The sequence below is a fragment of the Arachis stenosperma genome, chromosome 6, assembly GCF_014773155.1.
Source record: "Arachis stenosperma cultivar V10309 chromosome 6, arast.V10309.gnm1.PFL2, whole genome shotgun sequence".
Classification (NCBI taxonomy): domain Eukaryota; kingdom Viridiplantae; phylum Streptophyta; class Magnoliopsida; order Fabales; family Fabaceae; genus Arachis; species Arachis stenosperma.
In genome coordinates this window covers 8,631,780-8,699,964 of record NC_080382.1, presented here as the reverse complement: position 1 = coordinate 8,699,964, position 68,185 = coordinate 8,631,780, and the positions used below count along the sequence as shown (strand labels likewise).

The window sequence follows — 68,185 nt, the reverse complement described above, 5'->3', positions numbered from 1 at the left end:
CATAAAATAAACAAATTTTCAACAAGGAGAGAGAAGAGGCAAAGACGAAGCTTGGTGAAAGAGAGAGAGAGAGACTATTATGCTGTGCAAGCTAATATTATAATAGAAGAAAATAATTATTATGACAAAAATTAAAAGGTAAATTCTACTGTACCCTAATTATAATAACATATAAATTACCTTCTGTGACATGTCGTTCTTTAATTGGTTGTTATGTTAACTATGGTTAAACTATTTTAAAATAAAATTATAGTCCAAAATGAGTAACTATATCATTTACTACAATATTAAAAACATAATCTTTGCTTCTTTCCCAAATCATGCTTCTAGAGAACTCTAATTTAGGGAAGGCGTTAGTTGATGCAGTAGAAGCAGCAGGATCAATTCTAGGACCTGCTCTACTTTCAATAAGTGAATATTTGATATCTAGCTTCAATGAATCCTACCAATCTAGGTTTGTAAATTTCAACTTCCTAGTCCACTCTTGGCTAGTCATATTTCAGAACTGTAAGCATTTTTGAGAAATTATATCAGACTTGGAAAGAAATCTATCATTAATATGGGGGAGAATGGCACAAAATAGGAGGATAACAGGCCTGTCTTACAAAAAGAAAAAAACAAAGAGAAAAGAAAAAGCAACTAGTGAATCATAGCCTTTCGGTCTCACAATATATCTAAGCAAGAAAGTCCTCTAAAAAGATGCGAGTCTTTGCACCGTATAGAGGCCAAATATCTAGTTTTGTCCCATAAAACTTGTTTAACCGAAAATCTACCATTGAATGTGCATAAATTGCATTCCAGTCAAATACATGTATAAATTTTCTAAAATAACTAAAATGAAAAAATTAAAAAGGCAAAGGCGAAGCTTAGCAGGAACGAATTTGAGTAGAAAGGAACAGTGGAAGGGAGGAAATGTTCTTCACTCACTAAGGGAGGTGTTCTTCAATGGTAAGGTGGAACGAATCAAATTAATATTGATTTGGTAAAAAACATATAAATTTTATTTTTTAATATTTACAAAAATTATATAATCATCTATCTTAAAAAATATTTAATTAGAAAATGACTCTACTTTAGTTAAGATGTTATTAGGTTAAATTAACTCAAATTAAAACTAAACATCTAATTAAAATGTGCCACGTCATAAAAGGTAATTTACATGTTGATTTAGAGGAGGTTTAGTAAAACTTACCAAATTAAAATTGTCAATCAAATGATCAGATTATTTCAGTTTAACCATGTAAAAGAGAATAAAAAAATCAAAGTGTAAAATTATTCAGATATTATATATTTACAATAAAATGTTACTATTACAGCATAAACTAAAAAGAAAATGTATCTAACACTTTTTAGGGAGATCAATCTTTACGCACGTTTATTCACAGTGTACATAAAATACAGAAAAATAGACAAAACCTAGTGTGAGAGTTGTGCAAGGGAGGCCTAACGCTGGAGGGAGGAGGCTGTATGTCATGCATTTGGTACTTCTGATCGAGCAGTTGAGTAGAGACAGTTGTTGAGGAGAGGAGAAGAGCGGCGACAGAAATAACAAATGTACAATGGATGAGATTTGGAATGTATCACAACCTTGAAGAGAAAATAATATTTTGTTGGAGGTTATGGGCGTAATATTATTGAAGAGAAAATAGGATTATTAACATGGTGAGCTTTCATATATAGAGATAAGAAGGGAAGGGGTTCAATAATGGCTATAGACGTGATTTTCGTATAATTTCAGGGAGTAAAATGAAAAAAAAAAATTAGACACCAAATTTCTATATTTCTTTAATTTATTAAGTATTAAATGAAATAAAATATTAGTATTTGCAGCATAAATTTAATTTTAAAAAAATCCAACACCCGATAATATTGTAAAAAAAAAATAGTTATTATGATAAAAATTAAAGTGACGAATTATATAATAAAAGCATATCAATTCAATCATAATAAAAAAAATAAAAATAAAAATTTAAATTTATTAGTTACTAAATAAAATAAAAATATTACTATTTACAGCATAAACTAAATAAAAAAATATCCAATATTTTTAGAATAAAATAAAATTAATCATAAAAATAAAAATGAATAAATAAATATAAGTGATAGCAAAATAAAAATATTAGTAAGATAGGAGTTTAACGACTACTACAGAACTAACGAAATTTTTTTATAAAATAAAATATATATTAAAAGTATATAAAATAATATACATATTAGTTAATTTTTTTTTACACACATTATTTTAGTATTCAATTATATATTTTTTAAACATATAAATCTAGTTAATGCATAACATTTACCTAGTAAGTGCATTAACAATAAGTTATTATTATCTTAGTAATCCAAATATTTAATTTAATATAAATATCTTACTTTTTTTTTGGTTGAATATTATTATTTATTAAACTAAAGTATTATATAGAAAGAAAAAGCCCAATCCAATATAATCACATTTTTCAGATTTGGAAAAGGGTAGGTGAAGGAGGAGGGGCTCGGAAGGTGGGCAGAAATTTAAATATAATTAGGAGTAAATTATTATTTCTACTCATAAAAATTTTAAATCTTGATAAATTTATTTATAAAAAAATTGTCATTTTATCTAAAAAGGATGTTTTCGTATAATAAAATTATCTAAACACTAAAAATTACTTAAAAATTTAAGGGCGGTGGAGGAGCTAGAAAGATAGAGAGTTGATGCTTGATATGGAGATTCACACTTGAGGGAGAGATTGTTAATGTTGCAAGTGTGAGAAGTGTATGAAATTAGTCTCACATAAAAGAAAACAAGGAAGAGTGAGGAGTTTATAAAATGAAAGACTTATCAATTTACTACCTTAAGATTTTAAGTTGGATGTGATGTTTTCTCATTTTATGTTATCTCACTTAATTCTTCATGAATTTTCTTTGGTTTAAAATACACGTTAGATTATAAATACACCTTTTTTTCGGCTTTTTAGGTGATTTTAATGGTAGTTTACTCTATAATTAGGAAAATAAAATGGTTAGAGAATACCAACACTATATACACCAAAGTAACTTACTATCTTAAGGTTTTGAGTTGGATGTGATATTTTTTCATCTTATGTTATCTCACTTGATTCTTCCCCGAATTCTCTTTGGTAGGTATGTACATGGCCCGACCCGGCCTGAAGATCCGGCCCGGTCCTGAACACTTTAGGGGCTAATTTAGTGTGATTTCATCGGGTCTAGGGTCAAGTAAAGGTCTCAAAGATAGACCCGGTCATTATTTCGGGTCGGGTCCGGGCCATAGCTCGGGTCACCCGAACTCGGCCCGATGGCCCGGTCATCATACACAATTAATATTTTATGTTGGATGATGGCTATTCTTACGTAGAATTTAAATATTGTAAACCTTAATATCTTGTGTTATTAGTCATTTATAAGATTATAAGTTAATGTTTTATGTTTAAAATGCATAAGACTTTACACTAATGCATAATATTATGTTATTTGTATTGATTTAAATATTTAGTGTTAGACAATATTAGTATTGATTATGGTTATGCTTTAATTTTAGAGAATGGTTGGTTCTTGTTATATTTTTTTAAGTGAATTTTACTATGTGAATTGTGAAATAAAGGTTGGAGATTAGGTGATTTTTACATGCTAAAGACTCGGTTTTCATCCGATTTTTACCCGGTTTTCACCCGGCCCGAATGTGCGTAGGTTTCATCGGGTCTAGGATCGGGTTAGGGTCCAAACATTAGGTCCGGTCTATATTTCGGACCTGGTATGGGTTAAGCCAAATTCGGTGTGGCCCGACCCATGTACACCCCTACTCTCTGGTTTAAAATACATGTTAGAATATAAATACACATTGAAAATAAATTAAATTGATTTTAGTGCATAAAAAATATTTTTGTTCGCCTTTTTAGGTAATTTTTTAATGTTTGAATAATTTTATCATATGGAATCATCTTTTATGGATAGAAAATGATAATTTTTTTTTGTATGAATAAATTTGTCAACGTTTAAAACTTTCATGATAGAAATTATAGTTTACTCTATAATTAGGAAAAGAAAATGATTAGAGAATACCAACTCTATATACAACAAAGTAGCTAACTTTTTTTAAATAAAAATTAATTTTAAAACTTCAAAAACTAGTTTTACGTTAAAAAATACGTGCTCTCCCATTCCCCTTCACTTCTATTCTCCTTTCTCTCCGCGTCTATTTATCTTTTTCTCATTCTTTCTCTTTGCACCAGTCGCTCATCATCTCTTCTTCTTTTCCTTCTTTAAATTTTGAATGATTTTAAATAGTTTTAGATATTTTTTTTAGTTTTTGAATATTTTTTTTTATATTTTAAAAAATACCATTTAAAATTTAACAGAAAATATCTAAAATCATAAAAAAAATATTTGAGACTTCTAAAATTTAAAGATTTAAAATCCAAAAATATTGCTTGTTTTTATTTACTTTTAAATTTATATTCTTAAAAGAAACATATGAAACCTCTAAAATTTAAATATTTAAAACCTAAGTATAAAAAATATCTGAAATGATGTATTTATTTTTAATAGTTTGATTTATTTTATTTTAATTATATATTCTTAAAAAAATCTAAAATTTCTAAAATTTAAACATATGAAATTTAATAATAAAAACATCTAAAATTATATTTTTTAATAATGTGCTTTCTTTTACTTTTACTTATTTCATAATTATCCCATAAGAACATCTTAAACCTTTAAAAATTAAACATCTGAAATTCAAGTATAAAAAATATTAAAAAATAATGTGTTTTTTTTACCATAATTAAAATAGTTTGTGTGTTTAAATTTTGGGCTTCTTTTTGTTATATTTTATAAATTTTTAAAAAATAATTTTAGATATTTTTTTATTATATTTTGGATGTTTATTTTTGTTATATTTTAGATTTTTTTACAGTGATTTTAGAAATTCTTTTCATTTAGCTTTAGAAAAACGTTAGAGATCCATCTAAATCTATTGTTTTTACCATCAATCAAATTTCTTTAGTTTAATAATTCAATAGCATATTTTATCCCATATTTTTAAATATTGATGGCTAATTAATAATAAAAACTTGTAAATTCTAATTATTTTTAATATTTTATTATTTTTAAATATTTTAGATTTTTTAAAACTAATTTTAAATAATTTTGTTGGTATATTTACCACTAATCTAATAGTTCGCTATTAGCTTATACATAGTGGTTATTTAGCCAAAAAATGCTATTTTACACCAAAATCATTCATTAAAATTAATTATAAATATATTTGTGTATAAATATATTCGTAATTTAATTTATTTTTAATGTGAATTTGTATTTTAACATGTATTTTATATTGGTGGCTGATTTTGGTGGTTGATTTTAGTGTACACATAGCATAGCTAATTTAACAATTAGGGGTATTTGTAGTGTGATTTGGATTGATTTTAAGTAAAAAACTTATCCGATTCGAATACTAATTTGATTTGTAGTGTAATTTGGATTGGATGATTAAAAAAAAAATATGATCCAATTTCAAGCAATTTGAATTAAAATTTTTGCGATTTTATAAATTAAAAAAATTAAATATATATATAATAAATCTTAATATTAAATTTTAAATAACCAACAATAACATAATAAATCTTAATAATATACTAAAAAATTAATAATAATATAACAATATAAATAAAAAATTATAAAATACTTAAAGTAAATAAATAAATTTTGAATACAAATATTTATTAAATAATAATAATAATAATAATATATAAATAATATAAAAATATATAATAAATCGAACAAATTATAAATGTTTTACTTACTATTGTTGTATTGATATTGAGGGTGGAATTTTTAATGGAATTTCTAACGAAATCATAAATATGAGAATAGCTTTCAAGCCGACATCAACTGATAGCAAGATAGGATTATTAACACGATATCAGTCATTAAATTTTATTATTATTTGTTATTATTTTTAATCATCAATTTAATTCTTTTAATTTATCAATTTAATAATATATTTTAGTTATATATTTAAATATTAATAAAAAATTTTAAATAATTTTTCTTATATTTTATATATTTTTAAAATTAATTTTAAATAGTTTTTGAGATTTATATATAGTCCAACTAATAGTTTATTGTTATTGGTTTATACTAATTGGTTATTTAGCAACACCACCACCAACCCGTTCTGTTGTATTTCAAGTCTCAAATAATTTTATATAATTAATTTTGGATAAAAATAAATTTGTATTAATATAATTTATATTTGATAATTTTATATTAAAATTAATTTTAATAAAATAAATATTATTTAAATAATATTAATTAAAATATTTTTAAATAGATAATTATTAAAAAAGACATAACATTAAATTATAATGTTATTTTTTTATATGTTTAATTTTTTTATATTTTTTACTTATATGTTTTTATATGTGGTATATTTTTAGTATTTTTAATATTTTTTTTTATTATGTTATAATTTATTATTATTATTATTATTATTATTATTATTATTATTATTATTATTTATGGTTAATTTTTTGTTTAATTTATTTTATCTAATAGAATTAATAAGTTATATTATAAAAGATAATAATAAATATAATGTACAAAAATTTACTATTATAAAAATATATAATATCAAATAAAAAATTAATAAAAAATATAAATAATAAATAATAAAAAAACTTATATAAAGAGAAATAATAAAAATTTTATAAATAATACAGTATATATAAAGAATAAAGTTGGTAAAAAAAAATAAATGCTAAATATGCCAGTTAGCACAACACAGAAGCTATAAATTTTTGCTTCTTATAAATGTAGTTTTGTGATCAAAATTACTTCTGCGTTTATAGAGTGTTTACAGAGAGAAAAATTAGCCAAACAAAATATTAAAGCTTTTAAGAAATGGTAAGGTTGCGTTTGTTTTTTAGAATAGGACAGGACAAGACACTGATATTAAAAAATACAAAATTTTGTATTCTTGTATTCTTTTTAGTGATAAACTAGAACAAATTATAAAAATCTAATTTATTCTCATTTTTTTTCATTCAAAAAAAATTGAAATGAAAAATATAATAATAAAAAATATAATTATGAAAAATTAATAAGAATAATGAAAGAAAAAATGAAAAACAAGTTGTGTCTTTTGTTAGTGTCTTTGTATCCTTTCTGTCAGGATGGACACAAAATACACTCTCAATACATTGTCTCTGTCAAACATGATTTTGTATTTAAGACCTTAATAAAAAAATAATTTTTTTATTAAATTTTTTATTTTTTAATTTTGATAAATTTTTAATAATAAAAATAAAAGTCAAAATATTAAAAATATAACGTTTTATTTTTTAAAATTTTTAAAAAACATTTTTACATAATAAATAAATAAAATAATATTTTTATATAATTATATTTAAATATAACTGATAAATTAAAACAAAATATTATAAAATATTCAAACATAAAATTATTTTTATTTAAAAAAAATAAAAAAATCTTATCCTATCCTATCCTGTTTTTCGATCCTTTTTTCATCTTCCCTTCTTCTTGTTCCTAATCTAACTTGAAGGGGGAGATGATAGAGTTTCAAGGCAGTTGATGTCACTGTACCTGATGGCTCCAACCTTCAGGGGAGTCGTCGCGGTGGAAGGGACAACAGCGGTGGTGGTAGGGGTTATGAAGGTGGATGAGTGGCGACGGCGGCTATGGTGGTGGAGGAGTCTAAGGCAACATGGGTCCCAGTGGTCGCGGTAGAGTTCGTCGTGGTGGTGGATAAGGTGGAGAATTTGATGACGGTCGTGCATGCTACAGCCGTGGTGGAATGGGTCAAGGATTGCAACCAGGGAGGAGGCAGATGCAGAGGCAGGTTCGGCGGCGTTTGTGCCAGCGGAAGCTGCTACAACTATAGGGGTATTTCTTTTTTCTTTTTCCAATGACAGATTCGTAATGGTTTGCGATGATGAGTTGTGTGTGTTCCTTACTATTTGATCTGATTTAAATGTCTGTACAATTGTTGTTGTTGTTGTTGTGCAGAGGCGTCTTTCTCCATTGATGCAGAAAATCCAGAACAGGATTCTAATTGTCCTTTGCCAAAAGGTCTTAACCTGTTTCCTTCTTATCTTCAATTTTGCATCCAATAAGAGCAAGTGAGATTTCCAAGTAATGCAGCATGAATTGTTTGTTTTTCCTTTGGTTTTTGATGTCCTGGCTTCTGTAATTTCAGAATAATTTAGGAACTAAGGTAAGAGAAGATCTTTCTGCAGCTACTGTGGAGGTTTGTATCCACTCTATTGTGTTTCTATTAATTTTTTTGTTCAATTCCTCAAACTATATCTACTATATTCATCACTCTTCAAGGTAGTGAGTTTCAATTCTTGATTTTTGGGTCTTTCCTCTTCTAAAATTGGGTCATTTTTTTTTTCCACAACCCATTTCAGCTTTGTTGCTTTCAAATGAAACTTTGTAAATTTCATGTTTAACTCTGCTACATGATTCTGTTCTTCTTTCTGTGCTTAATATTGTGTGCATCTTGGTTAAATCTTATCCCGGAAGTGATGCTCAGGTAAGATGATTGAATATATCTTCAATGATGAGTGGTAATTACATTGACTATATTGTCTCTCTTTTATTCTTATAGTCTTTATGGTAATGTAAGAGTTATGATGGATGATATTTTATTTTGGGTTTCATTAGGTTATGATGGGAAATTTTAAACTTTTTATTTTCCAGGCCAAGTCTGTGGAATATGTGGATGTCATCTGTTTTATGGATAAATATTTTTGTCAATATTTATTTTGTTTATAATTTTGACTACCACCAAGACAAATCCTTAGTTATCAAAATATTTTCATTAGTGAGCATCATGCTTATGATTTCTCTTTAATATCCTGTTTCTACCCCTTGATTATCTGTAATTTTCATTGCCTTGCGATTTGCTTGAATAGCAATAGAGAATTGTACTCGGAAAATGGAAAAATAGGATTAATTACTAGTAATTCACCTTTATCTTTTAATAATGATATAAGTATTTTTTGTTCTTATTTGATTAATTGCATTTTCTCTACTTTCTTTGGGAAAATTATTGCACTATGAGTAGATCTCAACTCTTTGAGGCAGTGAAAAACTATGATTTTCGGTGTTGATGTTACAAATCGTGGTGATAATGTATTGTAGAAGTTGTGTTTTTGGAGTTGTTTATGATCTTTGTGAAAAAAACTAATTTTCTCATGCTTCTTAGTTTTATAAAATGGTTGAAGATAATATATATTTTATTTATAATTGTCCCTCTAAAATTAATTATAAATTTATAATACACTTTCAAATTATATAAGATTTTGAATGTTATATACAATGACAAAATAAAATACTTTAGGAAACAACAACAAAAAATATGGTAAATTATAATATTAGTTAAAATTTTTAAACAGTTTTATTATTTTAAGTGTTTTACATTTTTATTATTGTATTTTATTTTCTAATTTTAAGTTACTAACTAATTCTACTTTAACTCATACAGTACAAAAGTTTATGTGTATAATTAATAATTTTTTTCTATTTTATTCTTTTATTTATGTAATTTATGAATGCATTTCAGCTTTGTTAACGTACTTATCTTTATATCACAATTGATATATGATACGTTCAAGAAAAAAATTTGAAAATCTTAAATCTTCATCTTAATTTTTAAATAAGAAAGTATTAAATCTTTTTAATAATTTTAAAAATAATATATTTAAATTTTTTTAAAATATTAAGAGAATAACTAATATTTTAGATAATTACTCATTGTGTTCTATAATGCACAATTTCAATCAAACTTTGTTATTAATCGTTAAAATAAATCATAGTTGGTAATTTTATATATTTATTATCATTTATACCTATAAAAAGATGTCATTATGTTGACCTAGAATGTTATTATTTACATGGGTAATTAATTTATATGGAACTCCAACCCAAAAACAAGAAATTTTAACATGTAGAATTCGATTTTTATTTCTTCAATTCCATTCACATAAATTAGCATGTTTATGACGGTAACTATTCCATGATTCTATATTAAATCCTGAATCTTATAAATAAATTGATCGATTGTATATTTATATTTTTTTTTGTCAGATTTTAATCTATATGTGTTATTTAAGCTAAGTGAATATTAATTTTATTCCTTACCTTTTTTATTCATATATACCTAATATTTTTTTATCATATAAGGTTACTCAATTAACGCCCAAACCTCATCGCTCCATCGTTAAGTCCTTACTACTCATTTCAATTCAAATATTAATTCATCATTTTTCTTCTTCTTCGACCTGTTTTATTTCAATGGCTTCTTCTTCTACCTGTCTCTCTTCGAAGCCATTCCTCGGCGGTTCCATCTCTCCCAATTCCAACCTCCGATCCCAATCCTCCGCTTACGTTCCTCGCATTCCCAAAAACTTCCGTCAGTTCACTCTCTCCTTCCACCTCTTTTTTCTCTTCATTGCATCATAATATATAAATTTCTCCCTGCAATCTGCTCCCTGTTTATTCTTTCAAATACGTGTTCTCTGTTGTGTTTATTTATTTGCTTTCATGAATGCAATTTTCCCAGCTTAATGATTTTGAATATTGAATCCGTTGCTGTATTTTAACGTTTTAAGTTCGATATAGCATGTAATTCATTGTAATGGACTCATTGTAATAGGTGATTTCGTTGTTTAGTTCATGTAAGAACTCCTCGGAGTGGGCATACACACATGTTTCATCTTATGTGAAATTGATTCTTAATTTTATTTATTTATTTTTCCCCTGAAACTTTCTACCTATTAGGATTTTAAATTTTAAGCTTCCTAGATGATGTATACTTAGTTCAAATGCTTCTAACTTGGTTTTGACTTTAACTTCCGACAATGTCTGAGTGTTTCTTAAATGATAATGAAATTAAAGGAAATGGTTGGTTGGTTTGTAATCTAATGTCTCTTATGCATTTAAGAGTTCATAGTTAATGATATTGAGATGGACATTGGTTTGAGTTTCTGAAGTCATTGGTGAATTACAGAGATACGGGCGGCTGGGAATACCTATGGAAATCACTTCCGTGTGACAACATATGGAGAGTCTCATGGGAGAGGTGTTGGTTGTGTCATTGATGGGTGTCCTCCTCGCATCCCTCTCTCCGAGTCTGACGTGCAAGTTGATCTTGACAGAAGGTACTGCATAGTGTAACAGATGAATATATTTAAAGATAGCTTTTCATTGTTGTAACTATGAATGATAGGAAATGGTTGTTTCTTATGCATTACAAAATGTCTCTAAAGAGTAACATTGTGCAGTTATTGTGTATAGGAGGCCAGGCCAAAGCATAATTACAACTCCTAGAAAGGAGACTGATACGTGTAAAATATTTTCAGGAATCTTCGAAGGTTAATATTTCTTCTATATATTTGTTGGGAAGCTGTATGTTTATTGCAAAAAAATTGAAACACTGAAGTATAATTTGTTAATTGCAGGACTTACTACTGGAACTCCAATCCATCTATTTGTACCTAGTACTGATCAAAAAGGACATGTGAATATCTAATGCTCTAGCTTATATTCATGTACAGAAGAGTCAATAAAAAACAACCAACACTTATTGTTATTCTAAACTTGCTGTTATAATGTTGAACTAAAGGGAGATTCTTCTTTCCCCCCTCCTTTTTTCTTTTTATTTTCTTTGCACGTGTGTTTTTTTTTGTGGGGTTGGGGGGGGGGTGTTAATCAAAGATGATAAACTCTATATTCTTTAGAACTTGCACTTAAAACCAGCCATATATGTTTGGGGACTTAGACTGATGTTAGATGGGTGTTTTCTTGGATGACACATTTGTGCTGGAGAGGCCTCTCGGCTCTCCTATTCCCTTCCTACTAAGTGTTAATCTCCCTAAGTCTCTTTTCCACCCAATTTTTTTACTAACTCTTGACTACTAACTCCTAACTGATTCAACATCCAATAGCCTCGATTCCTGTCATACTCAATCTTTTGGTAAATCTATCATCCTTATTTGGCAATTGGTTAGATGAAGTAATAACTTGTACTTCGGAGTCTTGATAAAAATAATTGATTATGATTTATGACTGACTCACAAGTTCATATTTGGCATTCTTTAGATGATTCTGTAATGCTTATAGCTTTGTTCATTTCATTTTCTGGGTTTCAGGACTATAGTGAGTTGTCATTACGTTATAGGCCTTCCCATGCGGATGCAACCTACGACATGAAGTATGGTATCAGATCAGTTCAGGTATCAACTTTTATGATTTTATGAGTTTGGCATTTTCTTTTAATCAGACAGGCATTAAACTTATGCATCAGGGCTCTTATTTTTAAGGGGGGTGGTAGATCTTCTGCAAGAGAAACCATTGGAAGGGTTGCTTCTGGTGCTGTTGCTAAAAAAATCCTTAAGGATTTTGCAGGAACTGAGGTGTGTACTTGTCTTGTGGTTTAGGCTAGAGTTTTCTGCCCGTTTTACACAATGGAGTTTCTGTCCCTTTTTTTAGCGGTCCACTGTTTATTTTGTGAAGAAACTGTAAAATTGTATCAATAGATATTAATATGGGATAAAAATATTTTGAATCTAATTCTCCCCCTTTTTCCATTGTATGTTATGTTTTCTGTTATTATTCTATCAGTTCCTACCTTTCAAAATACATGCAAAGAGTACATATTTTCTTCTTCTTGATAGGCAAAAAGTTTTAAAACGAGAAAAGAGGAAAGAAACATGGAAAAGAAAAGAAACAAGGGAGAGGATAAGACATCCTCTAAAACAAGAAAAGAAACATGGAACTTTACACAGTAAAGACATAAGCGAAGTTGTCCAGCATCGATTATTTATATATGTCTATTCATAGTTGGTGCATATTTATGTGCATGTATCATGTTTTTATATGCAAATTCCTTTAGGTTATCCTTTGCTAAAGTTCTCTTACTTTTCAGATTCTTTCATATGTGTCTCAAGTTCACAAGGTTGTTCTGCCAGAGGACTTAATTGATAATGAGACTGTGACACTTGATCAGGTATTAAAGTGAATATTCACATTCATATATGTTTATTGGTGCCTTTTGTAAATTTGTCTGAAGTATTAAGCCAAACAAAAATGTTTAAAGGAGATTTAATGTATCCTATACATGGAGAATTGAAGATGACTATTTGTTTTAACTTTAATATTTTTAAATGGTACTAACTTATTAGGTTGACATCTTCTAAACCCTCATCTATTGGATTGTCTTTGCATATCATGTCTATACTTTTCTTTCCAATTCTGTGTTAGGAAAATAAAAATGGCATTCGTAGATAAAAAGGCCAATGCCATAATGTTTTACTGACTGCAGTAAGCCAAATCTGGAGCTGAAATCTGGCTTTCATAATTGGTTATTACTCTCTTATATTATTGCAATTCTGAAGCTGAAATCTGGCTTTGGCATATATTCTTTGGAAACTTTCCAGATCGAGAGCAACATTGTTCGATGTCCTGACCCTGAATATGCAGAGAAGATGATAGCTGCTATTGATGCTGTCCGAGTTAGAGGTGATTCTGTTGGTGGTGTTGTGACATGCATAGTGAGGAACTGTCCACGTGTAAGTTTCTACCTTTGTCTGTCAGCATAAAATTACTGAGCAAATTAGCAGTTACAATTTAGGGTACAAGTAAACTTGTAAAATTGATTAAATATATAATAACACAAGGGTTTTTTGGGTGAGTGTAAGGTACTTCGTAGTTGATACCCATGGATAATAATAGTACTAGTAATAACAATTTAACATTGAATTGCAAGAATACAAGGGGCATGGCGTTTCAAGAGTCTAAAACTCTCATTGTTGAATGGTTGTTGATTATAAAATTAATCTAATGAAGGCATGACTTGAATATTCTATAAAATCTAGAAAACATTGGAAACTAGGCCTTAGTTGAACTCAAACAAGCTGTGCTCAAGTCATCCTTGGGACTTTTAAGAGCTTGCTTTCATGTGTAGCATGTATCCATGGTTAAATTTGTAGCCCATCAATGTTAGAGTGCTCTACTGATCCTGCTATTGGTACTTTAATAATTAACACGCAGAACAGAAGGAAGATTGCTTTAACTTATTTTAGTGCTGTATTATTTGATGTTCAATATATCTTTCCGCCTAAGAGTATAATTGAATCTATTATATATCAGGGGATTGGTTCACCAGTATTTGACAAACTTGAAGCTGAACTGGCTAAAGCTGCTATGTCATTGCCTGCAACCAAGGGCTTTCAATTTGGTAGTGGGTTTGCAGGTATTTGGATTGCTTATTTTATTAACTCTGATTGCCTGTGTTACGATATGACCTGACTATAGCAGAATTGTTTTAAAAATGCTATTTTCTTCAATTACTTTGTCTGATGATGGCTTGATGAAATCATTACAGGTACCTTTTTGACTGGGAGTGAACACAATGATGAGTTCTATATAGATGAACATGGAAGGACAAGGACAAGAACAAATCGTTCTGGTGGGATACAGGTATCAATTTCCATTCTATTATTACTAATTAGCTGTCTCTAGATGTGCAGTATGATGGTTATGTGTCTATAAATATTTTACTTACTATTGTCTGTATTGATAATCAGGGTGGAATTTCCAATGGAGAAATCATAAACATGAGAATAGCTTTCAAGCCGACATCAACTATTGCTGTAAGTCCATTCTCTCCCTCTCCCTCTCTCTCTCTCATTTTTGCGGGAAGGTTAATCAGTAGTTGAGGTAGTTTACTTAACCACTTTCGTGAGGACAGATGCCATATTCATTACTCAACAAAAGTCCTCTTTTAAGTGGAAGTTGAGGAGCAAAGGGCGTTTGTTTTCCTGGTCACGCATGATTTGTCAATTTTAAATTGTAGAACTACTGGCATTGAACAATGAAAAAGTGAGTTCTTGTGTGAATTTTATCAAAGATAAAATGAAAGGTATAAAAAGGCCAACTCATCTAATTTCCTGCCATATATATGTTCACTAGATGTTTAGCTGATCAGGCGGTCCTTTTCGTGACAATTTGACTGTGTTTACTTAAGTATTTTATCTGAAGTGAACATGGTGTTATGCTTGTGCAGAAGGAGCAAAATACGGTGACTCGAGATAAAAAAGAAACGACTCTGAGAGTTGGTGGTCGTCATGATCCTTGTGTTGTCCCAAGAGGTTAGAAACTCGGCCTTTTGCCTTCCTCGTTTCTTCTTCTTGGAAAGAGAGTATGCTTTATATATTAATTCATTTAAATTGCTAGGAGAGTACAGAGTACATTAGAATTAACTAAAACTAAGATCAGATAGTTCTTATGTGATGAAACATTGTCACGTGTCTGTGTTATCTTCAATTACAAAATATAAACATATTTTGTTTGCCTGCACATCCATGAGTGGAAAAATGTGTGAAATCATTGTTTGGACTGTTGTTGCAGCTGTACCCGTGGTAGAGGCCATGGTAGGTTTGGTGCTTGTGGACCAGTTGATGGCGCAGTATGCGCAGTGTAATCTGTTTCCCGTAAACTCAGATTTGCAAGAGCCTTTGTTGCCCGTATTACAGCCAGAAGAAGTACCCTTTTGAATGATATAATGTCCTGTAAAAGAACGATATAATGTAAATTTTTTTTTTAGTGCAATTTATCCTCCTGTATTGTCATAAGGTTTTAATTTTTAATAATGCCTCATCCCTCATGCGAGATGTTGTTTAAGTCACCAATTTTACTACGATGAAAATAGGCAAGAATCTATTTTGATTGGCCAAACTAAGAATGCATTTTTTAGACTCTTACTCTCAAAAGAGCCTAAAAAAAATAAACATATAACTTATTTAAATATAACTCAATTAAAAGAGACACACTCATAACTTAGATAATGTAAAACTAATACATGATATAATATAATATATTTTAAAATAAATTTATTTAATTAACAAAATAAATATAAAAATATATGGTTCTGCATAATCCCTGTCCCTGTAGGAAATTGTGTGATCAACAAGTTTGCAGCGCCTTCTGTCCCTTAACCATACACACAACACGACAACAAAAGTTTATCAATTATAAGCCAAGATTGCACAACAAAACAGCGAAGCAGTAGTATTATCTTTTTAATTTTTTTTAAAAGATAATTTTTTTTTCATTTCAATGAAAATAGAATACAGGCGTTCATATCAGGACAATAAAGAGAAAGGTGGGGAACTCCCAACACTCATAACTGAGCTAAAAAGAAGAAACGGTTAAAGAAGAAAGGGAAATAACAATCCTTATATCTGATTCAAAGAAGTAACGAGAGTAGCAGGCGTATTATCAATGTCTAAGCAAAGGTAATTCTTAATTAATTTTAGCGTCAGATAAAATTTAAACCAATATGACAACACATATAATTATTAAAAGCAAGTTGATCGCCGGTTTTACTCCTTAGTGATTTGGAAAATAGCATTTTATTAGCAATCCTATGTATAAAGGGTGCTTGTCTGAATTGTGGATTATGTGAATAAGTTATGTTAGGCTAATTAACCATATCATGGGTACATTAAAATTACTCATAAAAATCAGTTATTAGTATAAAATATATATTAAAAATAAGTTAAATAATATAGATATATTTATATATAAATATATGATGATTGATTTTGGTGACTTATTTTATTATATAAACAATATTTTTTAATTAATTGTGGTTTTTAAATTGAAAAAGATTAGGTAATTAATATTTTTTTCATATGTTCTGGTGTCTTTGATGGTATCTAAAATTTGTACCTCGTCCAAATATACCGGAAGGATTCTTCAAGTTTGACCGTGAAGTATATATATGTAAAAAATATTCTGAACGCTTAAGTCAATAACGATATATAAATTGGGTTTATTTGGGAGAAAAAATGATTAAATTTTCCTAGCTTTTACCTTGTTTTGCGAGTTTTCACTTATTTGATAAAGACACTATTCTGATGTTACAGAAACATACATTACCCAAGCATGAATCCGATCAAACTAGAATTATAGTTTGTTTAGGTGAACTTAGAAAATATCTTTTTTTGAGTTTTTTTTTTTTTAAATCTTATAAAAAGGTAAAAATAATTTTATGTTTGAATATCTCATGTAAAAAAGTTTTTTATTTATCAATTATGTTTGGGTATAACAATATAAAAGTATTTTTTTGTTTATTTATTATATGAAAAAATCTTTTTTTTAAAAAAAAAATCTTTTAAAAAAAGATATAAATTACAGCTTCTCAAAAAGATCTTTTTTTTTATTTTACTAGTACTTTTACTTTTACTATTAGAAATTTGCCAAATACGTCAAAAAATAAAAAAAAATTTATTAAAAAAATATCTTTTTTTAACAAAATAATGACGCCTAAACATACACTAAATACACCTCTGTAATCCGCTTTTTCATTTAAGACAGGTTATAACTCAAGTAGTTCTTTAATTACTTACTATGCCTGATAGATATTTCAACTAATACTAACTCACTCTGCCTTTTTTTATATACTAAAAATATTATATTAGTCTCTAACATTTTTCTTTTAAATTTACTACCTGTTCAATATTTCTTTGTACAATTATATCCAATATATGGACTACTCTGCTATGATATTTAGATTGGAAGGCAGGGTTGCAATTGTTACCGGAGGAGCAAGTAGAATAGGAGCAGAAGCAGCGAGGTTATTTGTGGAAAACGGTGCACTTGTTGTTATAGCATGTGTTAACGATGAATTGGATTTTTTTCAAAATAAAATATGATTTATAATTAGGGAAAGAGAAAGTACAGGGAGCCAATGGCCTAAGCGTACAATGTGTACAATGGAGGTTTAGAAAGTATTAGAGATATGATCATTAGTGTTACATTGTCCTGTCGGGTTACGCTCTTAGCATGAGTGGTTTCATGACGTGGTATTAGAGTTCTAGATCCAGGAGGTCATGAGTTCGAACCTTGACGAATTTGAGAGAATAAAAAAAGATATAAAACCAAATAAGTGAGCAAAAAATTTCAAATAGGAATAAAAAATTGATATTTAAGAGAGAAAAATACTTATTCTTGAGATATAAAAAAGTTTGACAAATGTTAGTTTTGTAGAGTTAGGAGGATAATTAGGTTTATTATTTATTTAATTCTCTCAATCATTTCTCATTTATTTAATATCTATAATAATGTATCAAGTATTATTAATTAATTTATATTTATTATACTATATAATCAAGAATTTATTTAAAAAAAATATTAATATAATAAATATCACAACAATAAAAAATTACTTTAAAAAATATTGTATCAATTTTTTTGGACAAATAGAATAAATAGATTTTTAATCAATTTAGATTTAGAAATAAATCAGTCTCTATCATTTTTTAACTATTCACGTAGCCATTTAACGATCATCTCATTAATTTAACATGACAGATTAGCAATTTTCTATTAGTATTTAACAGCAAAATTCACAAAAAAATCACAGATGTCTCATAGAAATAAAAAACAAAGATCAAAGTGACTTTTTTTTTTCAAAGATCGTGTTGTTTTTGGTGAAAAAGTGACAAAAACTGAATTGGTAGTTCATTCATTATAGCTCAGCAGCAAAAGAAGTGATGAAATTTTGTAATTATTGGATCTAAAATTTAGTGGATCTAAAATCGCACTCAAGTCATGATGGAATATGGATCTTTCTTCCCCTCATGTCCGTCCACCAGTAACGATGGAAATTGTGTGGTCATTATTTCAGAATTGAATTTTGAATGAATACAAAATACATTATTACTCTCAACAAACACGTGTGAAGCTATTCAAATAGTAACTAAACTCTTATGTACTCAAATTCTAATCATCACTCGCTTTTATTTAATCAGAGTATTGATGAAATAACTAGCATGACGCCTTCAGCTTTTGCCTCTGTCAACAAAAGTTTCTCAATTGTAAGCCAGGTTTCCACATCAAAGCAGCGAAGCCATATTAATATCAATGTCGTCTAAGCAAAGGTAATTCTTAATTAATTCTTAATATATATCACAGCACATATTTTTTTATTCCTTAGTGACTTAGAAAATAGTATGTTATATGAGTGGATTATGTGAACAAGTGGTGTTGGACCAATTGATAGTAGATTTAGTTTAGTTTCTTAATCATACCTTGATGCAAATCTGCTTGATTTTTAGGTTGGAAGGCAAGGTTGCAATTGTGACCGGGGGAGCAAGTGGAATAGGAGCAGAAGCAGCGAGGTTATTTGTGGAAAACGGTGCACTTGTTGTTATAGCAGATGTTAACGATGAATTGGGGCTTCAAGTTGCAAGTTCCATTGGCGTAGACAAGGTGAGTTACCATCACTGCGATGTTAGAGACGAAAAACAAGTTGAAGAAACCGTTGCTTTTGCTATCAAGAAATATGGAAGCCTAGATATCATGTTCAGTAACGCTGGAATTGCAGGCTCTCTCTGTAACATACTTGATTATGATTTGAATAACTTTGATAACACAATAGCTGTGAATGTTCGTGGAGCAGCGGCGTGTATTAAGCACGCGGCACGTGTCATGGTGGAAAGAAAGACACGTGGCTCCATAATTTGCACTGCTAGTATAGCTTCTTTGGTTGGTGGCGGTGGAGCTGGTCATGGTTATACCGCATCCAAACATGGCCTTGTGGGTCTTGTGCGTTCGGCGTGTGGTGAGCTTGGAGCTTATGGAATTAGGGTCAATTCGATTTCACCTTATGTTATGGCCACACCTTTGGCATGTGAAGCTCTTGGTATGGAAGCAAGCGAAGTTGAAAGTGCTGGTGTTGCCGGTGCTAATTTGCAGGGGATTGTGTTGAAGCCAATTCATGTTGCACAAACTGCTTTGTTTCTTGCTTCTGATGAATCGGCTTATATTAGTGGACACAATTTGGTCGTTGACGGAGGCTTGTTAGCCGTTAATAGCCCTGTTTCAAAAAAATAAATGAAGTTCTCGTTGATATTACAGAGTAATAAGTTGGATGTGGTTTATATGCTTATTATTTAAAATTTGATGTATGCTTGTTTTTGCTTCTTTACCTCCCAGCAATTTATGATGTGTGTACTGTGGTTTAATTTTGATTTTTTTACTATTTAAACCTAATTTATTACTTACTCCATGTATCCTTATAAAATAAGGAAATTGATCATTTTAATTATTTCCTAATATTATGAAGCGTGCTTTTTTATAATACAACATTCTCTCTAAAACGAGCTCAACCATTATGTGCTTATTGAATGAGCCACACTTATATAGGCCATTAGATTTTATTAGATGAAAATCAAAGGCTAATATAAAACAAGAACATTGATGGACTCTAATAAATATAGAATATCTTAGTACATAAATAAATGCTTTAAATGGCAATATTTTAATACACAATACTTTAAACGGCAACAAAATCTTTTATTTTTAAATAATTAAATATAAAATATATGAGTATTTTTTATTTATTAAAATTAATTATTGCAAAAAAAATTATAATATTAAAAAATTATATTAAAATAATATTTTAAACTATAACTAACATAAAAATATAAAATAATTAAAATTTTATTTTATATTACTTGACAAATAATTAGATTATTATATTTAAAATTTATTAACTAACTAAGTTTATTAAAAATATTATTATATAATATAATTTTTTATAAAAATATTTTAAAAATATAATTTATTTAAAATATTATATATAATACATGAAAATATTAACTTTTTTATTTTTTTAATTTTTTTAAGAAAAATAGAATAAATAATATAATTTTAAATACATACCTAAATAAAAAGTTAATATTTTCATGTATTTTATATAATTTTTTAAATAAATTTTACTTTTACAAATATTTTGATAAAAAATTATATGATATAATAATATATTTAATAAAATAATTAGTTAATAAATTTTAAATATAATAATCTAATTATTTGTCAAGTAATATAAAATAAATTTTAATTATTTTATATTTTTATATTAAAGCTTAAAATATTATTTTAATATTATAAAAAAATTTTGCATAATAATTAATTTTTAATGAATAAAAAAATTTATATTTTTTGTATTTATTTAATTTATATTTTTTAGAACAAAAAGTTTCTACTTTTATATAGTAAAATATGTGATAATCTTCTTAATATATATTAGGGGTGGCAAAACGGGTCGAGTCCGTCGGGCCGATCCGCCGAACTCGCTAAAAAAGGTGGGTCGGACTAGGATTTGAAACCGGTCAAATTAAAAGAATTTGCCAAATTCGCAAAATTTTTATGCAAAATTTTTTTATAATATTAAAAGATTATATTAAAATAATATTTTAAATAGTTATACTGTAATAGATTTAATATGTTTTCTAATTTCAATGTTATTATATGATTATAATTATTTAATATATAAAAAAATTACTAGATAGTATATATATAGGGGTGGCAAACAGGCCTAAACCCGCCGGGTCGGCCCGCGTAACCCGTCTAAAAAAGCGGGCTGGGCTGAAAAATTGGGACCGCCAAATAGCAAAAGCCCGCCTAATCCGCACTGCTTAAACCACGGGCTTTGGCGGGACGGGGCGGGTTTTCCCGCCGGGCTTAATATTTTTTTTAGCAAGGGGTATTTTTACAATTTTTTTGCCAAAATCTAACTTCTCCAATCTAACTTACAAGAGAATAAAGATGAAAATTGAGTGTTTTGGATTATATTTATTTTGTTTTAGAGACAATATTTATAATTATGTTTTGGATTATGTTTATTTTGCTTTGGGAACAATATTTATAATTATGTTTTAGGAAAGTCTAGGGGGCAGCAACTTTATGGAATTTTGGCCAGCATATAACCAGCAGAGAAAGGTGAGCCATTGGATGAAATCTCACATCAATCTCACACCATTAACTCATCATTGATGGCTATTTGATGGCTACTAATCACAAAAGTTGCTGCCCCCTAGCATTGCTCTTATGTTTTGGATGAAAACTTTGTTTATATTTATATTTATTAGATATTTATAATTACAAAGACTTTAATGTTTGTGAATATAAAAATTATAATTTGTTTATACTTTTAGAAATTATAATAGTTAAAAGTAAAAAATAGGAGAGATTTTTTATGCATATATATATATATATATATATTATTTAATAGTTAAAAAAAAAGAGGATATTTGGCGGGCTATGCCCGCCGCCCGCCAGCCCGCCGTTAGGCGGATAGGGCTAGGATTTTGGGACCGCCTCATTAGGCGGGGCGGGGGGCGGGCTTCCCCGCTTGCCACCCCTATATATATATATATATATAGGGGTGGTAATGCGGGCCGGCTCGCCCCAACCCGCCCTGCATCACCTAGGCCCGCACCTTAAGCGGGACGGGCCAGCCCGCCCCGCCAACTAAAGTGGGTACAAAATGCTAGTCGTTTGACTTTGTGTTTTTTTTTTTAAATAAAATTAATTAAAATTAACTAAAAATAATAATTAAACAATTAATTACAAATAAAAAATAGTCAAATTATAATATAACTTTTTATTATTTTTTTTAAAATTTTTAACTTCAATAAAATTGTTTAAAATAATATTTGTCAATAGAACCATCTTTATTTTAAAAAATAAGTCACATAATTTAAACATATATACGAAATTGTAAAATAAAATAAATAAAGTCACATAATTAGAACATATATACATAATTTAGCGAATTTTTTTAATTTGACAGATTTCAAATTCTAACCCAACCCACATTTTTTAGCGAGTTCGGCGGTCGGCCCGACGAATTCGACCCGTTTTACCATCCCTAATAAATATATATATATATATATATATATATATATATATAAAAGAAGATTATCACATATTTTATTATATAAAGATAAAAAAATTTTTGTTTTAAAAAATATAAAATATAAATACAAAAAATATAAGTTTTTTTATCTATTAAGATTAATTATTATATACAAATTTTTTTTATAATATTAAAATGATATTTTAAACTACAACATAAAAATATAAAATAAATAAAATTTATTTTATATTACTTAACAAATAATTAGTTTATTATATTTAAAATTTATTAACTAATTACTTTGTTAAATATATTATTATATAATATAATTTTTTATCAAAATATTTGTAAAAGTAAAATTTATTTTAAACGTTATATATAATACATAAAAATATTAACTTTTTTATTTAGCTATGTATTCAAAATTATATTATTTATTCTGTTTTTCTAAAAAAATTAAAAAATAAAAAAAATAATATTTTCATGTATTATATATAATATTTTAAATAAATTATTTTTTAAAAATATTTTTATAAAAAATTATATTATATAATAATATTTTAAATAAAAATAGTTAATTAATAAATTTTGAATATAATAATCTAATTATTTATCAAGTAATATAAAATAAAGTTTAATGATTTTATAGTTTTATGTTACTGTTTAAAATATTATTTTAATATAATTTTTTAATATTATAAAAAAGTTTTTTGCATAATAATTAATTTTATTAAATAAAAAATACTCATATATTTTATATTTATATATTTTATATTTAATTATTTAAGAATAAAAGATTTTGTTGCCGTTTAAAGTATTGCCATTTAAAGCATTTATTTATGTATTAAGATATTCTATATTTATTAGAGTCCATCAATACTCTTGTTTTATATTAGCCTTTGATTTTCATCTAATAAAATCTAACGGCCTTTATAAATATGGCTCATTCAATAAGCACATAATAGTTGAACTCGTTTTAGACATATCCGACATATCCCAACATTCTATATTTGATACTTTTAATTACAAGGTTTGTTCACCTTTTCATACCTTTTTTAAAAAAGTAGAGTGAACATTTAATTCGATTTCTCACGATTATTTTGAAGAATAAAGTGTCTCTTGACACAAAATAGAGCAATAAAATAAGTAAATTTTTTCGTCATTTTTACTTAACAAAAATTCTTTAGGTGACATATTAAGTGTCATACACTCATATTGTACAAGTTAACGATAAAAATAATGGAAAGATCGCGTTATCTTATTATATTAAGGAACAAGAATTAGATTGAATTTTTTTTTTTATTAAAAAGCGCTTTGTTATTCGAAGTAATGAGATAGGAACAAGAATTAGATTGAACTCTTTCTTTTTTATTAAAAAGCGTTTTGTTATTAGAAGTAATGAGATTTTTTTTTAAATAAAATAAAAAAAATATTATTTTTTCAAATTCAATATTCTAACTTTAATTTTAGGATTGCTATTATTTTGGGTTAGAGTAAATTTGTTGTACCTCTAGCAAATTCATACTACATCTCCGCACCAACTTCTTTCAAATTTTAAAAAATTTTAACTTGTAAGTTATGATCATAATTTTCAAAAATATATAGGAGTACATAAAAATATACAGATAATAACTATAATTTCTTCAATATTATAGGCATAAATGATAACTATTATAATCGTGTGTAGAAATACACAGATACATGGTAATAAATTATATTTAACATAGATTTTTTTTATTATAAATAAAAAAAATTATTATTTTTTTAATAAAAACATGACTTATTCTTATGTATTCTCATATATTTTTGGACAAAATTTTGATGAAGTTGATCCCAAGTTATACGCGAGTTTTTTTTTTTTGGTTGGTGGATTGGACAACCCCCAATCCTAAATACACAACACACCCACACACTCCTCACATATTTTCACAATTTTTCTCAATTGTATTCTCTAGGGTTTGAACCCTAGACCTTGAGGTGGAGAGGGAGGAGAAATGCCACTAGAGCCAAGGCTCATTGGCAAGTTATACGCGAGTTGTAGGGGTCAATATTGGCAACCAAATTCAAAATAGAAACAGAGAAGGCAGAACTTTTGGGCCTTCGAGATTGGCATCAGCGTCTACCAGTCTAGTCTTGAGTCTTTTATTTCCATAGTTAGGCTTTTGTCTTGTCGCCTTCTTTAATAAGCTCCAATAATAGATATTACAGTCCCAATTTAATTACCATCTTTTCTCAATCCCAACCTTTAAACTCCAAAAGATAAACACCTTTCGGCTACTCCACGAGGAAACAATATTCCAATCAACTTTGTCGCTGGTGATTATGCCATATTACTGATTAAATTCAACTTTGTAAAGGATGTATAATGCTTACTCATCCAATAACAACCTCAGTTTCTTCAAAGACCAGTGTCTCACTATCACTTTACGCATATAATAACGTATACTTTAAAGAATTTTACTTTAATTGATTTCTCTCTGTTTCTAACCTAGTTAGCTAGGATAAATTAATCGTTCGGACAGTTAGATTCAGGATAAATATATGAAATAATAAAAAATTAGCCACTAATACTAGTTTTTAGATATGTAACATACATATAAAAATTTTTCATTATGTTCTGCGTGCAGCTTATACGACTTGTAAGACTTGACCCTTCAACTGCACAATAAAAGTATTATCAAGGCCATGTGATCCAAAACAGGGTGTAATGAATTTTATATATGGTATTACCTAGTTGGAAACGTTGAGTTCACACAAATAATTAATTCACAATCAAATTTGCCAAGTTCATGTTTGATGGTCAAGGTACCTTATTATTATTAGAGGAGGAATGCATTCTGCCGACCATAAAGCAGTAATGAAAGAGTAATCACGATTAGTAGTTCTAAGTAAAACTTAATAGCGTTAAGGACTAAGGAGGATATTATACAATTTAAGGATTGCAAGCTATTTTTATTCTAAGTTAGCCATCAAGAAGCAACTCATCAGAAGACACATATTATTAAGCATATTAATGCTTAGAAAAATCTAAAAAATTATTATTTTTATTAAAATTTAACTAATACTTAATAAAAAGATGAATAATCCTACACTATTAAATATAATTTTATATTATTAAAAATATTAATAATAACTAATTAATAATTACAAATTATAAAATTTGCTAGCCCTAATATTATTTTAACGCCTAACATTCATGGTCACCCACGGTACCACACTACTACCACGCAGTTTAATTTTGTACGCCGTAATTAACAAATAACTTCATTAATTATTATATCATCTAGGTCCATTTTATCATTTTAACTAGTCAAATAAATATTTAATGTAGTTGTGTGGATGCACTAAGATTCGAGTGCAAAATCAACCCTATTCAATACACTATCGTATATACACGTAATATGTTGAAAAATATATATGGGAGTCACTCAAATAAAACGTCTAAAACATTTTTTTTAAGATATTTTTTATTAATTAAAATTTAATATATATAATTGATTAAGTCGTGTTATTTTTGTCAAAATTAAGTTAGATAAATTAATTTAACCAAAAAAATAATGAATCAATTCTTAAATCAGTCTAAATTAATATTATTTTTTTATAGAAAATGACTGCAATACTCTTATTATAAAAAATAACTAAAATATTCTTATTATATATATATATATATTTTTTAAAAACTTTAAATCCTAATCCTTTAATGGCAGAAAAATAAAAGACTAAAATTTATATTTGAATTCTTAAAATTAATATATATATAATAAGAGTATTTTAGTCATTTTTTATTGGAGTACTTAAAGATGATTCCAAATGAACATTGGAGTACATAGAGCAGTGGGGCATCATTTTTTCTAGAGCTTTGCGCTCTTCTATTCTTATAAATAAAGGCTACATAGCATTAGAGACCCTAATAAAAAACATACAAAAGATATTGAACATATATCACAAGAGCTAATAGCTTTGTTTCTAGGTTTTGGGAAACCAAAAGTTCTTCCATCAAACCAGGAAACTCACAGTCCAAATGCAGAAACAAAGGTAATTAATAATAACTCTCACAAATCTTTCTTAGTTTTGTTCTCTCTGTTTCGATGACTTTTTGACCTTGAAGTAGGTTGGAGGGTAAGGTGGCTCTAATCACAGGAGCAGCCAGTGGAATCGGAGAAGAAACGGTGAGACTCTTCGCCGAAAACGGAGCCTATATCGTCGTCGCCGATGTTCAAGACGATCTCGGTCATCAAGTCATAGCTTCAATAGGCTCCGATAGAATCACCTACCGTCACTGTGACGTGAGAGACGAGAATCAGGTTGAAGAGACCGTCAATTTCACCTTGGAAAAGCATGGCTGCATCGATATCCTCTTCAGCAACGCCGGTATACTTGGGTCCCTTTCCGGTATCCTCGACCTTGATCTCAAAGATTTCGATAACACCATTGCCATCAATGTTCGCGGAGTGGCGGCAACGATAAAGCACGCGGCACGCGCCATGGTTGCAAAGAAAACCCGCGGCTCCATCATATGCACGACGAGCGTGGCGGCCACGTTGGGCGGAACGGGTCCTCACAACTACACGACATCGAAGCACGCGCTCTTGGGGCTCGTGAGATCGACGTGCAGTGAACTTGGCAGTTATGGAATCAGAGTTAATAGTGTTTCGCCTTACGGAGTTGCAACGCCACTTTCATGTAAGCCGTTTAATCTTGGTCCTGATGAGGTAGAAGCTTCTACTTTGGAATATGGGAATCTGAAAGGGGTGGTGTTGAAGGCTCGGCATATTGCGGAGGCGGCGTTGTACCTTGCTTCAGATGAATCTGGTTACGTGAGTGGGCATAACTTGGTGGTTGATGGTGGATTCACGGTGGTTAATGGCAGTTTCTCTGCAAGTTATAATTTGTTCACAAATAGTTAGTTGTGGCTTCACAGTGGTTAACGGTGGCATGTGTTTAAGCTTTCTTGTTAGCTGTATCTTTTCATCTGCAAATCTTTATCTCTTTGTCTCCTCCTCTTTCTTATGAATTCATGTATCTTCATATATGCTTCAGGTAATGATTTTCATATCATAGGTATTACTATTACTATTACTATTATTGTTGTAGTTACCCCTCCCCCTTCTTTTGTTATTAGTATGATTACTTAATTACTAACTTGATTAATAGTATTAATTTTTTTTAGAATTTATTAATATAAAACTCAGGTTCGGTCGACTTCATGTGAAGTTGATAGCTGGTAGTCGTTGGATAAAAATTTGAGTCAAATCAGTCAAATCATCTAATGACTCTTAGTTATCAACTTTATGTGAAGTCGACTGCACCTTAGTTTTCACATTGTTTTTAACGGTGCATTAACATTAAAATGAAGATTTAAAATTATATATTAAAGATGTATTTAAAATCCTACTAAAAAAAACATCTAAAAGTGAATTAGAATATTCAAAATTAGTAATGGACAAATCAATAATAATAATAACAACAATACAAAAAAAATAAGAAATTAATTCTTTATACCTAGACGAATCTTTTTTTTTTCTTAAAATAATTTTTTTCTACCCACCTTTTAGTATAATGTAAATGTACTTATCTTAACATATCTTGGCTTTACTATCATTTTATTGTCCGGATAATATAACAAGATGAAATATGTTTTTTTTGTATATATCTCTTTTGTATATTCTTTTATAATGTGAAAGATAATGTTTTTTTATCAATCATTTTTTAATATAAAAAATAAAATATATAAAAAGATATATACAAAAAAATAATATATCATATAATGATATTACTCATGTAATAATGCATACTACTAATATATTTGTAATTGTATTATTCCATTTCAAGAATGTTATTAAAAATGTAAATACTAAATAGTAATATTGAAAACTAATCATATATATCTCGTATAAGGTATATATAACCCAAAAAGTCTTTTTCAAATAAATTTTAATGCAAAGTGAAGATCTCATACTTCTAATAACTTATTAAAGCTATAAAATTGTTATATTGTAGGAGTACAGAAGGCCATTGGGAAGTACAAAAGGCCAGGAAGCAGGGGGACAAATCACGTATTATTTGTCCATAACAAACACATCATTTCACATGTACATTATTTATTAGAGTTTATTAAAATCCCAATGTGCCCAATAACATAACTAATAAATAATACAAACTGTCCAATTATAATTAGAGGTGGCAAACGGGCCTAAATCCGCCGGACCGGCCCGCGTAACTCGCCAAAAAAGACGGGCTGGGCTGAAAAATCGGGATCACCAAATAGCAAAAGCCCGCCTAACCCGCACCGCTTAAACCGCGGGTTTTGGCGGGCTTTGACGGGGCGGGACGGGCTTCCCCGCCGGGTTAAGGTTTTTATTAGTGAGGGGGTATTTTTACAATTTTTTTGTCAATACCTAACTTCCCCCAACCTAACTTATAAGAGTATGAAGATAAAAATTGAGTGTTTTGAATTATGTTTATGTTATTTTGGAGACAATATTTATAATTATGTTTTGGATTATATTTATTTTGCTTTGGAGAGAATATTTATTCTTATATTTTGAATGAAAATTTGGTTTATAATTATATTTATTAGATATTTATAATTACAAAGATTTTAATGTTTGTGAATATAAAAAATATAATTTTTTATGCCATTAGAAATTATAAATTTATTAATATGGTTGTGAAATTATATATATTACTTAGTAGTTAATAGTAAAAAAAAAAAAGGAGCTTTGGCGGGCTTAACCCGCCAGCCCGCCAGCCCGCAGTTAGGTGGGGCGGGTTAGGATTCTAGGACCGCCTCACTAGGCAGGGCGAGGCGGGCCAGCCCGCCAAAGGGCGGGCTTCTGGCAGGGCGGGGCGGGGCGGGCTTCCCCGCTTGCCACCCCTAATTATAACTAACATATGTGTATGTTGCTAGATTTTCGCTTATTGGTATTGTTTATATTATGTTATTCCGAATATGTTTTTCTAGTTAGATTTATGTTAGTTTGGAAAATTTTAGAAGTAACTTTTTTTAATTTTTAATTTATGAAAAATAGTATTAATGTCTGATACAATTTTTAAAATCAAATTACAATTTTTTAAGAAGTTATTTAGGAGCTTATAGAGAAGTTAAAAAAAATGACTTCTGTCATAATACTTCTACTTTTCATCACATAGGGCAATCTACTTAAATAAATAGAATAGAGAAAACGTTTACCCAAATGTGCAAAACTGATTCTTGTTACCTGCATGTGCAAAAAGCCATTTCTATGTAATCCGTGGCAACCTACCACGGTTTCAAAACGTACCGTGGCAGGTCCTAGCGGATTATGGCCAAAAGATATAGAGTATAAACCGTGGTAGGTCACCACGGTTTACTAAGGAGAGATGGCGTGCATAAACCGTGGAGAGTCACCACGGTTTATGAAGAAACTTGTTTGCACATAAAACCTTGTGGGTCACCACGGTTTATATGTGGTAAATAATGGCCAGAAAACCTTGTTAATTTTATGTCCAAGAGACACAACTTATTTTTTATTTTTTTTTTATTATTCTTGTTAATTTTTTTTAATTATATTTTTTATTATTATATTTTTCATCTCAAATTTTTTTAATGAAAAAAATGAGAATAAATTAGATTTTCATAATTTGTTCTAGTTTATCACCAAGCAGAATTACAAGAACACAAAATTTTGTGTCTCTATCCATCAGTGTCTTGTCATGTCCTATTTTCAGTGTCTTATCCTATTTTGTTGTTGAAAACAAAGGCAGCCTAATAAATACACACTATATAGTACATTTTATAAAGAAAAAAAATCATCTATTTCTATTGAATATTTATAATAAAATTTTTTCGTTCTCTTTATGTATTATTGACTAATATATACTATAAAATTTTTACATGTATTATCAATTAGTTTTTCATTATGTTTATCCCTATTTTTCATTTTACACTATATTTAAATATTTATTATACTATAAAAAATATTAATGAACATAATAAAATAATTACTTATTAATATTTTTTAGAGTACTCATTAATATTCTTATAATATAATAAATATTTTTTATTTTAAATTTAACAAATACTAATGTATCAATATACACTTATATGTGAATTTATTAAATCTATATAAAAGATTTAATCAATAAGCATGTTAATGAATATTAATATACCAATATTAACAAGTAATTATTTTATTGTACTCATTAATATGTTATAGTGTAATAAATCTTTATTTTATAAATGAAAAAATAAAGATGAATATAATGAGAGAGGTCACCTTAAGCTTAAACGAACTTTTGAGTAGTTTTTATAAGTTCGCCTAAGATTTTGAAAACTTTATAAAAACTCAAAATAAAAAATAAAAACACAGATTCCAAACATTAATGTTAGTGTAATTTATTTTTAAAAATATTTTTTTATTTTATAATAGAAAAAAATCCAAAAATTTCACGGTGTTTATTATTGGAGTCTAATTTTTTTCTAATTTATTTTACATAACAAATTTTAAATATTTTAAATTTATTAAATTTCATCATTTTAAATTAAATATTAATTTTTTATTTTTTAGTAAATAGACATCAATTTTTTAAGCACTATAAAAACCATTTTCTCAGTATTATCTGATTTTTTTTATTGTACTCTTTCTATTATAAAAAGCTGTTGTTGATAAGACATAATTTAAGATTCTGCTAATAAATTTATTGTGCTAATAAATTCATTTTCTATTGGACATAAAATTAACAAGGTTTTCTGGCCATTATTTACCACACATAAACCGTGGTGACCCACAAGGTTTTATGTGCAAACAAGTTTCTTCATAAACCGTGGTGACTCTCCACGGTTTATGCACGCTATCTCTCCTTAGTAAACCGTGGTGACCTACCACGGTTTACATTCTATATCTTTTGGCCATAATCCGCTAGGACCTGCCACGGTTTATGCACGTTTTGAAACTGTGGTGGGTTGCCACGGATTACATAGAAATGGCTTTTTGCACATGTAGGTAACAAGAATCAGTTTTGCACATTTGAGTAAACGTTTTCTCTATTCTATTTATTTAAGTAACTTGCCCTAAAAAGTACCCTTTGTGTTAAAATAAAATACTTTTATTCAATTTAAAACTTACTTAAATACGTTTTTTTAAAAAAATATTTTTATTAAAATAAGTAAATTGTTTATTTTTTCTAAAAATTAATAATATTTTGCTTTATAAAATAAAAACAAAAAATATTTTTAATATTTAATTTTTTTAAAAAAAATCTATTCAAATATAAAATAATTTTTATTTGTTAAAAAAATATTTTAAAAAATAAAAAATAAATATTTTTTTAAAGTCAATCCAAACTAATCCTAAACTTATTGAATATCTCATTTTGTAGTTCTATTTTTAGAATCAAAACTCTTGTATTTAAACTAATAAAAATATTTGATAACAAAAAAATTAATATAAAATAATTAAAAATATCTTATTTAATATTTATTAATTATTTTTAAAATTAATAAATATTAAATAAAATATTTTTTTTTGTTATCCCTCAAATTTCACTATTTTGAGCGTCCTAACATAAAGTAGTCCAGGAGTTGAAACTAAGTCCAGTTTGGATAACTAACTTAATTAAGCTCTTTTTGATAAAATAACTTAAACAATAAATGACTCTGTTAAAACTAACTTATAAATAAGTTATTTTGTGTTTGTATTTTTAACTCTGAAAGTACTTATTTTATATAAAGGGTAAGTTACTTAAATAAATAAATTTGAGAAAACCTTTACTCAAATGTGCAAAACTGGATCTTGTTACCCGTATGTGCAAAATCTCATTTCTATGTAAACCGTGGCAACCCACCACGGTTTCAAAATGTGCATAAACCGTGGTGAGTCAGGGCGGATTATGAGTGAGAAAGCTTGAGTGTAAACCGTGGTAGGTCACCACGATTTACTAAGGAGGGCTGGCGTGCATAAACCGTGGTGAGTCACCACGGTTTATGAAGAAATGGCATTACACATTAAATGCATGAACTCTTTTCTTTTGTGATGTAATCCGCTCACTGTATTACTAGTATTAGGAGATAATAGATAGAATATATCTTTGCATTATAGTATTATTTTGTATATAAAGGTCACCAATTTATACCATTTAGCTAATTTAAATAATATTAGTTTAAATTGAATGAACCTCTTATTAGCATATTTATTAAAAGGTGATAACGGAAAAAATATACCTTTTATATGTTATGTAGTGAGTACAGTACTGTTATAGTACTGTTATGCTGCAAAGAATAACTTACCAATTGGATTTGCCAATTGATGATAAGAAGGTGTTTTTTAGCAATAAATTTTTTATAAGAATTCAGTGTGGATTTATGGTAAACAGAATCTAATGAATAATAATACATAAAAAAATTGTGTCTGTAAGAGGAGTATACAATAAAATCTAACAAATAGGATATCTTATATCTTCAAATTTTATTGTGCCCTAAGGTTTGATAAATGAAACAAAGAAATACAAATAGTACATATAAATAACTTTCAAAAAATAATATTATATTTATAGGATAAAATATGAAACTACAAATTTATAGATATGAATTTAAATTTGGTATAATATTTTAAAATTAGATAAAATATGAAATTTAGGCTTTTTGCAATTTATGAAAAAAATTTATTTATATTTTAATTTTTTCTTTTTTGTTAATCTGCAAGAAGTTTTTTTGGTATTTTATAATTTGTGAGAAGTTGTCTTTTGTTAGTATGTTAAAAAATTGAAAAAATAAACACCCTGCCAAAAGTAGCTATGGTGAGAACTAAGAAGTAGCTGATTTATACTTGCTTAAATAGTTAAATCACTTCCGAGTCTCATTATACATTATACTACCAAATAATTTTATCTTAAAATTAATTTTTTGATAATATATATACTCGTACCAACTATATTTTAGATAATTAATATTATATATACTAAGGGTTTTATGTGTAATGCCATTTCTTCATAAACCGTGGTGACTCACCACGGTTTATGCACGCCAGCCCTCCTTAGTAAACCGTGGTGACCTACCACGGTTTACACTCAAGCTTTCTCACTCATAATCCGCCCTGACTCACCACGGTTTATGCACACTTTGAAACCGTGGTGGGTTGCCACGGTTTACATAGAAATGAGTTTTTGCACATACGGGTAACCAGATCCAGTTTTGCACATTTGAGTAAAGGTTTTCTTAAATCTATTTATTTAAGTAACTTGCCCTAGTAAAAATGAGTTCCTCGACTAGAATGAACCTCGACTGTGAACTAAGTCGATCAGGAGGAGAGTCGAAGTTAGAGATTGTGCGAAAAAAGTTGACTAACGGTTATTTTGAGTTGAGCATTAAGATTTTTTACTTGACTCTCAGGCTTAGAGTGGGGAACATGGTACAAATTTTGGGGAATAAGTTGAAGGACGAACGTAAAAAAGAAAGGAAGTAACTGGCAAGAGCTGTCTTTATAAATAAGAAGATTGAAATCAACATAGACATGCATTGCAACCTACTCTAAGCACTAAAATTTTGCAAAATTTTCTACCACACTGATGCCCGAAAGAATGAAATGTTTGTACATGTGAGTGTTGAATGTCATCACTTAGTTTTCTTTTATTTTTTTCATTTCTTTTTCGTATCTTCTTTTTGCTTGTTCTATGATTTCTTTTATTGCAACTTATTTTATCGTTTCATTTCTTCATTATCATTGCATTTTTCATTATGGTTAATTTTATTGGTTATTTCATATTATTATAAAGTTCTTTACTTGTACTAAGTTCATCGATTAAAGCTTTGCAATCTATTGATCCAATAAAAATACTGATTAAGTAAATTTCAGGTCGAGCTCACTCTTTTGAGAAAGGAATCGTATCTGTTCTCTGAATAAGATTTTGACACAAGTTTATTTTGACACTATCTGTCGAAATCAACAAAAAAATGAGTAAAACAACATCAAATTCATTATCTATATAAAATATATATCAATGTATACATTAATATATAATAATTAATTTAATAATTAATTTTTTTATATGAATACGATAACTTTTTATATTTTATACAACTATTAAAATGAGTAAATCAAATTAAATTATAGTATACAAGTTTTTTGTTGCTTTGTATTTTTAATATGGGGGTAGAAGGTGGTGTTTTTAAATAAGGTGAAAATTTTGTGTGTTTTTTATTTATATGGATACCACAAATATGAGGGTTTTAATTTTTTTTTTTGTTGATAACCACAAATTTGAGGGGTCAGATTTGTGGTTTTAAATTCTTTTAAAAAAAATATAAATCTGAGATTTGAGTTTTTTTTATTTTAAATTTTTTCAATATACAAATCTGAGGGTCAGATTTATTTCTCTATTCCTCCAAATTTTTTTTTTGGTGACTATTCTTCTAAATTTGAAGGTCCGATTTGTTACTCAAAATTAAAAAAAAATTAATCTATATTCAAGAAAAACACACCATTAATTCATGATGAATTACACAATTTTTTTTCATATAAAAAAAAATTAGCCGTTTTTTGTACCATTAATTATCAAAATTAAAGGGCAATTTACTAAAATAAACAAACTGATTCAAATGTTTACCCAAATACATAAAATGGAATTCTCCTACGTGATTGTGCAAAACGAGTTATATGTAATCCGTGGCAAGTTAGCACGGTTTAGGATTTACATGTAAACCGTGGGAGGTTCCCACGGTTTAGGAAGAAGGCAAGGCATGCATAAACCGTGGTAGGTTACCACGGTTTATGAGGAAAAAGAGATGAATATAAACCTCTATGACCTACCACGGTTTATGTAGGAGGAGTGATGTGCATAATACCCTGAATGTTGCCACGGTTTACAATCACTGAAACTCTATATATATGTGAGTGATTCAAGCTCCATAAGAGATCATTTTCACAATGGCAAGTGAGGAAGAGAGTTTTCTAGCCTTAGTGCATTGCTGTGGCAAAATTAAAAAAAGCAAAAGCGAGGGTGTGAAGTTCACTGATAGAGAACCACTGAGTATTTTCATCAGTTCGTCAAGCTCCTTATCAGATTTGAAGAACAGCATCTTGCAGAAGCTTGGCGTGTTTGGTAGCAAGTGGGTGAAGAAACTATACTACAAGATCCCCATCGCAGTTGTCTCGACCGGTGTTAAGTATGATACCTTTGTGGTTAAGGCTGATGAAGATCTTAGGGTTTTGTTCCATTGCGTAAGGAGTTTTCCGGAGATCAGAATCCATGAGTTGTTCGCCAAGTTGGAGGTCGGGGTTGAAAGTTCTGGGGCATCCGCTCCAGTTCCTGGCTCGACTGCTGCCGGAGGTGCATCTAGTTCCATGCCTACCGTCAGACCGTATCATCCACCAATAGCATCCCCTTCATTCGCAGTGGACTTAGGCCGAAGAGAGGTTGTTGGTTCTGTAACTTTGGAGAATGCACCAGTCGATGAGCCTCCTCACGATGTCGGCACTGGGGGTGGCCTGTTAACTTATATGGAAGGCTTTGGTGGACCGGATCGAGTAGAGAACGCAATGTGTGACGATGACTCTGAGCAGGAGCCTGTTGATATCGCAGGGGACAGCGACGATGACACAGGTGCAAATCCACATACGCAGCATATGCCTTCAAGTTCTGCCTCTCAACAGTACCCTCCACACTTCTCGACACTAAACTTGGATGCTCTGGCTCAACAGGAGGACGGAGGTAACATAGTCGGGGGCTCTTCTACAGAATTTCAAATCGGGCAATCATTCCAAAACAAGGATGAAGCTGTGCTGAGTGTGAAGGACTATAGCATCCGGCGAGGTGTTGAGTACAGAGTCATTGAATCAGATCATCTGAAGTATCATGGAAAATGCAAGGAATTCGAGAAGGGTTGTACTTGGTTGATTCGAGTAGCCCTGCGTGCACGCAAGGGCACTTGGGAGGTTAGGAGGTACAACGGGCCACACACATGCTTGGCAACCTCTATTTCGAGTGATCACCGTCAGCTGGATTACCACGTTATCTGTGCGAGGATTCTTCCGTTGGTTAGGGCAGACGCTGCGGTTACGGTAAAGGTTTTGCAAGAAGCTACAGAAGCTGATTACGGGTTCCGGCCTAGCTACAGGAAGGTCTGGATGGCCAAGCAGAAGGCAGTGGCACAAATATATGGCGATTGGGAAGAGTCGTACGCGGACCTGCCACGTTGGATGTTAGGGGTCCAGTCAACAATGCCTGGAACAATCACGGTGTTGAAGACCTCTCCCGTTCGGCTTGGTGGTGAGATTGACGAGTCGACGGTGTACTTTCACCGACTTTTCTGGACATTTCCACCGTGCATTGAGGCATTCCGTCATTGCAAGCCCCTTGTCAGTATTGATGGTACCCACCTGTATGGTAAGTATGGAGGAACGCTGCTGTTGGCAATAGCACAGGATGGGAACTCGAACATCCTGCCGATAGCATTTGCCCTTGTGGAGGGTGAGAATGCAGAGTCGTGGGCATTCTTCTTGTCCAACCTACGAGAGCATGTAACTCCTCAGGAGGGTATCCTTGTTATCTCCGACAGGCATAATGGAATCAAGGCAGTGCTTGAGGCACCGGAGAATGGGTGGCTCCCTCCCCGTGCTTTCCGAGCGTACTGTATTCGGCATGTGGCGGCCAATTTTGCCCTTACGTTCAAAGGTAAGGACTCAAGGAGGATGCTTGTGAATGCTGCCTACGCAAAGACTGAAGCAGAGTTCTATTACTGGTTTGACATCATGCGGACTGAGAATCCAGCAATGTGTGACTGGGCCAACCGAATGGAGTACGACAAATGGACCCAACATGAGGATAGTGGTCGACGGTTCGGGCACATGACAACCAACATTAGTGAATGTGTGAACTCGGTGTTAAAGGGAACTCGCAACCTCCCGGTCACATCTTTGGCTAAGTCAACTTACGGGAGGCTTGCTCAGCTATTTGTGGTCCGCGGACAGGCAGCAGAGGCACAAATTGGATCTGGGCATGAGTTTTGTCAGGCCTTGGTCAAGGCTATTGATCGGAATATAAGGGACTCTAGGTGCTTCACGGTGACGTTGTATGACAGGCATCAATCCGAGTACACCGTCGCCGAGACAACACCAACCGGGAGCTTCTCGCTGGGAAGCTATAGGGTTTCCCTCAAAGATAACACATGCGACTGTGGCCACTTTCAGGCGCTACACTATCCTTGTTGCCATGCCATTGCGTGTTGCACATACTCCCGCCTTAATTGGGCGTCATATGTTCACGAGGTATATCGTATGAGTGAGGTGTTCAACGTTTACAAGCAGGGTTTTTATCCTCCTATCCCTGAAGGACTGTGGCCTCCATATCCTGGGCCAACTATCATACCTGACCCTGATTTGAGGCGTGCAAAGGAAGGTCGTCCTAGGGCAACCAGGATCCGTGGTAGTATGGATCAGTCTCAGGAGAACCAACCTAAGCGCTGTGGGTTATGCCGTCAGCCTGGGCATACGCGCAGGAACTGTGACCAGCGAAGACAGACTGGTGGAGGGTAAGCCTAGAGATCATGCCGTTTATGATGTGGTCTATGTGGTTTTAGTTTTTTTTAGCCATGTATGGTTGGTTAAGTCCATGACTGCCAACATGTTATTTTAATGCGCTAATTTCGTATTAGTATATTGCGTTTATGATGTGGTCTATGTGGTTTTAGTTTTTTTTAGCCATGTATGGTTGGTTAAGTCCATGACTGCCAACATGTTATTTTAATGCGCTAATTTCGTATTAGTAAATTGCGTTTATTTTAGTTGTTTGAACTGGTTTACTTTTGTTCATTAAAAATGCGCATGATAATTCTGAATGAAATGCTGGTTATCATAGAAGTCCAATCCGGTTTATCTACCAAGTACAAATAAACATAACATTATCTACCAAGTACAAATAAACATAACATTATACAAAACCATAAAGATAAGACGTCTCACTAAGATGCTAAGTAAATAAACTGACAAAGTTCATACTGGACATGAAAATATGACATAACTAATCAGAATCCTCAATGGTGTCACTATCATCATCGTCAAACTGACCAAGGAGGTGTCCTCCAGTGCCACACAATGTAGGACGTCTAACTCGCCTCGGCCTCTGATCTGCCGCTGGTGCTGATGGCTGTGGGGGAACAGCGCTAAATGCGGAAGCAGGTGTCCCTCCTAAGGTGAACCAGGGGTCAGACGGGGATGCTGCAGGCTGGTTCAGGTCAACAGGCAGCTGACCCTGAACGTCGTCAATCCGTGGATGCTGATCAGCGACCTGGGCAGGGTCATCAGCCATCTGTGGCCTATAATGGGTACCATCGTCATCCCTGAGCATGTCTGCTATATCCATGTAGAACTCTGACTGAGTAACGGGATCATCGACCTCCATCCCGACAGCCGCCGTAGTAAACTCAGCAAATGCATGTGGGGCCACGTTCGCAAAGAGCTGAGAGCTACTACCCACATCGAACGTCGGCTGATCCATAGCTGACGCTGAAACACCTACATCCTCACCAACAACGTGCTGAGTCCCATCATCCTCAACGGATGGTCCTGGACCTCGACCCCCTGCATGACCATAACCACCAGGCTGACGTCTGCCTCTACGTCTAGGAACACGATACTCCACTGCATCCCCATGCTCAGGTCCAGGGAGGTCCTCCTCCAAACGGTGGGCGAACTCCCGCCACTCTCGATCCGTGGTCCGGGTGCCTATGCGGCGACGGCGATCGACTCGCCTGTTATCTGGTCTGTCGTAAACGTGCACCCTGGGAGGAGCCTGTGACAACCCTCTGTGACGTGCCTCCTCAGACAACAAAATCGGCCTCGGATCTTGGAATGCAACATCCGGGGATAGGAATCTGTGCGCCACACGGCACCACCAATCCAGGTACTCTGATGATGGACCGGGGTCAGGGACTCGATCAACCCATATGACTGACTGAACCCGAGAGTCCCAATACTGATGCCACTCCCGGTAATATGTGGGGAACCAGCGGTCACCACCCCTGCCATCCTTTGCATGTAACCAATCTATGTTCAGAGCCGGTTGAGGGAGATGCTGAACACCGCCGAACTGTGGTAGCACCCTATCTACCTGATGCCACTCAATCGCCGCAAAATATATCAGGCTAGTGAGGGCAGTCCAAAGCCTACGGTGCTCCTCAACTAGTATCTCGGGATGAATAACAGCAGCAACCTCGACAGAAGAATAAGGCTCCCACACAAACTGTAGCAAAACAGTTAGAATGTCGTTAGAACAGAAAATTCTGCATAAACCAATGCAAGTAAGATCAATATCTAAATAACTCACATCATGGACACGCAATCGATCCAACAAAAGGCGTGCAGAAGCTAATCTTTGGGCCCCTCCATCGTTTCTCGGCATAAACGTGGCCCACCTACGAATTTCATTCAAGTGATGTCAAAATGAAGAATAACACATGATGTTGAATAATTAAAGAACTGAAAATATAAAACCAAACCTGGAAGCAAGAGGAAACCCAAATCTATCAAATCCACTCGGCCTAAGAGTGGGAAACCTCCAGAAAATCCAAGACTGTAGAAGCTGAAGCGGCCCAGCCAGGTTAACAACGTTTCTGTTTGTTCCACGACAAAGACATCTATACAACCAGGCCAGCGCAGCCGAGCCCCAGCTATATCTACCCAAGTCGTCCAACGATGCCAAATAAGGCAACCACCGAAGGTGGACCCTGTTTGCATTCTTGTCCGCAAACAGCTGAGAGGACAACAGCATCAGAATATAGGCACGAGCGTATACACGCACGGTCTCATCACTAGCATCTGCTGGGAGAACCCGGAACCTCTCATGGAACCATGTGTAGCACACTGTCATCTGCTTAACTTTACTCTGTGGAGGTAACTCCCCAAACAACTCCCGGAACCACACCCATGCTGGCCTACCGTGTTCCATCAGATTCTCAAACTCGGTCAGACACCCACTAACGGGCTCACCATCGATCGGCAAACCAAGCTGATATGCCACATCTTGCAAAGTAATATTGCACTCCCCAAAAGGCATGTGGAAGGTGTGCGTCTCAGGACGCCACCGCTCAATAAATGCGCTGAGGAGAGGCTCATCGACCCAGAACCACTGACTGTTAAGCCTAGCCAAATGATACAACCTCGCTGTCTCCAGATAGGGTATAATCCGATCGTGTAACGGCATATTCTGTTGTCTTCTGACGCCACTAATAACCCTAGCAGGCTGCAAAATGTGGGTAAAAAAAACCTTCAACATACATCCATCACTAAAACCATCAAAAATAACTTATAAAAAATTACTAGAATAACAATAAAAATAATAAAATTAAATTCTACTAACAATAACCATGGTCATACCAATTTCTAACCTACGAGTAATATTTCTACTAACAATAACAATAATAATATTAATATTTATATAAATAAGTCTAATCAGAATAACAACAAGGATAAACATAAGAAAATATATTTTTACCAACAATAATCCTAACAATATCAATATTTATATAAATAATATTTGTAGAAATAACAATAAGAATAAACAAAAAATTATTCTTACTAACCATAACCATAATTATATCAATTTCTATATAAACAATTATATTTATATTAACAATAACCATAACAATATCAATATTTATATAAATAATATTAATCAGAATAACGATTTAAATAAACACATAAAAAATTAATTTTACAAATAATAACGCTCATAATGTCAACATTTATATAAATAACATTACTAACAATATTAATAACAATGTTAATAATAATAACTTACCTCTTCATCGAGGTATCCTGCCACGTGAGCAACACCATTTAGTCGGTACAAGCGATCCTCAGACTCCACTGGCTCCATCGGATTCCTCCTTCAAACCTTCAAAGCTTTTCCAAAAACTCCTCTCAACACAACAACTTTCAAAATTTTTTGGTAAAGCAAATGAACCGTGAAAGCCTTCAGCGGATTACATATTTATATACTACAACGCATAAACCGTGGGAGGTTACAAGGGTTTATGCTTATGCAAACTTGTTCATAAACCGCGGTAAGTTACCGGGTTTTATACTCATATCATTTTCTTCATAAACCGTGGTAACCTACCACGGTTTATGCATGCAATGCAATGTTCTAAAACCGTTGGAACCTCCCACGGTTTACGTACAAAACCTAAACCGTGCTAACCTCCCACGGATTACATATAATTCATTTTGCACATTCAAGTACCAGGATTCCATTTTATGTATTTGGGTAAACATTTCACACAGTTTGTTTATTTTAGTAAATTGCCCTACTTTTTACTCAAAAAACTAATTTAAACTAACATTTAGTCTATTAACCCTTAATTAAGCGAGTTAATTTGTTTAATTTGTTTAAAGTTTTCATTATTTTTTTAATTTTTTTAAAATCCAATCTAAATATCTCAAGTTTTAACTAATAATTTATTAAATGGACAAAAAATTGGCACAAAATTAATATTTTAGCTCAAATTTTTGTTTAAAAAAAAGTTTTCTATTAAAAAAAAAACAGACCGATTCGTTTAGACGATCAAATTTATCTTATATATGAGTTAGACTTTTATTTTAAAATATTCGTATATAGTTAATATATAATTCATCCAAACTGTTTAATCCAACCCTACTTCATGCGAAGGTCACATGCACATGTTGGACATTATACTACACTATTGAAATTAGCTATGGGATCAGATGAGACTTTGTGTATAATTTAATTAATTATTTGTCAATTTTTGAACCCCAGAAGCACATGAATTTTAAATGAAGGGACATATAGCAGCCATAGTTGACCCTAAAGAGTTCATTATTATAAGAAAAAAATAATAAATTCTTAATTTTTTAATTTAAAAATATATAAAATTTTAATTAATTAAAAATATAAAAATATTTTTAATCTTTTAAAATACGAAATATTTAAATTTTTTATTCAAAATATATAAAAATAAATTAATTTTTCAAAAAGATTTAAATGTCTCGCATTTTAAAGAATGAGAGAGGTTTTGATATTTTTAATTAGTTAAAAAATTATTTATTTTTAAAATAAAAAATCAAGAATTTATTTATTGTTTATTCTTATATATAAAAATTTTAATGAATGATGCATCCAATAATACATCATTAGCAGAAGAAAAATTGAACATGAACTTAGCACCGAGGAAAAAAATGCTGTTAGTAAGAACCACATGACTACTGCAGTTCGTAGTTTAGAATATTAAAGTCAACCAAACGATTAACAGAAAGAAAGATCTTTTACATTTTGCAATAAAAGGATGATGAAGATCGTTAAAAAGACGTGTCTTTTTTTTTTTTTTAATATGAAAATTGACTTGAAGTTTATCTCCTAATATATCTTTTGTGTAACTGAATTTTACATAAATTATCTTATTAAATTTCCGGAAAAGGACAATTATATCTAAAAAATGTTCTGTTTGGTCAACTCAATAATCCAAGTTTATATATGTAGGGGGTTCAACAAAGATAAATGATAACAACAGCGACTAAGCGACTTTTCTTTTAATAGAATCATAATCATAATATCGGCAGTAAATCCAGCAGCGTCTAATTATTGTATTTGTATTTTTTTTTTTTTGGAATGAATACTGTAATTATTGTAATTTTGGTCACAAAGGTAGAGTAATAAAAAGTTGTCAAAAAAAGGCCTAAAATCATAAGCCCAAAGTTCAATAGTAAGCCTAGTGGGTTTAGAGTTCTGTATTCAACCAACTTTCGCTTAAATAAATGTCGGGAATTCGAATCCTGCATGCAACAACCCATTGATCATCTACAAATCCTTAAATGGAACTCAGATCCGCAACGGATTAATCCTATCGAATTGGGAAATTCTGTAAAAAAAAAAAAAGAAGAGTTTTGTATTAAAAAAATTACCGAGAAACATGTCCAAAAAGATGGACGAAGAGAGAGTTCTGTATTCAACTCTCAATCTCTCATACACTTCATCAATTACGTGTTGTATTTCATGAACAAAAACAGAATTAGATGTTGTATTTTAACTTCTAAAGTGGCGAATATTTCTGTTGTTCTGTTTTTATCATAAATTGAATGAAAGGAAAAAAAAAACCACAAACAAAAAAAAATCAATCACCATTTATAAGGTCGAACTTCCTACTCTATTATTTTGCTTTCCATTATGAGTAAGTATTTCATCTGAAAAAAAATTTTGGAGGCAAGCAGTTTTTAGTAATTTTAGCTAGTATTTAATTAGTATAAATATTAAATTATTTTTAATAAATAAATATAATTAATTTATGTATATAAATTTTAATAAATATAACGTTAATTTAAATATATAAATTCTAATAAATATAAATATAAATTATTACTAGTTAAATATTAATTTAAAATTTATATAATATTGCTATTTGATTTGTTCATACTGAAAGGTCTCAAACCTGATGGTCAAATTAAAATCTACCAGTCCACTTAGAAAATTCAAGAACCAAGACATGCTCACAAAACCAAGTCCTCTGAGTTGAAGAAAATGCTTATTCATCAAAAAGATGGCACTAGAGATAGAATGGTATGACATAGTGTGCTTTGGTATTGTTTGTGTGGCCTTTGTAGGTGCATTATGGGTGCTGTGGATGAATGAAGGTGCCTCCAATAGAGTTTTTGAGAGCATGTATGAGAGCCTTCTTGTGACTCAACCTGACAATGAAGTTGTTGTGACCGTTTTGCCCTCTGGCCATGTTAGCACCTCTCAGTTATGGACCAGTTGTTGGGTTGGATTGAACCCTTTCTGGCTCTTACTCACACGTTTCCTTTCGTTTGTGATCATGGTTCTTTTCTTAGCCTGGGATGTTGTCACGTACGATGCAACCATCTTTGTTTACTACACTGAGTATGTTCCTATATTCTTTTCCTCCAATTTATGTACTCTAATGTTTTATAAATATTGTTGGATTTATTTTGAAAGTATTAGCGATCAACCATTCATGTATCTGTTCTTATGAGGAACTTAAATTTTTGAGACAAATAGTATTATGATTACATAATATCAGAGTTTTTATGATAAAAAAATTTTAAGAAAAATTTAGTGTCTTACATTATTCTTATACTATGCATTGAGACAAATAAAGAATCTAATTGTATTTTTTTCAGGTGGACTTTCACATTGGTCATCATATATTTTGGGGTATGACAAGAATAATGTCAATCCGATCTGTTTAATGGAAGTAAGATAATTAAGGCATCTAATTAGCATCTAACTTTGAACTTTACATATGCATTAGATGGGGACCATGGTTTCTGCACATGGATGTTGGAATTTTTGTAGCAAAGCAACCATTGACAGTGTGAAACAAACAAATGGTTCTGTTAAGTTAGAAAGCCGCTATGCAAAAGTGGAGTTTCAACAAAGAGCAGGTTTCTTGGGTTACCTAATGCAAACCACATATCAGGTTGATCAAAGTCAACTAATCAACATACATTGGGTCTTATATATATATATTTGTTTTGGAAAATATTCCAATAAAAATTGATACTTGATGATATGCTTGATTGCCCTTGAAGATCTAAACGTGACTCTGTTGACAGAAATAATCACATTGAAAACATAATGATTAAATGAGTTTGCTAATATATATAGTTTTGAACTGATATTCTGCACATTTTAACAGACATGTGCAGGGGCTGTGATCCTAACAGACGTTGTATTTTGGGTTGTTATAGTCCCATTCTTATCTATATCTCACTTAAGACTAAACATGGTGAGTGTGACTTTAAATTTTCTTTCATTTGATGTGTATTTGTGCATTCAATCTTAATTGGGAATTATCTAGTCATTGCACATCTTAATAAATCTCTGTTGAATAAAGGATACTTTTTTTAATGATTTTGTTGTTGTATGCTTGGCAGTTGATGGGTTGCATGCATGCTTTAAATGTAGTTTTCCTCTTCTTGGATACAGCTCTGAATAATCTCGTAAGTGTATATCATATGCCCAGAAAAGAAAAGGAAATTCCATAATTGTCAAATCATTTATTTGTCTAATAAGGACTAATGATATTTCATATTCTTTATTTTTAGCCATTTCCTTGGTTTAGATTCTCATATTTTGTAATATGGAGCTGTGGTTACATTATTTTCCAATGGGCCATCCACGCATGTGGTTTTCCATGGTACTTTATTATTTGATGTGTCTTTTCTCTTTTGTATATTATTACAGATAGTATTGCTGTTTTATATAATTATTTTTATATGAAGTTGATATTTAAAAGTTATTAAATAATTTAAAAATTTTGACTATATTATTATCTTGTGTTGTAATCTTCTTTCTTATATAACAGGTGGCCATACCCATTTCTTGAGCTAAATAACAAGTGGGCTCCTCTCTGGTGAGTATCATGTATTATGAATTTACGATACTACATAATTTTAAGTAAATAGTATTATATTATAGTATTAATTGAGCAGTATTATGATTCCTCCAATACTATATATTGATATAAACCCAGTCATTATTTTTTATCTATACAATAATGCAGGTATTTTTGCTTGGCGGTAATTCACATACCCTGTTATGGAGTGTATTTCTTGATTGTGAAAGCCAAAAATACACTTCTTTCCAGATTGTTCCCTCATGCATTCTTCAGGCCAAACTAGTTCGATTATAGTTGGGGATCTTATGCAATCGACTCTTGCACAAGTAAACATGATAGGTGTTTCTTTCTTGCAATTTATTATCATGCAAAACTCACGAACACCTTTAGAGGAAAAAATGGATATTAAAGTTGTAATTTGATAACTATGGCTGGTTAAACACCTATGAGGCATGGACGGTGATACTGATACAGATACAATACACAATACAATATGGAATATATGGATGCGCAAATTTTAATTTTTTTTTTAGATAAAAAATATTACATGGGTATAAAATATAAAGTATTTTTAAAATAATTTATAGTAACATTTAATATTATATTTATATTAAAATATAAATTATATATTTTAACTATTTTTGATGTTTTGTTAAGTTTAAAATATTTTTTGTATTAATAAATAATAATATATTATTTTTAAATTTATTTTAAAAATATAAATTAAAGATAAGATTAAATATAATTAATATATAATAATATTTAAATATCTCAATATATATTTAAAAAAATATTTTATATTTTTTATTAAAACATAATTAAATATAAAAAACACATATTAAATAAATATCAAATAAATATCATATTGTGCGAGGTGCACGCGTATTCGATACACAACAACTTAAGAATAGTCCGTGCTTTATAGTTGAACGCAAATCAAAATGTCTTTTATGTTGTAAAATAAATAAAGAAGACGTAATAAATATAAAATAAGAAATATAATTAAATAGCTCTAATAATAATATTTATCATTATTATTATCTCAATATAATAATAATGATTAATATATCTATTAATATTATATGTTGTAATATATAAAGAAAAGATAAAAAAAACTTTGTACAAAGAGAGAGAAATGTTTTACATTTTTTATTGTATATATTCCTTTGTCTCATATCATATTTTTATAGACGTACAGAAGTTTACTTTTCAAATCACATTTATTTTACTTCATTCTAAGGACTTGTTCCTTTCAACATAGAAAATGGGATGCCCATAAATAAACATCCATTCTTATTCTATCCTAGTCACAATACTCTTCTTTGGATGTCCATTTAAGATTATGCCTCGTTAAAACCTTATTAAAGAAAAACCCAATAGAAAAAAACTTTAGTGAAGGAAAAAGAGTACAATATCCTTTGTGATGGGAACTGCCTCAGTAAAATCCTTGTCAAGAAAAATTCAATGGGAAAAAACTCTAACCAAGGAAAAAAGAGTACAGCTCCCCCTATTGTCGATATCATTTAATATCTCGAAATCGGCGCATCCCAATCTGATGTACTAATCTTTCAAATGAGGATTTCGGAAGTGACTTTGTAAATAAGTCTGCCAGATTATCACTTGATCGAATATGTTGGACATCAATTGTCCCTTGATTTTGAAGATCATGAGTGAAGAATAATTTGAGAGAAATATGCTTTGTTCTATCACCTTTGATGTATCCGCCTTTAAGTTGAGCAATGCATGCTGTATTATCTTCAAACAGGACAGTTGGAGTTATCTTATGATCAATCAGTCCACATGATGACAGAATATATTGGATCAAACTCCGGAACCAAAAATACTCGCGACTTGCTTTATGAATCGCTAGTATTTCGGCATGATTAGAGGATGTTGTAGCAATTGTCTGTTTTGTAGACCTCCATGATATAGCTGTTCCACCATATGTAAACAGGTATCCTGTTTGAGATTTCCTTTTATGTGGATCAGACAAGTAGTCAGCATCTGCATAGCCAACTAGTTGTGACTTGGATCCATAGGGATAAAACAATCCCATATCAACCGTTTCATGAATATATCGAAAGATTTGCTTGATTCCACTCTAATGTGAGGAACTATACCTTGTTAGTAAGTTCACAGCAAATGATATATCGGGTCATGTATTATTAGCAAGATACATTAGCACTCCAATGGCACTAAGATATGGTACTTCATGACCAATGATATCTTAATTCTATTCTTTATGATGGAATTGATCTTTCTCCACACCCAAAGATCTTACGATCATTGGGGTACTCAAGGGATGTGACTTATCCATATAAAATCTTTTTAAGATCTTCTCTGTGTATGTTGTTTGATGAATAAATATCCCATTTTTATATGCTCGATCTGCAGGTCGAGACAAAATTTAGTCCTTCCAAGATCTTTCATCTCAAACTCTTCTTTTAGAGTTTTTATAATTGTTGGAATCTCTTTAGGAGTCCCATTGATATTTAAATCATCAACGTACATAGCAATTATAATGAATCCAGATGCAGATTTCTTTATGAAAACACATGGACATATATCATCATTCTTGAATCCATTTTTGGCCAGATACTCAGTAAGACGATTATACCACATTTGTCCAAATTGCTTCAGACCATATAAAGATCTTTGCAATTTGACTGAGTATAAACTTTGCGAATATTCATTGGATGATTTGGATATCTTTAGTCCTTCAGGGACTTTCATATAGATATCCCGATCTAATGAGCCGTATAAATATGTTGTTACCACATCCATTAAATGCATATGCAGTTTATGATATGCAGATAAACTGACCAAATAACGCAATATTATCGCATCCACTATAGGGGAATACGTTTCTTCATAATCTATACCGAGTCTTTGTGAAAAACCTTGTGCCACAAGTCGTGCTTTGTAGCGCACAACTTCATTTTTCTCATTTCGTTTTCTCACAAATACCCACTTGTATCCAACAGGTTACATCTTCTGGTGTACGGACTATAGGTCCAAAGACTTCACGCTTTGCAAGTGAATCTAATTCAGTCTTCATGACTTCTTTCCATTTTGGCCAATCATTTCTTTGTCGACATTCTTCAACTGATCTTGGCTCAAGATCTTTACTTTCATGCATGATATTTAATGACACATTATATGCAAATATTTCATTGACAATTGTCTTATTTCGGTCCTATTTTTCTCCTGTAAAGACATAATTTATCGAGATCTCGTCATTTTCACAATTTTCAAGTACCTGAACGTCTTCTGGCATTAAAACTATATCAAAATTTTGGACAACTGCAGGTGTCTTTACTATGTCTTTTTCAACAGGAATAGTATTTACCTCTTTTCTCTTTTAAGAATTTTTGCCTTTGGAACCAACAGACCTGCCACGCTTCTGGCATATATTTGTTTCGGTGGCAATTTATCCAACTAGGACATCAATTCGAATTGGGCATTTTCTGCTGGTATATACGACTTATTTATTCTCTTTGTATCGAAAAATGTATTAGGCAATTCATTTTCTATTCTTTGCAAATGTATAATCTTTTGAACTTCTAGTTCACATTGCCCTGATCAAGAATCGATCTAAATGCATCAAGGATGATGCATTCCAGTTAAGTTCCTTTTCAAGAAGCTTATTCTCTCCCGCTAATGTTGGAAATTTTGATTCATCAAAATGACAATCCGCAAATCGAGCTTTAAATACATCTCCAGTTGTATCTCAAGATACCTCACTATAGAGGGAGAATCATATCCAACATATATCCCCAATTTTCTTTGGGGTCCCATTTTGGTGCGATTAGGTGGTGCAATGGGAACATATATCGCACACCCAAATATTCTTAAATGGGAAACATTTGGCTGCTGGCCAAATGCTAATTGCATAGGAGAGAACTAATGGTAACTCGTTGGCCTCAAATGAATAAGTGCTGCGGCATGTAAAATAGCATGCCCCTAGACCGAGGTTGGGAGATTTGTTCTCACAAGCAAGGGTCTAGCAATTAATTGGAGACGTTTAATAAGTGATTCTGCTAACCTATTTTGTATGTGAACATGAGCTACTATATGTTCAACACTTATTCTATTAGCCATATAATAAGCATCAAATGCTTGGGAAGTAAATTCACCAGCATTATCAAGACGAATTGCTTTGATTGGATTTTCTAGAAACTGTACTTTTAATCAAATAATTTGAGACAGTAATCTCGCAAACGTCAGGTTGCGAGAAGATAATAAGCACATATGTGACCATCTCGAATATGCGTCTATTAGGACCATAAAATATCTAAAAGATCTACATGGTGGATGAATAGGTCCACATATATCACCTTGAATCCTTTCTAGGGATTCAAGGGATTCAAATTCAATATTTACTAGTGATGACCTTAAAATTAACTTCCCTTGAGAACATGCAGCACAACAAAAATTCACTAGATTTAAGAATCTTCTGGTTCTTTAGTGAATGTCCATGGGAGTTTTCAATAATTCTCCGCATCATGGTTGTTCCTGGATGACCCAATCGGTCGTGCCAAGTTATGAACTCATTTGGGCTAGTAAACTTCTGGTTTACAATGGCATGCGATTTAATTGCACTAATCTTGGTATAATACAACCGAGATAAAAGTGAGGATAACTTTTCTAATATAACCTTTTTATTTAAATCATGAGTTGTGATACATAAATACTCATGATTTTCCTCATTCATTGTTTCAATATGATATCCATTTCGGCGAATATCTTTGAAACTCAACAAGTTCCTCAGAGACTTTATAGATAATAGTGCATTATTTATTATGAATTTTGTTTTTCTAGTAAACAAAATTATAGTTCTTCTGGAGCCTTTTATCACATTACCTGAGCCAATAATAGTATTAACATATTCTTCTTTTGGCACAAGATGTGTAAAATATATATCACTTTTGAGAATGGTGTGCGAACTTGCACTATCCGCAAGGCATACATCTTCATTATATATCCTTGCCATTTTCTTCAAAGACAAATAATAATAAAATGAGTAGTATGCACAGTTAAATTGAATACTTGATCGGAATTATTTTTTTAGGAAACACTGTACATAAAAATAATGCCATATACTGAAATTTTATTTTAAACTTGAGACATTTAATGATTTCAAAATTTATGAACATTAATATTTCATTATTTATACATCATATTTGAAACTCAAATACATAGAAAATAAAACTTAACAATAAGTTCTTTACATTATTTATTTATATGGATACTTAACAATCTCACGTATTAAACTATTCAATCATTGATCAAATGACTAATATTTCCTTCAAGGTCCTCAAAGAAATCAGATACATCATAATGAGTAGTGGAATTTTCAGCATTATTTGAAACAAAATTTGCTTCATTTCCTTTGTCATCCTTTTTCAAAGATGCCTGGTAAAGATCGACTAGGTGCCTTGGGGTACGACAGGTACGTGACCAATGACCCTTTTCACCACAACGGAAACACTTATCCTTTGTTGATTTATTTTTTCCAATATTTCTTTTTTTATCCCACTTCTGGTGAGATCCTCTCTTTTAAACAAAATTTATTTTCCTTCCATAATTTTTTTTGTTATTAAAAGCTTGCCATTTACCTCTTCTGGGGTAATTTGTCGCATTTACTTCAGGAAATGGGGCAGCGCCAGCTAGGCGCGCTTCATGATTTTTTAAAAGCAACCCATTGTTGCGTTCAACAACAAGAAGGCAAAAAATTAACTCATAATATTTTTTAAATCCTTTTTCTCGATACTGCTGCTGCAGGAGCACATTCGAGGCATGGAAGGTAAAAAAAAATTTCTCTAACATATCATTGTCAGTTATCTTTTTCCCACATAATTTTATTCGTGAGGTGATTCGAAACATTGTAGAATTATATTCATTTATGGATTTAAAATCCTGCAGACGCAAGTGCGTCCATTCATATCAGACTTGAGGAAGTGTCACCATTTTTTGATGATTATACCTTTCTTCAGGGTCTTTCCAAAGATATGCAGGATCTTTTAATGTGAGATATTCATTTTTCAATCCTTCGACAAGATGACGACGAAGGAAAATCATGGCTTTGGCTTTATCCTTTTTGGGATGCATTATTTTCAGTCTTAATGGTATCTCCAAGATCCATTGAATTAAGATGGATTTCAACATCTAATATCCATGATAAATAATTGTTTCTAGATATATCAAGAGCGTTGAATTCAAGATGAGAGAGCTTCGAAGTAATGAAAATTTGTTACTTAAGTCTTTCTAAAAATTTGATGAGAGTCTCGTACTGATAACGTGTTGTAAAATAAATAAAAAAGAGGTAATAAATATAAAATAAAAAATATAATTAAATAGCTCTAATAATAATATTTACCACGATTACTATCTCAATATAATAATGATGATTAATATATCTACTAATATTATATGTTGTAGTATACAAAGAAAAGATAAAAAAGAACTTTGTATAGAGAGAGAAATGTTTTGCATTTTTTATTTTGTATATTCCCTTATATCAGATCATGCTTTTATAGACATACATAAATTTACTTTTCAAACCACATTTATTTTGCTTCATCCTAAAAATTTGTTCCTTTTAACATAAAAAATAAATTACCTATAAATAGACATTCTTTCTTATCCTTTCTTAGCTACAACACTTTATTTCATAATCAAGGCCAAATTCATCCCCCCAAAAAGGTCATATTTGCAATTTATTAGGTACTTCCACACGTTGAATTCAATATGAGTGATCTCAAACAGGGGTTTTATAAAGTGTTACTGACTCGATTAATAAACTAAGAGTATTTTTAATTGGATGTGCTTTTAAAAAGTGAATTAATTTAAAATTAAAATTTGTATTAGAGTTAATAAAAATAGTATTATCTTAGTGATATAATGTTAGTTTAATGGATAATTAATAAAATTTTTCTATTCGTATAATTATATTAATAAAATAATTAAAAAATATAAAATTTTAATTGAATTAAAACTAAATATTAAAAGAATAAATTTTATTTTTAATTTTAAATTACTATTTATAACAAATAGTCCTATAAATATTTAAAATAAAATTAAAATTAAAATTAATATTAAAAATATTCTAACACATCAAATCATCTGTTTTTAAGGTTTTTTTTTTTTTTACAAATTTTAAATACTTTTCTTCTAATGCAATCGTATACGTCTTATTTTTAGTATATTACATGAAGTCTTACAATCTCCTTAAGGGTGAGGGGTGAGGATATCCCTAAGACCGCTTTCAGGACTCGTTATGGTCATTACGAGTACACTGTAATGTCTTTCGGGTTGACGAACGCTCCTGCAGTGTTTATGGACTACATGAATAGAGTTTTCCGTCCGTTTTTGGATAAATTCGTTGTTGTCTTCATTGATGACATACTGATTTATTCCAAAACTAAAGAAGAGCATGCGGAACACTTGAGGACCGTGTTGCAGATTCTAAAGGAGAAGAAACTTTATGCAAAACTGTCTAAGTGCGAGTTTTGGAAAAGTGAGGTGAAATTTTTGGGTCACGTGGTGAGTAAGAAGGGAATAGCCGTAGATCCAACTAAGGTGGAGGCTGTGATGGATTGGAAGCAACCAACCACCGTGACGGAGATAAGGAGTTTTCTGGGCTTAGCTGGCTATTACCGAAGGTTTATCAAGGGCTTTTCACAGATAGCTTTGCCAATGACAAAGTTAACCCGCAAAGACACTCCGTTTGTTTGGACTCCTGAGTGCGAGGAGAGCTTTCAGACATTGAAGAAAAAGTTGACCACTGCACCTGTGTTAGTGTTACCTGAGCCAAACGAGCCTTTTGAGGTGTATTGTGATGTCTCATTAAAGGGTCTAGGGTGCGTGCTGATGCAGCATCATAATGTGGTGGCGTATGCCTCACGACAGTTGAGACCTCATGAAGTTAGTTACCCTACGCATGATTTGGAACTCGCTGCGGTTGTGTTTGCCTTGAAGGTGTGGAGGCATTATCTCTATGGAGTTAAGTTCCAAGTTTTCTCTGATCATAAGAGCTTGAAGTACCTCTTTGATCAGAAAGAGCTTAATATGAGGCAGATGAGGTGGATGGAATTATTAAAGGACTACGACTTTGAGTTGCATTACCATCCGGGAAAGGCGAATGTGGTGGCAGATGCGTTAAGTCGGAAGTCATTATATGCGGTTTTGATGATGCTTCAAGAGGAGAAGTTGCTCAAGGGATTCGAGAGTCTGAAAATTGGTACTCGAGAAGTATCCGGAACCTTGTGTTTGAGCCGATTAGAAATCTCAAGTGACTTTAAGTCCGAACTCCTAAAGGCTTATCAAAATGATGAAGCGTTATGGAAGGTGTTACCGGCTATTGAGCAAGGAAAACAGTGGAGAGTGTCGGAAGAAAGAGATGGGTTATGGAGATTCAAGGGTAGGATTATTGTGCCGGATGTTGGCACCTTGAGGCATGATATTTTAAAGGAGGCACACAAAAGCGGATTCTCCATTCACCCGGGAAGTACTAAGATGTACCATGATTTAAAGGCGATGTTTTGGTGGCCGGGTATGAAGAATGATGTGGCAGAATATGTTTCAAAGTGCTTAACTTGTCAAAAGGTAAAGATTGAACATCAAAGACCTTCCAGGATGTTGCAACCTTTAGAGATTCCACAATGGAAGTGGGAAAGTATTGCAATGGACTTTGTGTCAGGATTGCCAAGGATTAGGGCTAGTTTTGATGCCATTTGGGTGATTGTGGACCGACTGACGAAGTCAGCTCACTTTTTGCCCATTCGTATGATTTACACCCTTGAGGAGCTAGCACAGTTATACATAAAGGAGATTGTGAGACTTCATGGTGTACCTGCTACTATAATCTCTGATAGAGATCCTCGTTTTACTTCACGATTTTGGGGTGCATTTCAGAAAGCTTTTGGAACCCGATTAAGCTTGAGCACGGCTTACCATCCTCAAACATATGGTCAATCCGAGAGGACAATCCAAACACTGAAGGATATGTTGAGAGCTTGTGTTTTGGACCAACCGGCGAGTTGGGATCGGTATATGCCATTGGTGGAGTTTGCATACAATAATAGTTATCATGCGAGCATCGGAATGGCACCGTATGAGGCCTTGTATGGGAGGAAATGTCAATCTCCGCTATGTTGGTATGAAGCTGGAGAGAAAAGCTTGTTGGGACCGGAAATGATAGCTGAGACTACTGAACAAGTCAAGAAAATCCGAGATAGGATGCTTACGACGCAGAGTCGTCAAAAGAGTTACGCCGATCAGAGGTGAAAGCCCTTAGAATTTGAGGAAGGAGACCATGTTTTTCTTAAGGTTACTCCGACCACGGGAGTAGGTAGGGCGATTAAAACAAAGAAGTTGAATCCTCGATACATTGGTCCATTTCAAATCCTGGAGAGGATTGGACCGGTGGCGTATCGGATGGCTCTACCACCTTATCTTTCGAACCTGCACGACGTGTTTCACGTGTCGCAGCTTCGGAAGTACACTCCTGATGCTAGCCATGTGTTAGAACCTGAGTCGGTTCAGTTAAGGGAAGATTTGACGCTTCCAGTGGCTCCAGTCAGAACTGATGATACTAATATCAAACGGTTGCGTGGAAAAGAGGTTTCATTAGTCAAAGTGGCATGGAGTCGAGGTGGTGTTGAGGAACACACTTGGAAACTTGAGTCAGAGATGCGAACGGATCATCCGCATTTATTCTCAGGTATTTGCATTTGAATTTTTTGGGCGAAATTCCCAGTTAGGTGGGTAAAATGTAAAACCTGGTTAATTAACGGCTAATTAACCCATAAATAAGAATTTATTCTAGAAAGCCTAAAATGTGATTTTTGTGTCTAAATGTGATAGAGGAGACTGAGACAAGAATTTCGGTACCAATTTTATAGAATTCGGACCAAGATTGGACCGAACGGGCCAAACCGGGCCAACCGGACCCAAAATGGGCCCTTGGCCCAACATAACTAAACCAAAACCCTAGTTTTCAGCACTCTCTCTCCTCACAACTCTCAATTCACGCTGAAAAAAATGGAGGCCATGGAGGGAAGAACACTCTCTCAAGTTCTTTCTCTCACTTGATCTTCAAACCACCATAACTTTTGATCTAGAGCTCCGATTGCCGCTCCGTTTATGGCCACGCGTTCACCGTGGAGATCTCTACAAAATCCATACAATTAATCTTGAGGTAAGCAACGTTTTGCTCTTCGAAATTCCAGCCTTGTTTTCGAGTTTTATGAGCAAAAATGTTGAGATTTTGGGCTCTTTGATGTTATAGGACCCAACTCTCTTGAAGGAGAAGGTTAATCTTATCTCCTTGGACCTTAAGTGTGGTAAGATTCTCAACCCTAGTGTAATTTTGTTGTTCTATGATGTTTGGGTTTTGAGATATTGTGTATGGGTATGATGATTGTGGCTTAGGTTGTGTATGTGTGAATATTGGAGCTTGATTGGTGATTTTGAAAAGCTTAGAAAGGGTTTGGTGGTGAAAAATCTGTTCTTAGAGGTTTTGAGGCCTTGAGAGCTTGTGGATAAGTGATTTCGAAGTGTTCCGGTTGAGCTTGGGAAATCGGCTAAGGTATGGTTTCGGTTTTCCGTATCTAATATGTAATGTGGTAGGAAATACTTAGGCTAGAGGCCCTAAGATAGGCATTGAATTGTTGATGTTGTTGAATGATTGAGATATATGATGTGGTCATATATGTGATGATGATATTTGATGCCTTGGTGGTATGATGTATGAGAAATATGCATGTTGTGATATATGCTTGATGATTGGTTATGGTTGAATGGTGGGTTGAACCATGTTGATGGTGAATATGATGTTGATTGTGTACAATAATGATTTATTGGAATTGGTGTTGTTGAGAATTGGCATGAGGAATAGTATATAATATGTCAATATGTTTGAGTTTGAGCCACTTGGGTGAAGTGGGTTAAAATGATGAGATAGTGATTTTGTAAATTGTGGTAAAGTGTCAATGTGTGAGTTGAGGAGGCTTGATGTTGAATTTGATACATTTTGATTGATTTTCAAAGAAAAGGGATGAAATTGGCATGTTTTGATAGATTTTGAAAAGAGTTGGAAATGGCTTGTTTTGAAAATGGCACTTTGTGGTTTTGTATGAAAAATATGATTTTTGGGCATACTTTGACGGGACATAACTTGGACTACGGATCTCTGTTTTGTGCCAAATCTGTTTAGAAATGGAATTGGATCCGGGATGTCCATGCCGTTCGAAGATTGGGGGTTGAATCTGTGAATTCTGCAGCTTTTAACTTAGAAAAATTTTTAGCAGAATGACCCCTTGCGCGTGGGCGCACCTGGCGCGTACGCGCCGATCTTCCAGAAAACGCCATCCACGCCTGCGTGTGATGTGCGCGGGCGCGCCGATATGCTACACACAATGCCCAGCCATTTTCCAGAGAGTTATGCCAGAACTGTGCCAGTTTTGTGCCTGAGGCACGAGAGTACCCACGCGTACGCGTGGTTGACGCGTACGCGTGGTTGACGCGTGCGCGTCATTTGACTAGTTTTCAATCCACGCATTAGCGTGCATGACGCTTACGCGTCGATAAGTTTTCGAGGCCATCCACGCGTGCGCGTACGCATGGCCCTGTTTTCATCCCAAAGTTGATTTTTGAGTTTTCAAAGCCAAATCTCATACTTCTAAGCCTCCAATCTCACCATTTATGTCTTAAATCATTATGATATGTCTAGCTATGAGAAGAAAGGCTAGTGAATGTGGTAACTTGTGAGTGAAGCAAGGGAAAAATGAATGATCATTGAGGATCAAGCATGATTATGTGAGATGCGGAGGATGGTGGTGGAAGTGTTTGTTATGCCATGGGCCGAAAGGCCGTATTTGTTAATGAGATGGCTGGTTATGGATTTAACCGTGATGCCAATGGGCTGGTTATGGATTTAACCGTGAGCCGGAGGGCTAGATTATTGCCGTGTTACGGCGGAGCCATGATTATGGCCATGTACAAATGCATATATGCTGTTGAATGAATTGTGAATGTTGCACTTCCACTGTTGGAGATGAGAGTTTTCCTGGGAGGAAGCAGTGGCTAGCCACCACGTGCTCCAGGTTAAGACTCGAAGCTCTTTTGACCCTATGTCATAAGTGTGGCCGGGCACTGTGAAAGACCCGGATGAGCTCGCCCCCGTAAATATTCACCAGTGAGGGTGATGGATATAGATCATGATTATGATCAAGTTTATAACGAGTATAACTCGAGTTGGGGATGCGTGACAGAGGGACAGTCCAATGGTTAACTGCCAGGACTTGTCGGGTTGGCTCTATAACCGACAGATGATATCATCAGCCACTAGGGACAGGCATTCATCATATGCATACTATATGAATTGTTTGAGATTGCCTATTTGACTGCATATTACTTGCTAATTGTCTAAATGCCCTACTTGTTCCTAATTGTATATTTCTTGTTTGATATAACTGTGTTTGCTACATTATACTCCTGCTGGTGGTTGGGAGGTCTGAAGGAATTGGAAAGAGAAGTATTAATTAGACTGAAGTATCTTTAGTCAGATGCCCTTTATGGTTTAGCTTGTTTATAAGCTTTGATATTATCTGGAGGAAGTTCTAGGATTGCCTTTGGCTTTCCTCCATTATTATGTATTATACATGTGGAAGCTGTTACCATGCTGGGGACCTCTGGTTCTCACCCATGCGGATTTTGTGGTTTTCAGATGCAGGACGTGAGGTTTCTCGCTGAGGCATGCTGGAGACTTCTATATTTGCGAAGATCCTTTGTTCTCGGGGCTATGTTTTGGTTTATATGTTTTGCTTAGATACTTTTATCTCCACTAAATAATACAAACTGTGATGACTCCTCTTATGGGATATTTTGGAGAATAGGTTTTATGTATTTGTGTCCCTTTGGGTTTTCTTTGGGGTTTTCCTTATTTTTATCATATGTATATATTGCTATGCTCGGACCGGTTATCTTCGCAGCCGGATCTTGAGTCTTGATATTCCTATTCTTGACACTCCTTTGTATATATATAATCTCGCGTTGGTTTATCCTTGCTCGTTACGTTATCGATCGGAGTGTTGCGCTTTAGAGTTGCGATTTTTGTTTACCCCTTTTTCTACAAAGGCTCCTAGTTATAATCAATCATTCATTCTACTATACGTACTAAATTTTTTATTTTAGAGGTCGTAATACCTTGCCATCTCTGAATTATGACTTAAGCATAAGACTCTGTATGGTAGGGTGTTACATGTATTCTGCGAGACCATGTAGCGGATTATCAACGCCGTGACACAATGGTACAAATTCATGAAAACCAGTATAACAGTAGGAAACGATGATGCAAAATATATCAAGGCATATAAATATAAAGTCATAAGTAACTAGTCGTAACCGTCATACAAATATTTGAAACCATACAAAATATAATAGCCACAAGGCAGTAACATTAACACCCGAATACGTAAATTGCTACATGAGAAAATAAAATTCAAAAACTAAAAGCACAAACACAACAAGTCCTACGAACTACCAGCTACGGTGGAGCCTCTCTGGGGACAAGATCTACGCGTGTGCCCAGGCTGTCTGCAGAGGCCGCATCGCTTCGGTCGGTTAGGGTTGGCCTCATCCATGTTGTTCCGGATTCTGGTAGACCTCGGTCGCCCATCAGGCAACGCCTCAAGTTAGGATCCGGAATAACAGTCAGACCATCATAAGGTGGCCAAAGTCCCTCTGGAATTGGCGGCACAAAATCCATCTGGTACACCCTTAACATCTTCTACATGGTGTAGACTTCGTCGACATAGATAGACCAGTCAAGTCGTGACTGGGCACAACATGCAATCGCATGGCAACATGGATAATGGAGAGCCTGAAAGTATCCACAATTGCATGTACGATCCGGAAGGAAAACTCGGTACATCCCAAGTGAAAAGTTCCCGGTCAGTGTCGTATCAACAACGATATACTCAGACTGGTGTCTATCGAATAGGGTGACAGTGAAGCACCTAGAGTCTCTAATGTTGCGCTCCATCGCCTTCATAAAAGACTAGCAAAATTTAGCACCGCTGGCCAACTGAGCCTTTGCCGTTTGACCACGAATCACAAACAACTCCACCAACCAACTGTATGTGGACTTCACTAGGGCGGTAACCGGAAGATTTCGTGTACCCTTCAGAACAAAATTGACACACTCAGATATATTGGTCATCATGTGACCGAATCGTCTGTCACCATCCTGGTGCTGAGTCCACTTATCATAGTCTATTCTATTCGCCCAATTACACATTACCGTATTATCAATCCGCATTATATCAAATCAATAGTGAAAACTCTGCCTCAGTCTTCGCATAAGCAGCGTTCACAGGTAAACGCTTTGCATCCGTTCCCTTGAAACTGAGTGCGAAGTTAACTGCAACATGCCGAATACAGAATGTTCGATACGCATGAGGGGGTAACCACCCACTGTTAGGTGACTCCAACGCTTGCCCGACAGCTTCCAGATTCAGGGTAGAAAAGTGTGCAGGTTGCTCATGTGTGCCGGCACATGACGGTGGTTGACATGTTGCTGGGTTTGTCGGAATATCATCACGTTGTCCCCTTCAATGTCAACAGGCTCTTCATCCGAATCATCCTCTAGCATCGCATTTTTCAACCCGATCTGGTTTTCCATCACGTCCAATATCCGGGGATGGACGGGCTGAAGTGAATACCCCAACTAGACCAGCTGGCCGATACTCCAACAAATACTCAGGTGCAATGACGAGCATCGAGGTAGAGGCACCACCCATCGTGTTCGACTGAGGGTTTGGCGCTGATGCCTCAGAACTATCGATGCCATGTTCCAACTTCGTAAACAATTTGTGTATCCTCACTTTCGGAAAACTCCGACGATAATGAAACAACACCTGCATATCTTCATCTGATCGTAACATGAATGTTTCATATTGCACGCCGGTTGACACAACCGCAATAGGAATCTTGTAGAACAGTTTCTTTACCCACTTTGTGCCACACGCACCCAACTTCTGCAATATACTGGTCTTCAGATCCAACAGTGTATTAGATGACCTGATGAAAACACTCAGTGGTTCTCTATCGGTAAACTTCACACCATGACTCTTACTCTTTTTTATTTTTCCAGAAGAGTGCACTAACACCAAAAAGCTCTCCTCACTTTCCATTCTTAAGCTATGAATGAATGAAAATGACACTCTACACAAGTTGTTGGGTATATATAGGCATCTTCCAAGAAGCCACGTCGTTGATAATCCGCAACAAGGTCTCACGGAATACACTATGGGTCTCTCTCTTCATAAACCGCTACAGGTGTAGCGGTTTATGTGTTTTTGCTTCTGAACGTAATACGCGATAGGGTGTAGCGGATTACGTGTAAATGGAATCTGCGTTAGGGTGTCACGGATTACATATAATGAGGTTTGTTGCATTTGCGTATGGTTTTTTCTATTGTTGTATTTGTGTAACACTTTTTCTCATTCATTTTATTTATGTAAATTGCCCATACTTTTACCTATATTTTTAAACATTAATAATTAATTGATGACAAAAAATAATAAATTTTAATAATTTTCTCACATTCCTATTATTATTATTATTATTATTCTTCAACTAACAAAAAATATTTTTTAATTATTTTATTTATTTCAAATTATAAATTATAAATTATAAATTTTTAAGTTTAAATTTTAAATTATAAATTTTAATATTTAAATTTTTTAAAAAGTAAAAACTTTTATAATTAAAAATTAATTTTCAGTAGTTTCCCATATGAATGTTTATGAGTCATTTTTACTTTTTAGAAGATATAAATAGAATAGAAGATCAATCGAACCAACCCATAAATGATGGATTAAATATTTAATAAAAATCTATTAAGCTTAAGTTGGGTTTGGGTCTACTGTGGCGGTGGCAATTCCCCACTACCAAGTACCAACCACAGAACAAGAAGGTCCTCGGAATTTTCAATTTCTCTGTTCCTTTCCTCGTCAAAATTTTCTTCGCCCCCACGCATATCTCTGAATTAAAATATTCCATCCAAGAACATAAAGCTTCCCCTTCAATTTCAAACCCTAGAAAAAACGCACCTAACCTTGCTTTGTGATCAAGCAGATTTAGGGTTTCTATCTTTCTTCGCGATGGAGGATTGTTGTGCCGTTTGCGCCGAGCCCTTGGAATGGGTTGCCTATGGACCTTGCATGCACCGCGATGTCTGCTCCACGTGCGTCTCTCGCCTCCGATTCATATGCCACGATCGCCGTTGCTGCATCTGCAAGACCGAATGCGACACCGTATTCGTTACCAAGGTATACATAAAATTTAGTATTGCCACTCCTCCATAAACTGGATGAATCTTGAATTTTCCGTCTGTTGCCGTATTATCGTATTGCTTCTTTTTCGTTCGTCTCTGTTCACTGAATTAAGATCTTAATTGCGCCACATTGGCATGTTTTGGTTGCAATTCAAATGCTAGTCAAGTCTCTAAGTTCCAAGTACATTGTCTACTATGATCACTGCCACTTCCGTTGTTGCTGTCATGACTTGTTCTCAGCTAATTTTTGTTAATGAGCATCTGATGAGAAATTCAAACATGGCATTATTGTTTTATGGATTTCTGTCGTTGAACTAATGTAGTAAATTTTTAAGTAATATTTGCTGTTACTGGTCGGAAGAGATAGATTGACACTACCGTTTTTTATCGGAAATTATGTACTTCAAATATGGGGCTTGATTTGTTAATTCCATGTTCTTTTAAGTGTTGTTACCTTTTGAGTTTGACGATGTTGTTGATACTCATTTTTACTGCATTCTTCCAGGCTCTAGGAGACTATACACGGATGATTAATGATTTTTCATCCTTACCCTCCGACCCAAGGGAGGGCAAGGTTGGATCATATTGGTACCATGAGGATACAAATGCATATTTCGATGATATGGACCATTACAGGATGATCAAGGCTATGTGCAGGCTTTCCTGCAGTGTATGTGACAGGATGGAGGAGCAACCACATGATGCCTCAAAGCGCCGGCAGAGGTTTAGGAATATAGAGCAGCTGAAGGGTCACTTATTCCACCGTCATAAGTTGCTTATGTGTAGCTTATGTTTGGAGGGGAGGAAGGTGAACTATAAAATACTATTGGGTTCATATAAATGTTTTTAAACGTGAACATGTGTAGTCTGATGGAAGAATTTGTAATCTGTTTTCATATTGAAGTTTTTGACCATCATGTCTATGGCATAGGTATTTATATGCGAGCAAAAGCTTTATACCAGAGCACAGTTGAATCAGCATATAAGCACAGGTGATTCAGAAGTGGATGGAAGTGAGAGTGAGAGAGGTGGTTTTATGGGGCATCCTATGTGTGAGTTCTGTAGAACTCCATTTTATGGGGATAATGAATTATACACACACATGTCTACAGAACATTATACTTGTCATATATGCCAAAGGTAGGAAACTAGGAACTATGCCATTCAAGTGGGGAATATCCCTGCCTTTATATTGGTCTGAATGGATTGAAATATAAGTTTCATGCAATCTGTATGTTCAATGCAGGCAGCATCCAGGACAATATGAATACTATAAGAATTATGATGACCTGGAGGTAAGATATTTGTTATTTTTTTATTTTATGTTCTTGTTAATTAAGGTGACTTGACAATTATTTTTTTTTGTTGCTTCAATCTTTAAGAATTTGTATGATCAAATGTCTGCTGGTGCAGATCCATTTCCGTAATGAGCACTTCTTATGTGAAGATGAAGCTTGCCTTGCTAAGAAGTTTATTGTGTTTCAATCTGAAGCAGAAATGAAGGTGATTCCTATGACAAATAGATCTTTTTTCTGTTTTTTATCCCAAGGCTTTATTTAGGGTGGTTGGCTCTGCTATTTCTATCTAACATTGTAAATAAAATTATAAGTTGCTTTACTGTTGTGAGATTATTTCTCATTGTTAAATCTCTTTTTCTTTGTTTTTGGCTTAGAGGCATAATGCTATTGAACATGGAGGGCGAATGTCACGGTCAAAGCGTAACGCTGCTCTTCAGGCATGTACAGTGACAATCGATTCTGTTTGTTGTTGTTTTTCATTGGCAATTTGGCTTTGCTACGGCAAATAGTATATTCCTTTCTTTGTTACTCCTCTAAGTTAGCTTTTTGTTCTTCCCCTGCAGATACCGACCAGCTTTCGGTATAAGCGTAATGATCAAGACCAACGCCGCGGAAGAGGCCGCTCCTTTCGTCGTGATTTTTCTGAAAATCAACTTTCTATGGCCATTGAAGCCAGCCTGCAGATGGCTAATGCAGCGGAAACATTTCATGATCCATCATCTTCAAGTAGTGGGCAAGTTGCAGTTGATGATGGTAATGCTGATGTTGATTCTATTATTCAGCCATTTGAATCATTAGCTACATCGGGATCTGAAGCATCTGCACGATACCTCCAAGCCTTAGGACCTAACTCGAAGAATGCAGCACTAGCAGATTCATCCTTCCCTCCACTCCCACTAGCTTCCAGCAATGACCAGCAAAGGTCCAAACAGGAGTTGGAAGGTTCATCCAGTAATACCATGGCAGCACGATTGCGTCGGCATGGGAACAGAAATGTTTCTGTAATTAATGCTGGTAATGCTTGGCCTGCACCAGGTCGTAATTCTACCCAAGCTAGACTGCAATCAAATGCTGCTCCTGGAGTGCCACGTAATTCTGGTCAGATGAAGACCGCAAATAACAGTGGACCTTCACCCTCAACTTATGCTAGTTCTATTCAGCCTACACCCAAAACTGCCCTTGCACAATCATCTGTTGGTTCTTCGCGGGACACACGTGATAATGGAAGAATGTTTCACTCTGCATCTGCTCCAAATCTCATTGAGAGCAACCCCATTGAAGCTTCAATTTCCGAGTTCCCTCCTGTTTCTGCCTCACTAGTGAGCAAGTTATCTGCAAGCACTCAGACTCCGTTGAATGTGGAAAATGTTCAGTCTGCTAACAAGTCATTGGTTGAAAAGATTCGTGGAGCTCTTGATTTTGATGAAGATAGATACACTTTGTTTAAAGACATATCTGGTCAATATCGTCAAGGCACACTTGATACGGAGACATATCTGGACTGTGTGCAGCAGTTTGGTTTGTCTCATCTTGTACCCGAAATGGCTAATTTATTGCCTGATCCTCAGAAGAAGGAAGAGCTCATTTTGTCGTACAACAGTAGTTTGCAAAGGAATGCTTTACCAGAAAATGGATGGGTCCATGGTGGTTCTGGCATACCCTCTAAAGGTAGTAATGCTTCCAAGAAGGGTAAAGGTAAGTCTGTAGATGGTAGTGGTAGTAACTCCACAGATAGATTAGCAGATAGCTTCTTAAGCACAGTACATCAACTACAATCAAGCTATAAATCTTCAGAAGAGAATTTGGAGGTGCTATCAAGGGGTGATTATCGAACTAACAAGGGCAAGTCAAAAATCAATCAGCAGATTGATACCAATTCGGGAAATCAACCTTTGAGAATCAGTGGGCAGACAGAGGCATCGGGTGGAATTTTATCAAATCAGAAAAAGGAGGATGCTGGTGTTGGCAGTAAACAACGTAAAAAAACTTCCAAATTTCTTAGAGTGCGACTTGGGGATGGTTCTGCTTCAGCCCTTCTTGATTTTGATAACTCTCAGACTGAGCCAGATCCTGGAACAGACCCTTTGCCAGGTAACAAGAATGACTCCGGAGGACTGCCTGTGCGAGGTGTTTGGCGAAATGGGGGAGGCCAGAGGCTCTTCAACTGAATACTGATCTGTTTCTCCATGGCCTTATAATGTGAAGTATCTCCAAGCATAAAACTGGAATAAACAGAGACTCCAGTTTTAGTTTCAGGAGTGATGATTTCAATGGTTCAATTTGAGTGGGATTCCCAAGTATAGCACGCTGGGATATGACTCTTGTTTTTGTTGAAGGTTTAATACCATTGCCTTAATGGGTGAGCCCTTTTTGTTTGGTTTGGCCGTTTAGGGTATTATACATTTTGATCAACTGTCGAAATGGGGGAATGGCGAGTGCCCTCTATACTTAGGTATGTAAGTGGGGTGCCGTTTTTTTTTTTTGGTGTGGCAATTTGCAGCAGCCTCCTCTTATCTTCTGCCATCGACTTGTCATCTACAGTTCTGTACACTCTGTAGAACTAGTAGATAAATGCCTGGATTTTTTGAGTAGTTAAGAACGGTGAATATATTGTTGGAACCAAAATTACGAGATGATGATACTTCTATGTTTGGATTTTTGTTCAGAGAAATTCTTATCTTCTCCATAGAGTAAATATTTTCCTTTCTCTACATCATTCACCTATTAATTTTTATCTCTCTTGTTTGTTTTCACTTTTTTTTTTGAAAGTTTTAATGGATGAGATCACTTAATTATAACATTGTAATTTAAGAAATAGAATTATTTATGAGGACTTGATCTTTTCAAATTAGAGTAATGTTCAAATTACAAAGTGTTAGAACTTAGAACACTAATTATGCAAATTTACTCAAGTCTATAAATTTTCAATCATGACTATTTTGTCTTTAGATTTTGTTATTTCAAATGTTGGCTCTTTAAATTTCAGTTATTACCCAGAGCAACATGATTTTCCCTGCATCTACAACATTACAAATTATATCAGATCAAAGACTAAAAAGAGAGTTTTTACTTGCAAATGTATATCCCAAGTCCATTCTAGTATTTACTATTGAATTTAAAATGAAAATTAACGTACATAATATAACATGCAAGAAGAAATTTGGGGTCGCAGAATTAAACTGAAAAAATAGAAGAAACAAATATAACATTGCAACTGATTTGTGATTTGCGAGAATAAAATCTATTTGAAGGGTCATTATAAGAATATGAGAAATTTATGGGATTAAAATATATTTCTTTAAAAAAATATTATTCATATACCAAACAATTTTGACATTTGTATAAAAATATAGTTAGTACAAATTAATTGTATACTTAAATTATTTTTAATTAACAAAATTAAAAAACCCATTTAATTACTAAAAAAATAATATCAAAATAAATTTTAGTATATTACTATAAAAAATATACATGTATCAGAATTATTTTTAAAAATATAAAAACAAGTATGTGCACCCAAATGAGCTAAGCCTCAGAGTGGCCCCTGAAGTTACACTCGTGCTTCATAGTAGTCCCTAAAATTATTAATTACCCAAATTAGTACCTGAAGTTAAACGCCGGGACTCAATGTTGTCCTTCCGGCACATTGCTCCGAGTGGCGTCATCGGAAAGCTGATGTGGCTAATTTGGTGACACGCGGGCAAGAATAAAACGACGTAGTTTTGATGGTGGAGCGTAAACGGCCGAAAACAACGTCGTTTCACTCCAAAAGTTGGTTTTGAAGACTCCCCCATCAAACGTTAACGTAACGCATTGTCTTCCCTCCCTCAAAATACAACACAGACCCCTCCTCCTCTTTACTCATCAATGGCGGTGGTTGGATTGTGGTAACTGTTGCGATTTCTGTGGAGCACAACTGCTATATAGGATCGGATATCATCATCTCCCTCAAACGAGGACTGTATCGGAGGCTTGTCTCTTTGAAAAAGATAAGGAAAAAAGAAAAAATATAATGTGATATAAGGAATGCTCTGTTTTTTGTTAAGGTTGTTAGTTTTATCTCTTCAGCAGTTAGAAACGATTTTTTGGAGTGTTATCTGTGGGTATGCATATTTGTGTTTCGCAATATGTAGCTAGGGTTTGATTGCGACTAGTTTTCTGAGTGGTTAGGCTAATGAAAGTGTTGACTGTATGAGGGTTGTTTGTCATGGGGAAATGCTATTTCTTATCTATTATGCTTTGCTGCATTTACAGTTAATGTGGTTTCTAACTTGTTAATATGGTTGGAGATGATGAGGTTGATCATGAAATTTTGTTTCTAAATTGCAGATGGGAGATCCTTGGATTACCATCATATTTCACCATGGAGGCTTATTCGTCACAGAGCGTGATGGAACTGTGAATTACAGTGGTGGACAGATTTCTGAGTTGCCGAGAGTTGACGTAGACACGGTGGATGTATTTTTTGT

At 32.7% G+C, this 68,185-nt stretch overlaps 6 protein-coding genes across 12 annotated transcripts; all 6 read left to right on the top strand.

The window, feature by feature from the left end:
* Positions 1–7,511: 7,511 nt before the first annotated feature.
* LOC130933455 (chorismate synthase, chloroplastic-like) lies at positions 7,512–15,656 on the top strand. Of its 6 annotated transcripts, XM_057863073.1 has the most exons (16): positions 7,543–7,902; positions 8,026–8,088; positions 8,216–8,233; positions 10,351–10,435; positions 11,033–11,183; positions 11,320–11,396; positions 11,484–11,542; positions 12,174–12,257; positions 12,345–12,437; positions 12,950–13,030; positions 13,461–13,592; positions 14,173–14,275; positions 14,408–14,502; positions 14,610–14,675; positions 15,089–15,173; positions 15,433–15,656. In XM_057863073.1, the coding sequence occupies exons 1-16, from the start codon at positions 7,795–7,797 to the stop codon at positions 15,576–15,578; spliced, it is 1,446 nt and encodes a 481-aa protein (XP_057719056.1). In that variant the 5' UTR covers positions 7,543–7,794; the 3' UTR covers positions 15,579–15,656. The 6 variants fall into 6 exon arrangements, with proteins under 6 accessions (XP_057719057.1, XP_057719056.1, XP_057719059.1 ...); XM_057863076.1 differs by lacking the exon at positions 10,351–10,435 and having other exon boundaries at positions 7,736–7,902; positions 8,216–8,266; positions 11,307–11,396; XM_057863078.1 differs by lacking the exon at positions 10,351–10,435 and having other exon boundaries at positions 7,743–7,902; positions 11,307–11,396.
* A 430-nt stretch (positions 15,657–16,086) lies between these two features.
* Positions 16,087–20,093, top strand: LOC130933457 (short-chain dehydrogenase reductase 3b-like). Its single transcript, XM_057863079.1, has 3 exons — positions 16,087–16,319; positions 18,840–18,968; positions 19,146–20,093. The coding sequence occupies exons 2-3, from the start codon at positions 18,952–18,954 to the stop codon at positions 19,921–19,923; spliced, it is 795 nt and encodes a 264-aa protein (XP_057719062.1). The 5' UTR covers positions 16,087–16,319; positions 18,840–18,951; the 3' UTR covers positions 19,924–20,093.
* Positions 20,094–26,633: 6,540 nt separating this feature from the next.
* Positions 26,634–27,892, top strand: LOC130933011 (short-chain dehydrogenase reductase 3b-like). Of its 2 annotated transcripts, none has more exons than XM_057862499.1 (2): positions 26,634–26,767; positions 26,844–27,892. In XM_057862499.1, the coding sequence occupies exons 1-2, from the start codon at positions 26,754–26,756 to the stop codon at positions 27,637–27,639; spliced, it is 810 nt and encodes a 269-aa protein (XP_057718482.1). In that variant the 5' UTR covers positions 26,634–26,753; the 3' UTR covers positions 27,640–27,892. The 2 variants fall into 2 exon arrangements, with proteins under 2 accessions (XP_057718482.1, XP_057718481.1); XM_057862498.1 differs by having other exon boundaries at positions 26,640–26,767; positions 26,841–27,892.
* Positions 27,893–36,207: 8,315 nt separating this feature from the next.
* LOC130933596 (uncharacterized) lies at positions 36,208–38,241 on the top strand. Its single transcript, XM_057863221.1, has one exon. It carries the CDS (start codon positions 36,208–36,210, stop codon positions 38,239–38,241), a length of 2,034 nt encoding a protein of 677 aa, XP_057719204.1.
* Positions 38,242–44,200: 5,959 nt separating this feature from the next.
* On the top strand, positions 44,201–46,532 carry LOC130936714 (uncharacterized). Its single transcript, XM_057866853.1, has 8 exons — positions 44,201–44,596; positions 44,857–44,890; positions 44,988–45,155; positions 45,375–45,464; positions 45,613–45,678; positions 45,784–45,875; positions 46,044–46,091; positions 46,242–46,532. Exons 1-8 carry the CDS (start codon positions 44,256–44,258, stop codon positions 46,357–46,359), a joined length of 957 nt encoding a protein of 318 aa, XP_057722836.1. The 5' UTR covers positions 44,201–44,255; the 3' UTR covers positions 46,360–46,532.
* A 15,441-nt stretch (positions 46,533–61,973) lies between these two features.
* Positions 61,974–66,411, top strand: LOC130934565 (E3 ubiquitin-protein ligase HEL2-like). The gene is made up of 7 exons (XM_057864123.1): positions 61,974–62,413; positions 62,924–63,226; positions 63,350–63,558; positions 63,665–63,713; positions 63,832–63,921; positions 64,091–64,153; positions 64,280–66,411. Exons 1-7 carry the CDS (start codon positions 62,246–62,248, stop codon positions 65,882–65,884), a joined length of 2,487 nt encoding a protein of 828 aa, XP_057720106.1. The 5' UTR covers positions 61,974–62,245; the 3' UTR covers positions 65,885–66,411.
* Positions 66,412–68,185: the final 1,774 nt, after the last annotated feature.

Coding starts and splice junctions, on each gene's coding strand:
- LOC130934565 (XM_057864123.1), top strand. CDS start 62,246: ATGGAGGATTGTTGTGCCGTTTGCGCCGAGCCCTTGGAATGGGTTGCC. Junction 63,227..63,349: donor TATGTTTGGAGGGGAGGAAG/GTGAACTATAAA, acceptor TCTATGGCATAG/GTATTTATATGCGAGCAAAA. Junction 64,154..64,279: donor AGCGTAACGCTGCTCTTCAG/GCATGTACAGTG, acceptor CTTCCCCTGCAG/ATACCGACCAGCTTTCGGTA.
- LOC130936714 (XM_057866853.1), top strand. CDS start 44,256: ATGGCACTAGAGATAGAATGGTATGACATAGTGTGCTTTGGTATTGTT. Junction 44,891..44,987: donor TGGTCATCATATATTTTGGG/GTATGACAAGAA, acceptor CATATGCATTAG/ATGGGGACCATGGTTTCTGC. Junction 45,876..46,043: donor CACGCATGTGGTTTTCCATG/GTACTTTATTAT, acceptor CTTATATAACAG/GTGGCCATACCCATTTCTTG.
- LOC130933596 (XM_057863221.1), top strand. CDS start 36,208: ATGGAAGGCTTTGGTGGACCGGATCGAGTAGAGAACGCAATGTGTGAC.
- LOC130933455 (XM_057863073.1), top strand. CDS start 7,795: ATGCTACAGCCGTGGTGGAATGGGTCAAGGATTGCAACCAGGGAGGAG. Junction 11,543..12,173: donor GTACTGATCAAAAAGGACAT/GTGAATATCTAA, acceptor TCTGGGTTTCAG/GACTATAGTGAGTTGTCATT. Junction 14,276..14,407: donor ATTTGGTAGTGGGTTTGCAG/GTATTTGGATTG, acceptor AAATCATTACAG/GTACCTTTTTGACTGGGAGT.